General features: G+C 55.9%; 2 protein-coding genes across 2 annotated transcripts; both read right to left on the reverse strand.

Moving 5' to 3' along the window:
- Positions 1-24,123: 24,123 nt before the first annotated feature.
- Positions 24,124-25,645, reverse strand: Fgf4 (fibroblast growth factor 4). Its single transcript, XM_020179380.1, has 3 exons — positions 25,306-25,645; positions 24,640-24,743; positions 24,124-24,300 (listed from the first exon to the last, which is right to left on the reverse strand). The coding sequence occupies exons 1-3, from the start codon at positions 25,643-25,645 to the stop codon at positions 24,124-24,126; spliced, it is 621 nt and encodes a 206-aa protein (XP_020034969.1).
- A 21,099-nt stretch (positions 25,646-46,744) lies between these two features.
- Positions 46,745-54,324, reverse strand: Fgf3 (fibroblast growth factor 3). Its single transcript, XM_020179381.2, has 3 exons — positions 54,105-54,324; positions 52,081-52,184; positions 46,745-47,089 (listed from the first exon to the last, which is right to left on the reverse strand). The coding sequence occupies exons 1-3, from the start codon at positions 54,322-54,324 to the stop codon at positions 46,745-46,747; spliced, it is 669 nt and encodes a 222-aa protein (XP_020034970.1).
- Positions 54,325-69,369: the final 15,045 nt, after the last annotated feature.

Below are 69,369 nucleotides of genomic sequence, written 5' to 3' on the forward strand. Positions count from 1 at the left end.
TCCTTTTCAGCTTCTGGAGGCCCCTGGTGTCCACATCACTCCCATGTGTCTTCACGCGGCCTCCTCTCTGATGGTCTGGACTTGCACCTTCCCTATCTCTCAGAAGGACACTGGCCATCCAATCAAGGCTGCCGTAATGTCAAACCTTTCACTAATAACAGCTGCTAAGATCCTGGTTCCAAAGGTGACACTGAGGTCCTAAGTGGACATGGATTGGGGATGGTGGGGACATGATTCAACCCAGGGCCCATTTCCTTCATGAATTACTGTTTACAAAATGTCTGTCCTTCCGAGCCAGGCTGTAGAGGTACCTTTTGTCATTCTTGCCCCCAGACTCACTGAGGCGAGGGGACCTGACCTGCCTGTGATCTCACAGCAAGCAGGTGATGACTCAACCGAGAATGTGACTCCCTGGCCAGGCAGATGAGCCAGGGCACCCTGGGTTCTTGCAACCCTGGCCTCCAACTCCCAGTCCGGTGGTGCAGCTGGACGGGGTCCTGGCCCTCCCTGCAGGGCGGGAAGAGCTCCTGCTGCAGGTGGCTGCCCGAGGGCCTCTCCAGGTGGGCTCCAGGGCCGTCCACGGTAATGAGTGGGACTCTGCCTACAGCAGTCCCTGATGGCCCATGAAAGGCAAGTTGGGGCCCCGTGATTACAGGAAAGTTGAACTAGCTTCCCCTTTGAAATGCACAAAGGCTGTGCAGGTACTGGGCGTGAGCCCTGCGTTTGAAGTGGCCCTGCTTCCAGGGAACATCTGGTTAGGCTGTGCCGCCCGCACTACAAACGCACCTCAAAGGCGGCCCGGGCCCAACGCTGGGGCCAGGCTGTGTTCTTTCCCTGGTCTTGACTCGCCCCAAACTCTGGGATGTTCCCTGTGCCTGTCTTTTGGGTGAGGCCAGGGTGGGGGTGTCTTTCTTTTTATTCCTCTCGGAGCCGAACTTCAGAGAATATTAACAGCAAACAACTAGGGTTGTCTTATGAACTCAGTCTTCATGCCGAGCCAAGCGATTAGCGTAGTCTCACAACAGTTTAAAAAAATATGAACAGTTGAGACCTCAGAGCCACGCTGATCACAGCCCTTTTGGGGACCAACAGCCCCCCCACACACACTTTTCTAATCAGGTGTGCATTCAACAAATACTTACCTAATACCTACTATGTGCTGGGTGATGGGTACCGTCACAAGACACTTGGGTCTTTGCTCTGGAGCCTCAGCACCTGGGAGGGCATCAGCTATCAGTCAGGGAACTGATGCAGGGGATAACATGGGGGAGTTACGTAGGGAATGACTGTGGTCGTATTGAGAGATTGTCACTTAGGAGTAGAGGTGAGGCAAGTCAACATTTCCCTCAGATGTTCATGCAAGGGGGAGCCAGCCCTGCAGAGGTCTGGAGGAAAAACACCCCAGCAAGTGCAAAGCCCTGCTGTAGAAAGCACTGGCACTCTGGGAACAGCCTAGTGGTGAGCAGGGGGTGTGGATGGAGCAGAGTCAGAGGACATGGCGGGGCCTGATCCCACAGAATCTGTGGGTTGAGCACCACTAGAGGTCTGGGCAGGGGGTAATGTAGGGGTCTAGTTGCTCAACTAGCTGTTCTGGAGAGCACCATCCCAACAGGGCGCTCCTGGCAGGCCTGGGTCTGACTCTTGTCAGAAGTCCCAACGCTCAAGTCTTCCAGGTCAGAATCAAGCCTGCTGTAGGAGAGAAAGCTGCCTGGGGCCTGGTAAGGTCCTCCAAGGACATCCACCAATGGGGTGAAGATATGGCTTCAGGGGGAACCCCACACAGCCCTATATGGCCTTTCCATCTGAGAAGGCCAGCACCTGCAGCCAGGAGATGGAGGATGGTGGAGAGAACCTTCCCTGCCTCAACTGGTTGCTCTCTGAGGTTCCTGACTTCACATGGGCCAGAGCAGGCACTCGGCAGGTGTGAGGCCCAGCACAAAAGGTGCGAAGTGAGGAGGGAAAGAGAGAGTGAGGGAGGAAGGGAGGGAGGGTCAAGGGAGCACTGCACCATGATTCGGGGAGGAAAGTCTGGGAGGTCCCCCAACCTGGAAGACCTGCCCTGCTCTTTCTAACACATTGGCTGATGAGCACCTGGCACGGGCTGGCAGGCTTCTAGAGAAATCTTCGTGCTTCTTGCTGCTCTGAAACTCTCTGCTTACAGAAGCTTGCTGTGGAGATGTGGCAGGGATGTGTGAACCAGTGTGAAGGGCCACAGGCTCCACAACTCCACCACGGTGGCCGACGGGCATGGGCACTGCAGTGTCCGTCCGTCCTTCCAGAACTGTGCAGCACCAGAGGCCTTCCCGTTCAAACTGCTACCCAGCTCTCTCTTAATGTCTGTCTGCATCAGCGAGCAGCTTTCTACCTTGGCTTTTGTGCTGCAGGAGGACAGGCCAGTGACGTTTAGCGCCCTTTGGAAGGCCACTGGGGCTCTGCCTGTCTCAGTCTTCCTTCCTCCTCCTCCTCCTCTTCTCCTTCTTCCTTTTTCCTTCTTCTTGTGGCAGGTACTCACTCTATCACTTGAACCATGCTCTCAGCTCTTTCTCTTCCCTCTTTTTTCCCCTTTCTTTTTTTCCTTCCTCTCTCCTTCCTTCCTTCCTTCTCTCTCTTTCTTTCCTTCCCTCCTTCCATTCCTTTCACCTGTTCCCTCACCTCCTCTTCTCTCCCCGCCTTTCTTCCTTCCTTTTTTCCAGGGTGTGCCCATGCTAGGCAAGTGCTCTACCTACACTAAGCTACATTTCCAGTCTACGGTTTTTCTGAATGTGGAAAATGCATGTCATTCAATGTTCGCGTCTTCATCTGTTTTGACGTGTACAATTTCACAGAGCGCAAGGAACACGGCTGTAATTTCCACACTCAGGCGGCTGAGACAGGAGGACCTCAAGTTCTAGCAGCCTGGCCTTCATGATGAGTTCAAGGCAGGCTGGGCTACATAGCGTGACTCCGTCTCAAAACCCAAAAAACTGAAATGTACAGTTGTGTGTCCCTTGACCCTCACACAACCATGACCTCCATCTAGTTCCAGAACATGTCTATCACACGGAAAGAAGCCAGCCAGCCTCTCCTGTGCTCCTCCCCAGCCCCTGGCATGGCCCACTCTACCTTCTGTCCCCGTGATCTGCCTCTTCCCAACATGTCACAGAAACGGGGTACACCGTGCAGTCTTTTGTGTCCCTCTGGCATGGCGCTTTTGAGATCCGTCCACATGGACCCTTTAGTGAGTCATTCTTTTTAAGGCTCAGTGGACTCCACCGTGTGTACCCACCACATCTGCTTGTCCACTCACGTTCAATGGATACTGGGCTTCTTCCACCACGGGGCTGCTGTGTCTGCCGTGGACGTTTGTGGACATATGTGGCCTCTGTCCTCTCCATGAGTCAACATGCTGCAATTGACAGTGCTGCCCCTTCTCTTGCCAGCCGCAATGGTGCAGGACCATGACCGACAGATGGTGCTTCTGGTGAAAGACCCCAGGGTGGCTGCTGGGGGCATCACTCCTTTCTCATTTCCTCCCCCAGGCCCAATTGCTCTCCCGAAATCCTGTTCCAACTTACACTCCAGGTGGGGCACCTTCAGTCCTCCACTCTTGCCAGGCATCAGCACCTTGAGGTGACATTGGTGCTTGGGGGCTGTGGGCATGTCCTTCCCCTCTCTGGTACCCTGCTGCTGGCACATGTAGAGGCCACCCTAAGGGTTGGTGCAACCTGGTGTATTGGGCTGCGCAGGCAGGCGGCCCTGGCCTGGAGCAGAGGGAAGCAGGGGAGAGGCCCCAGGAGTCCTGGTCACTTTCAGAACTACTGTCCTTTGTAAGCACCTGCTGTGGAGGGCTGAGAGGGGGACAAAATGAGGACAGGGTCCCCAGCCCTATGGATGTCTTCCCAAATGCAGGGGTAAGAGCTGAGGAAGGGGAGCTCCGAATGTCTTGGACAGAGCTGGAGGACCGTTTCTGGGCAGAGCAATGCTTCCAGGACCCCATGGCAGGGGCACCAGCAGCCAGGGATCAGGCGCAGCCCCCAGTGTCTGAGGCCAGAGGGCTCCATGCTGCAACTTCTAAGGACCTTGGGCAAGAGGACACATAGCAGCACCCACGGGCAGGGGTCCTAAAAACCATGAGCCACACAGAGAAGGCAGGAGGCGTCCAGAGCTGGCCTGGAAGTTAGGAGGGAGCAGAGGACTCATCACCAAGGCTGGGAAGAGGACAAAGGCCTGGAGATGGCCCTGTTGTTGTGCGGTGAGAGCCAGGCTGGCTGGGGCCAGTCTGAGGCAGCGCCCATCAGCAGCCACCACAGACTTGTGACTCATTGCAGGGCAGCCTGTGTAGAAGGCAAAGGTGCCCATGGCCTTGCCCAGTGAGAGACAGAAAGGAGACAGAAATGCTTCTCGGGGCCTGACCCTGTCCCAGCCTGGTCTCTGTGACCCAAGCAACCCTCAGAGCAGGACTGGCAGGAACTGGGGCTAGATGACCTTGGCCACCATCCTACCTGGGACCGAGAGGGTTACTGGAGACAGGGCTTTGTTCTTCAATAAACGCTTTCATCTGCAGCCTGCGGAGGGCTTCGCAAACCTAGCTTAATTAAGGATTCTGCACCTTCAGCCTCCTAAGTACTGTTTTGCAGCTGGACGGTGTACAGAACAGAGGGATTAAGTGATTTGTCCAGGATTGCACAGCAGAGGTGGGAAGACCCCCTCCCCTGGGGGTGGGGTGGGGTGCCGGCCTTCTGCCGCTGCCTTCTCTCTCTGCTTGTTGGGTCTGGCCCTGAGGGGCCCCAAACTGATGGCCTGTGGCCCCTGTGGCCCTTGTCAGCAGCCAGCACAATGAGCCGCGAGGAGCCATCTCCTCACTGAGGCTGCTGGCCCATCCACAGACCTTTCCGGGAGGATGCATGTGAAGTGAGGGTGGGCAGCTGGACTTGCGAGCCCCCCACCCCCGTCCCGGGGCTGCCGCTGGCTCCAAGCCTTGGGGCGCTGGGCTGGCAAGGGTGAGGGAGCCAGGCGAAGATGCCTGTGTGTGGGGAGAGCTGAAATGGGTACCAGCCTGCTGAGAGATTCCTGGCGTTCTTTCTTGAGTCTGTGAGCTCACGAGCAAGGGTGGTGGGTGCGCCTTATAAACCAGAAAATAAAGCAAAGGAGAAAAACAAACGGGTTCCAATAGGATACCCCCACAGCCACCAAGCAAAGGGAGGCGGCCAGCTGTGCCCAGTGGCTGGGACAGCACCCATACTTACAGAAACCCAGCTGTCCACTCCAGCCACTGCTTCCCTCCACCTCTCTTGTCCCCTTTTATCCTTTCTCCCACTGTGCTCCCTGCTCCGTTACTCTCGAGAGCCCCTTCTGTCCACCTGCAGCCCAGTAGCCAAGGTGACTTTTCACAGGCCTGACCACACCTGGCTCCTTATCCGCCCCAAAGAGCCCAAGGTTCCAACTTTGCTCAAAGCAGAAGCCTCGTCTGACCATGGCCCTCAGGACCCTCACCCTCTACCCTCTGCCCCTCTTGCAGCCATTCCAGCTTTCAGAAGGCCAGCCTCCTGGCCTCTGCCCAGCTGCACCCTTGCCCACTCCCCCTTGCACGCCCAGAGGCCTTGTCGCCTCCCACCTGGCGTGATGCTCCAGAACCACTGTCCTCAGCAAGGCCTCCCATGCACACAGTCCCTCCGGTGCACAAGGCCCTGCCCAGCATTCCCTAGGGCCCCTCACTGCCTCCTTCCTTTGTCCTCTCTTTTACCCCTTCTAAGACACCGTGTCCTTCTCTTATTCTATCGCCTGTCCCCCACCAGCAGCCAAGGCCCCGCGGAAGCAAGACATCGTTTGCTCAGGGCGACAGGGCTCCACTGGTCTTAACAGCAGGAAATGCATGCTCGATCCTGCACGACCTCCCAACTGAGAGCACAGTGGGTACCAGGAGGCTAGGAGTCCCACAGTGTGCCGTTCCCAGAGCGGCTTTGGCCCTGTCAGTGGAGAATCATTGACCAGAGAGGACCCCAGGGAGGAAAGGGGAGGGCCAAGGTGGTTCCACACCCTGACACCACATGGCAGGGTCCTAGAGCCCCTGATCCTCAGAGCAGGGGTAGGAGACCTGCTGGCTGTCCTCCCTCTCCTGTCCAGTCAGAGGGAAGGAGACTGTGCAGGAGGCAAGGCAGAGAGGGACCCGACAGAACACTGCTGGTTGTGCCCACATCGTGGGACATCTGTGGTTCTGGAGGGACCTGCAGTGCCGCCCCACTGAGAACTCGAATTTCTCCCATCTGTGGCATGGAACCCAAAGCCCCAGCTTGGAAGGCCACAGGCCCCCAGCAAGGCACCCTGGGGACAGGGGCATGGAGAGTCCCCAGCAAGGCAGCCCCGCAGAGAGGTGGGTCACTTGGTTCAGTAAGTGAACCAGGACTTCCAGATGAACACGGAACAGTCTGATAGTGTAAGTCTGTCCGGTGGCATCTCCGGGACACACTGACATTAAGTTATTGTTGCTTATATGGAACTCAGGTTTCACTGGACATCCCAGGTCTGATCGGACCGCCCTGAGGGGACAGTGGTCCAGCCTCCCAGGGACACCCATGTGGGTCCCCAGAGAGGACATGTCACAACCGGACACATCTGGGAGTGAGCAATGAGTTGCTCTTTGTCTCCAAACCAGCCCATTTGTCCTGAAGTGTGACCCCATTCCTGGGAGCATAGAGGGGCAGGGCTTCCTGAGCCTTGTTGGTAAGGCCACTCCTGGCATCCTGATAGTCAGAACCAGAAATGGATGGGAAGAATGACTAGGTTTCACTTTACAGATCGGAAGGAGGGCTGGCTGTTGGCCCCACTGGGTGTGAACAGCTAAGCTGGGCTGAATCACCTACAGAAACACTGTAGGTGGAATGAGCAACCCTGTAAGTGCAAAGGCCCTGGGGCTGGGCAGGAAGAGGACCGTTAGTGACCATGGTTTTATGAGTGGACAGTGAAAGCTGCCCCCTTGGGATTAGATTTTAGGGACCTTGCTTTCTCTGAGGATGTCTCTGCTCTAATCACAGACAGTGTCCATGCAGGGCCAGGCCATCTCTACCCTGTGCTCAGGCCCTGGTGCTGGATGGGGCCAGCAGACGGGGTTGAATCATGTCCTGATCCCAGTTCTCTGCTGTGGCTCACTGCCTGGAGCAGGTGTGGCCCAAAGACCACAGGGTGAGAGTGTATGGCAGAGAAGTCACCAGACTCGAATGGCTGGCTGGTATTCCTGGCCTTGGCTCTGGGCCCTCGAGCTCCCACCGGCCCTGGCCTCCTCTGATTTCCTCTGAGCCACCTTGTAGAAGCCACAGCCACTGGGGACCCCAGAGGTCCTGTGTTTGCACATGAATAGCTGAGATTTCCTGAGGCTGAGTGGCCATGAAAATGCACATTTCTCACCAAAAGGGTCCAAGCTGGGCACCACACACATCAGCAAACGGCCAGGCTGCCCCTGCCCCAGGTGGGAAGGCCTTGGGCCCTCCCAGGGGCTGCTTGGTTCCTACCCAGCTGGAATAAGTCAGCCTCAGATCTGCAGGGAAGAGGCCCCCTGAGGTTCCTGAGAACCAAGGCTTTCATGGCAAACAGGAAGGAAAGCAGAGTTTGGAACCCTTGTTCAGACTTGAGTTGCTGGGGTGCTGACTCTGGGCTGTGGGGACCTATGCCTCTCTGTGTTCACTTATTCATTCAGCAAACATCTAGCAGTCCCTGCTGCATGCTGGGTGCCTTGAAGAGCACCCAGCATGCAGCAGTGAAAGGTGATCTGACCAAACAGAGCTGAATCCAGCGGGGACACAGGCGAGAAGGAACGCAAGTCTGTGGGTCAGGGAAGGCGGTTTTCAAGGTGGAGAAGCCAACCTGGGAAGATGTGGGGCAGAAACAGTGCAGGTGGAATGAGCAACTCTATAAGTGCAAAGGCCCTGGGGCTGGACCAGAAGAGGACGGTTAGTGGCCATGGCCTTGTGGCTGGACAGGGAAAGCTAGCGGAGCTTGTTCTTGCCCTCTCGGGATCAGATTTTAAGGACCTTGCTTACTCTGAGGATGTCTAATCACAGACAGTGTCCATGCAGGGCCAGGTCTGCTGTCCCTTGTGCTCAAGCCCTGGCGCTGGACAGGACCAACAGCCAGACCGACCTTCGCCTCCTCCATCCAGAGCCCAGGAGGTGGCCCATCCAGGCTGCCTGGGGTGGGGTGGGTGGCTTCCTCCCCAGCTGTAGAGGAAACGGTCCATCCCCACCCCACATAAAAGACAAAAAAAGTCATACCCCATGCTCTGACCCCCGGAACCGGGAATGTGGCTTTTCTTGGAAATGAGATCTTGGCAGACGAAGTGGTGCTAGGTGTCTCTAGACAAGCTCATCCTGGACCTTGGGTGGGACTAGGTCAAATGGCAGGTGTCCTTGAAGAGAAGGGGACAGAACAGAGAGTGACGGTACACAGCCCCTGGAGCCAGGAGCTGCAGAGGCAGGCAGGACTCTGCGCTGTGTCCAGAGAGAGCGCAGCCTGACCACATCCTCATCTCAGACTCCTGGCTTCCAGGGCTGGGAAGAAATAGATCCTTGTTGTTTTAAGCCACCAAGCCTATTTGGCTGTTTGTGCTGTACCCCTTAAGGGGGGTGTTCACACACTGTCCCCCTAGCCCTTGGTGACTTGGCCAGTGGGGATGAGGCCCATACAGCTGGGAAACCCTCCTCTCCAGGCCAGGCAGTCTGTGAGCCTGTCTCTGCTGAGAGGGCCTCAGGATACTCTAAGGGCCACATGTGGCCCCCCACCAGCAGGAAGATCCCTGTGGGGACTCAGCCTACCTTGCCTCACTTGTGAAGTAAGGTGACCATGCCCCTCCCAGGGTCTCCAGAGCCCCTGGGGAAGACATCAAGCCAAGGATTTCAGCAAAACCGGGGCCCCAGCACAGCTCAGGCTCTGCCTGGAGCCCCAGGGTCCCCAGAGTCTGGGGGCAACAGCCCAAGCTGGGCTCCAGTTGCCCTGCTGCCCCCTCCCCTGATAATTGCAGGCTATTTGAGTCTATTAACATATTCTGGCGACAAACGTCTCCCTAATTGCATTAGCTCTGAAGTACAAATCAGGGTCTGGCCTTGGAGTGGTTTCAAAGGACGGGCCCAGCAGATCCGGAGCTTTCTCCTTACCCGGCCTCCTGGGCTGGTGGCAAGGAGCTGGGAAAAGCCCGGGCTCCCTGGGGGAGTGTGAGTGTGGGGGTGCAGGCCCCACAGGGAGGGAGACTGCACGCCCTGCACGCCGCCAGGGCTCCTCTGGGTGCCTGGGCCAAGGAGTGACCTCCGCAGGCCTGCCCCCTCCTGGGTCCTGCCCTTCGTACAGGTGGCCAGCTGACTTCTCACCACTTACCAACCTACTACCCGGCGTGGCAGGTCAAGGCTGCCCAGGGTTGAGGCTTGGTGAGGAATGCCGAGGCTGTGGAGACAGCTGCCTCGAGCCTCAGCAGTAGCTGACTTTGGATTTGGTGGCCCTCGGCCACTCATGAGGGGACGTTGCAGCCCTGCCAAGCACAGGGGGCACAGGAGAGGCCCAGCGGGCGATTCCGTACACAGTGGTGCCATCACACTGCACAGGGGAAAGTTTTGTCATGCAGAAGTGTGTCCCATGAGGTCCAATCTGCAGTACCCCAGAATGTGTGTGCACGCTACAAAGGGTTTCTAAGAAGAAAATTAAGGTAAAATGAAGTCCTAATCCACCTGACTGGGGTCCTTATAGGAAGAGGAGACGTTCACAGACTGAAAAAGGATGACCACGTGAGGACATGGGAGAGACACTGTCTACAAGCCTCAGAAAGAGGACCCAGGAGGAGCCAGCCCAGGACACCTCCATTTCAGACCTCAGCCTCCAGGAGGTGGGTGTCTGCTTTGCACCCACCTGTCTGTGGCTTGTGGGATGCTTCATCAAACTTCCCTGCCCTTTTTCTTGTCCTCTCTCTTCTTTCTTTCTTTTGGCGGTCCTGGGAATTGAACTCAAGGCCTCTAGGACTTGGGTTACGCCCCCAGCCCTTTCTGCATTGGTTATTTTTGAGATAGGGTCTCGCTTTCTGCCCAGGTCAGCCTGGACTGCTAGCCTCCTGCTTATGCTTCTCCACATTGCTGGGTATGACAGGGGTGTGCCACATCGCTTAGCCATTGGTGGAGGTGGAGCCTTGTAAACTTTTTGCCTGGGCTGGCCTCAAACCTCGATCCTCCCAATCTCTGCCTCCCAAGTAGCTGGGATTATAGGTGTAAGCCACCATCCTGAGTCTTGTTCCTTTTTTGTCCTCTTCTTTCCTCTGTGTGGAAGGTTCCCCCCTGCAAAGCACCTTCAGGGTCTTCCCATTGGCAGTAGTACAGTCGTGGAATTCTTTTAACTTTCTTCTGTGGTTTAACGTTGAATACCTTTGTGAACACTAAGCATGCAACTGTATGAAGAGGGATTTTATTTACACCGTGGCCATCCCCACAGGGACTCAGTGCCCATTGGGTGGAAGCCTGAGCCCCTTTCTCCACCTTCATTCACCCATGTTCCGCACAGGTGCGTGGAGTCAGCCAGTTCTTCCTAGTCCGTGCACGTTGACAAGGGTGGGGGGAAGGACATCCATACCTTATTGTGTTCTGATTTTTTTTTTTTTTTTTTGCAGTACTGGGGTTTGAACTCAGGGCCTACTCCTTGAGCCACTCCTCCAGCCCTTTTTTGTGATGGATATTTTCGAGATAGGGTTTCACAAACTGTCTGCCCTGGCTGGCTTTGAACCGAGATCCTTCTGCTCTCTGCCTCCTGAGTAGTTAGGACTACAGGTGTGAGCCACTGTACCCAGCTCCTTTTCTTATTTCTTTTTTTGGCAGTACTGGGGTTTGAACTCAGGGCGTCATGCTTGCTAAGCAAATGTTCTGTATCTTGAGCCACTCCACCAGTCATCCTTCTCTTATTTCTTAACCTCCATATCTAATAGAACTTATTATTAATATTTATAACACCACAGACATCTTTATCTGCAACAGTTCCCTGTCCTGACAGCTATCGCTGTACACATACCTCCACTGTGCTAGCATTCTCTCCAGCTTTCTGCAGAGCCCAGAGTATTGGTCTGCATTTCCTCTTTGGTTTGGGAGTTACTGAAGACAGCTTTTGCTGTGTGACAAGACAATCTAGAACCTAGTGGCTTAAAAGCACAACCACGCAGCTGGAGCGTAGCTCAGCTCAGTGGCAGAGCGCTTGTCCACAGAGCAGGAGGCCTTGGGTTCCATCCCCAGCAAAAAAAAAAAAAAAGGAGGAGGAGGAGAAGAAGAAGAAGGTGAGAAGGAGGAGAAGGAGGAGGAGGAGGAAGGGGAAGGGGAAGAAAGAAAGAAAATTAGGAGGCACGGCTCAAGTAGTAGAGAGACTGCCTGCCCTGAGTTCAAACCCCAGTACCAATGAGAAAAAATTAGTTGTCGTAGTTTGTGTAAATAAATATACTCTATGACATTCACACAATGACACCAACTAACGAGACATTTCTCAGACTATATCCCTGGCTAAGCAGCGCACACCTCGCCGCCTGTGGGGTGGCTTGTTTTCCACCTAGGCTGTTCCGCAGGTGGCTGGCGACACAAAGGGAAATGTCTGCCTTTGGCAGCGGCAGGGTGGGAGCAAGGACAGTCAGGCCATGCATGCCCTCACCCAGTGGGCTCTCCCTGGCTTCCCAGGAGCCGTGACTAAGATCCAATTACCAAGCACTTTCCAGGACTCTACTTCCTAGCCCTCAGGAGGTGGAGGCAGCCTGGGCTTCGTAGGAAGACCCTATCTCAAAAAGAAGGAGAACTCGTTAGTCCTAGTTCCTGCTTGGGGATGAGCAAGCGCTTCTCCCTCCCCCGCCCCACTTCTTCCTACTTTGTCCTGTCATGCTGAAATAAGCCTTGCTATAACTCAAAAGTAAAATTTTTTTAAAAAGAAGGAGGCAGAGGAGAAAGAGAAGAACACAGATTATACTTGCACCCTAGTTGCTTATTACCCCTCAACCAAAGCAAGCCAAGTGACCAAGCCCAAACTCAAGCAATGAGAAATACAGTCCAAGCCAGGCCAGTGGCTGACACCTGTAATCCTAGCTACCTGGAAGGCTGAGATCAGGAGGATTGAGGTTGGAGGCCAGCCCAGGTAAACAGTTTGTAAGACTCCATCTCCAAAATAACCAGAGCAAAATGCTCCAGAGATGTGGTTCAGTGCTTGCTCTGCAAGCACAAAGCCCTGAGTTCAAACCCCAGTCTCACAAAAAGAAAAGAAATTGATGCCACCTCTTACTGGGGGAACTGCAAAGTTATATTCCAAAAGATGAGGGCTGGCAGGGGAAGTGGCTTAAGCGGTGAGAGTGCCTGCCTAGCAAGCGTGAAGCCCTGAGTTCAAACCCCAGTACTGCAAAAAAAAAAGCCAAAAGGATGAGCTACAGGCTTGGGAAAAATTGTGGCCATTCTAGCAACTACCAAAGGTTCTTTTTTGAATGTATTTGTTTGTTTTCCCAAATTTCCAAGAGGTAAAGAAAAAGTTGAAGTCATTTTAGAATTATTCTTTCTTCATCTTATTACTTGATCATTTCCCGGGGCAGGGTGGGGTTGTTAAGTTTTTGTGGTCAGCTATACAATCTGTCTCTGAGAACGTCCCGTGGACATCATGGTCACTGTGCGACTCTCTGGAGCCGGGTGGTGTCTCTCATTGGATAGCTCCTTCATTTGCTGATTCTCCTGGTTCTGTTTCAGTGTCTCCTGGCGGGGCCACCGAGGTTCACAGACACAGCACTGTCACACGGGGTCACACACATGTGCGGCATCTCTCTGCTCGGAAGCAGGACCGCCTCCACGGATGGAGAGACAGTGCCACACCTTTCAAGTGCTTCTGAGCCAGGACACAGGCTTGGGCTCCCGGGAGGACCAGCATCCATCCGGTTGGCCCTGTGACATGTCACTCCTTACTGCAATGAGATGCACCAGAGTTTCCTGTAAATGAACCCCAAGATGATCTAAAGGAAAAGTTTGAGCAAATCAACGACAGAACTGGGGTCATGTGTCACCAGCCCATGTGGATTTCGCGTCCTTCTGCACACTGCTGCTTCTGCTGACATTTGTCCTCAACCACTCACAACACAATGCAGGACCATTGTCGCCAGAGGTCCACACCCCAAGTGCCCACTTGTGCCACTCCACGAGTGCACACAGAAGTCCACCGTGAGCCCTGCGCCACCAGGATTCAGCAATGACCAGGAAGGGCCAGACCCGGCTCACGGCTCGCTCCAAAGGGGGCCAGACCATAATACGTGCAGAAAACAAACAAGTTCCATCACCCAGAGAATTGCAGGGGCCCGGGGCGGGTGGAGACAGCTTCCCAGGCTGCGTGGTCACCTCCCCGCACTGACTCCTGAGCTGGAGCTGGGCACTCACTGCACGAGGGAAAGCAGCAGCCTAACGGAGGCTTAGTGGGGTGCTGCAAAGGCCCGGGGCACTGCGGGCAGAAGGCCCCTGGGCTGGGTGAGGCCAGGAGGATAGAGCCAGCGGAGGCTGGAAGGTAATTCTACAGGATAATTTCACTGACCTTGGACTCAGCAATCATCTTTAAAAAAAATAAAGCCCTCCTGTTAGACATTTAAATTTTTAAAACTGGCAAAGTCAAGCGTACAGGAAGGTGAATATGGTGCCATATTACATACTCATATATGAAAATGGAAAAATGAGATCTGTTCCAGGAATGGGAGGGAGGGAGGATAAAGGAGAGTGATGGAGGGGTTGAATTCAAACATGATATCGTAAGAACTTTTTTTTTTTTCAGTACTGGGATTTGAACTTAGGGCCCACACCTTGAGCCACTCCAGCAGCCCTTTTTTGTGAACGGTTTTTTCGAGATAGTGGCTCACAAACTATTTCCCCGGGCTGGCTTGGAACCTAGATCCTCCTGATCTCTGCCCCCTGAGTAGCTGGGATTACAGGTGTGAGCCACCAGTACAACAATAAAAAAAAAATCACAGAGTTGGTTTGTACATTACAAGCCATCTCTTAGCAAGGTGGTTTCCCTGTCATTTACTGTTGGAGTCCCCAGCACTTCCTGGGCTGGGTCTCGTCCCCCAGGTGGCTGAGGTGTCTTGCCAAGTTGTCCTTTTCTGTCTCTGTCTTCCTTGGTCCCCAGTCTGGTCAGATTGGACAGTTGGAGAGAGATGGGGAGAGTGGAGGGCCCAGCAGCATTTCCTAAGGTCCAGGGGTCCATAGGCAGCACTAGGGAAGAGGCCGACCATCCTGTCTGATGACTCCAGGGAGAGACTTTCAGCAGTGGGGCCCCAGATGCAGGGGGACTCTCTCTGTCAGCTCCAGAGCCTGGGGACAATGCATTCTACTGTGAGATCCCTTCCTGGTCCTCCAGGTTAGTCATCAAGGATACCCAAGGAGGGTTTGCATGGATCTTTGAGACTGGGGCAACCAGAAACCCCAGAACCAGCTCTGTCCTCTGCCTGGTCTCTGTGCACCCTGCCCCAAGGACAGCCAGTCTTGGAGGGCCTGTGGTCCCCTGGAGGAGTAGCTCCAATGAAAGCTGATTGTGTGCCTAGCTGTGTCTTCCCCATCAGCACCTGTCCTGTTATCGCTTGCTCAATAGAAGAGTGCTACAAAACTTGGTGGGGTAAAGCTGCCACATTGCATTGGACTGACTGGCTCTGCAGGAAGGGACTCAGATGGGGCACAACATCACAGCTTGTGCCTCTGCCAGGACATCTGGAGCCCCAGCTGGGAAGACACAAATGGCCGGGAGCTGGAACCATGAAAAGCTTGTAAAGAGTTTGGTGTTAGGGTTGAAGTCCAGACCAGTTAGGACCTATTATTGCCTGAACACCTTCATGTGGCCACTCCAAGCAGCTTGGACTTCCTCCAGGATGGCAGCTTGGGTTTTAGACATCCAACATGGTGGCCCTGCAAGACTCCAAGTGTACCTTCTCACCATCCCAGGCTCAGAAGTCACACAGTGATGCTTCTTACAATTCTTTTCTTTTCTGGCAGTACTGGGGTTTGAACTTAGGGTCTCATGCTTGGTAAGCAGATGCTTTACCACTTGAGCCACTCCACCAGCCCTTTTTTATGTTGGGGCTCACACAAAGCAGCTAGCCTGCTTTGAGCTGTGATCCTCCTGATCTCTGCCTCCTGAGTAGCTAGGATTACAGGCGTGAGCTAATTCGACTGATAGTTGTGGCCAAAAGCCTGCTCTGCCTGAAGAGGAGGGGACACAGATGCCTGTCTCTCAGTAAGAGGAGGGCCACAGAAGCCAGCTCTGCAGATCCTCACCTGCCATCTTATCCAAGAGCTGAGCACATAGCTAGTGTGTAACACAGGTCCTTTGGAGAGGGTGCTTTGAGGCTTGGCTGGGTTGTCCAGGGCTTCTGGCGGTTTTAGGTGCTGCATGAGTGGCCCTGGTAGGAGGGGGCCCACTGCAGGAATGAGGTCACCTATCATGTGTGAACGCCCTCCTGAGTCACCTGCCTTCTGAGCTCCTCTCCCTGCCTATGGCCAGTCTAGAAGTTTACGATGGTGTCTTCCTGCCTGCCTGCCACAAAATCCACAGTAAGCGTCAGTGAGTGCTCACCAGCCCAGCTGTGTTGGGCCCTTCTCTCTGTATCACCAACTATGCCTCCACATGCAGGAGGACAGGCAGTCCTAGGTGGCCCATGGGTCCCTTGTGGTAAGTCACATTGACTGGCACTGTGAGAAGACTGTAGCCATTGTCATTACCAGGAGAAAGTCTCTGTTTGGTGACAGTAAATCTTTAACACTTGCAAATGTCTCTTCAGAAGAGGGGGTGGGACAGCCTCAGGCTTGGCGCTTTCAACAGGTAGCTGTGTCTTCAAGACATGCTTAGCACCAAAAGTGTTTCTGTTCACGGCTTCCCCTCTGAGGACGAGCCAGCACTGCAGTTTGAAAAAAATTATTTGAGTAGCAAAGAGATTGAGAGGAACAAATTGATGAGTAAATGGAAGGACAGCTGGTGCCCGGGGACAGGGACACACGCAGTAGCACCTAGAGCCCATACTGACACCGGGCAGCCTGGGAGGCACATGGACAGCTGAGCTCTGCCTGGGCTCTGTCCGCACAGCCATGGTCCCAACACAGAGTGGAAGACAGAGGGCTCAGCGGGCTCCATCTCCTTGTTTGAATTCACAGCAGGTCCAGGGCAGTCCCAGGAGCCCTGCCCACTGCCCAGACCCACAGGGCTCGCTGCTGTCCCTGCTGCAGGCTGGAGGTTGTTCCCAAGCTGGAGAGTTGGGGGAAGGGTCTGACAATGCAGAGAGACATTTTGGGATCAGACACAGAGGAGCTCCAAACGTGGCACCTGCTCAGGGCCAGCCCAGGGGCAAAAGTGAGGGCCTGAGGCTCTGGGTCCAGACAGACCATCCTTGAGCAGTGGCCAGGGACTACTAAGCCACTAGGTTCCAAAGTGACCTATAGGGAAATCAGGTCGTCTGGTTAACCTCATGCACACACATGCCGAGTTGTGCACGTGTGTGTGTTTGTGTGTGTGACAAAGCATCCCTGAGGGAGGAAATGGGGACTGAGGTTGCCATAGGACAGCCCTGAACACCTGGCCAGTCAGAACTACGAAGGTCATCCAAAGCCTGGGACTCCCACACCCCCTAACCAGGCAGGGCCGGGCCGGGCAGGGTTGGGTCTGAGGCTCTGCAGAGAAAGCCCGGCCCTGGGTAGGCGTGCTTCTCTAGGGACACCGTGGAGGCTGGCTGGAAGAACGAAGGATGACGCATGACTGTGGGTGCTACCTGGGAAAGAATCCCCAAGGTGACCTGGTCTCTGTCCAGGAGCCACCAGAGGAAACCTATGGGGGCTGGGGGAGACCAGAAAGAACCAACCGTGCTCCATCTCAGCCACAACCCACTGGACTCCACATCTGTTCTCAGCTGATGGGGACTGAATGCTTGTGTCCCCCACATCTGTTTGTTACATTCTCACCCCCAAGTGTGGTGTTAGGGATGGGATTAGGGGTAGATGAGGTCATGAGGACAGGACCCTGTGATGGTGCCAGGGCCTGAGCAGGCCCCCCTTGCCCTCTCTCCCTATGTCAGGACACAGCCACCAAGTTCCCCACCGGATGGGATATCAGTCTCTTGATCTTGGACTGCCAGCCTCCAGAACCATGAGCCAAATAAACCTCTATTGTTTATAAGTTACCTGCCTCAGTTATTCTGTTATAGCAACAAAAATAGTCTAAGACAGACATCATCCAGCAGGACAGCCTTGTTCACTTTTAAATGCAAAAGTCAGTGGAAAAAAGAAAAGAAGGACAGTCTTGGTGAACTCTCTGGTCCTCTGATTTTTCTTTTTTCTTGGTGGTGCTCGGTGTGAGGGAGAGGAACCCGGCCTCTTGCATGCTAGGCAAGCACTCAGTCACCGAGTCACACTCTCTGTAATACAAAAACAAGAGCCATGGGCAAGTCACTGAGTGGGGCCCGTGGTCACAGCACCTGGCAAGGAACTGGCTGAGCCCTGCCTGTTAACTCATCACCTAAAACTGCTCCATTCTCCTCCTGAGTGGGGCCCACAGTGGACTGGAGGCCACTGGGGACACCTGGAGCCCTCCCAGTTACCCAGCATGTCTGTGTCCCACCCAGCCCTTCCCTTAAAGAGGCCAGCCCTGGGCTGGGGGTGTGGCGTGGCCCTGCTCTCCTCACATCTCCCCTAGGGACTCCAGAGTGATCAGGCCTGCCAACCAGTCGTGAGTTCAGACTTCTGGCAGCAGAAGTGTGAGACATAAACTTCTGTAGTTTAGAGTTGCCTGGTTTATGGTCATTCATTACCGCCACCCTGGGAAACTAATCTGGCTGGGTAAAGAGCTTAGGGGAGGAGGGGGCGGTAAGTCCAGACAGGGACAGCAGTATGTGCAAAGGCCCTGTGGCTGGTAGATGACAACTTTGGGTTCTAAGGGAGCATAAGTGTGACAGGGTGCCCTGAGCAAGGGCACCTGATGGGAAGGGAAGTAGTGGGTAGGCCTTGGCAAGAGCAAGTGCTTTTTTTTGTGTGTGTTGGGAATCGAACCCAGGGCCTGGCATGTGTTAAGCAAGTGCTCTTCCACAAGGCTACACCTCCAACTGGTGACAGCCTTTGGGACAGATTAAAGTTGGCTGCAAATCTAAGCTGTAGGCTTCAAGCATAGTCCAATTCCTTCCCTTGACTGGAGCTGGCCTGGATGGTCTCTGACCCCTGGTGATGTGCCATCCTGGAATCGTCCAGACCTGTCCCAGGGACCCTGAATTGTCAGGGATGGCAACACTTCAGTGCGATGCTGGGAAGACCATTCTTGGACACTCAGATGGCGCAGCCCTACAGCCATGCCTGTCAGATACCAGCCTGGGACCTCCAGAGGAGCCCACCGACCAGCTGAGCCCCTCAACACTGTGAAAAGCAAACTGCGCTGAACAAATTCCCATGACATGACAAGATAAGAGAAAGTGGTAGAAGCAGCTCTGGTCACTAACTGGGGGTCGCCTGTTAGGCACAGCAAGTGACCAGAATGACCTTGGCCTGGCCAAGGCTGTCTTCCCCACCCAAAGAGCAATGGGAGGTACAGAACCATTTTCACAACAGAAGGCGTGCTGAGACCCCCTAGGGAGTGGCCTGTGGGGTTAGGGTAGAAGTAGGAGCTGACTGGGAGGCCACAGTGGCCAGTCGGGCTCCAGGAGGGGTAGCCTTAGGAAGGTCATTGCTGGGCAAGTAGAAAGATCCCTAGGTTTCAAGTGTAAGGAGGGGAGACCACCGGCCCTATTGGGGGCTGCAGGGCGGGGGGAGGCAGAGGAGGGAGGCCCTGCAGGTGGCTCTGCCTCTGGATAGGAGGGGCAGGTGGGAGGCCACACTTGGGTTTGCACACACTAAGGCTGAAATTCTTTGCTGCCTCCCAGTGGAGTGGGTCTGAGGGAAGGGGTCCTGCTAGGGTGTGTTTGGGGGAGCAGTTGGGTGGGAGATGGAGTCACATTGTGTAGTAATAGTGTCACTTGTGGCAATTCTGTTCCTTACAATGTGCCTGATTCTTCCAGTAACAGGACACCTCCCCCACCGGGTGGCCCTGCCCTTCCCCCACCCTAGGGGCAGGCTCAGCTCTGAGAGAGCTCTTTCCCGCCCTCCTTTTAAAAGAATTGGACAGTATTTGAATGACAAATCAAGAACACTTACAAGCCAGGTGTGGTTGTCTACACCTGGGATCCCAGCTGAGGCAGGAGGGTCTCAAATCAGAACCAGCCAGGGCTGCATGGTGAGACCCTGGCTCAACACAAAGCCACAAAGAGCCCTTACAAATACTAGCGTTGAAGAAATACAGTCACCCCAAAGTATTCTGGGGGACTGGTCCCTGGACTCACGTAGGTAGGGGAATCCCATGTGTGGTACCCACAGGTACAGAGGGTCCATGGGGCTCTAAGCTCAAGAGCCTGTGGCCTGTCACATTTTAAATGGGACAGGAGTAAGCCAGCACAGGCTGCCTGGATGGGAGCTGGGAAGCTGGGGCTCATCCCAAAGTCCAGTGGTCGGACTCAAGGCCTGGGTCCTGTGCAGGTTCTGGGGGGCTCGGCTCTCCAGGAGCCTGGCCACACCCCCAGCAGGACCTGCTATCTGCAGACCACTGTCCCAGAAGCAAGTAGAGAAGCCCCGTGTGTGCGGACTGTCACTAAGTCTCTCAAAGGACCAACAATGAGAACAGCCCTTCTCTGCTCCATACCAGGGCCTCCCTCGGCCTCATCCCAGAGTGGACCAGGGGCCCCTGAGCTGACTTCTCAGCCTTGGCCCTCCCTGTCCCCAGCCCAGCGCCTTCACTGGAAGGCTCTGACTCCCCTGGCCTCCTCCCTCCATGGGGACCTTAAGGCTTCTCTCACGTTATCCTTGCAGGGACGCCTACCCCACCCCCCAACCCCCCAGCCTCCTGCCTCCCTCCCTTCTTCTCCTGTCATGTTGGCACTGCTCACCTTGCCAGGAATTTTTATGTCTTTTATTTACGTCACCTCCCTCTTTATAAGAGGGCTCCAGGGCAGGGACCTTTTTTCCTCACTTAGAACTGTGTCTAGTACACAGCAGGCACTCAAAATGTTCCAATGAGTGAATGAAACTGGGGTTTGAACTCAGGGCTTCAAGCTTGCAAAGCAGGCGCTCTACCACGTGAGCTACACCTCCAGTCCATTTTGCTCTGGTTATTTTAGAGATGAGGTCTCAAAAACTATTTGCCCGGGCTGACCTCGAGCCACAATCCTGACCCAAGTAGCTCCCAAGTAGCTAGTCCCTGGCTGAATGAACGACTTTTATAACACCCTTTGGACCCAGTCGACAACCTCCCCATCATCTCCCAGTGTTGGAGGCTGGAAATCCAAGGGCTGGATCCCCAAAAGCTGAGTGGGACATTCCTTGTTTAACCAGGACAAAGCCCAACTGAGGACCACAAAGGCCAGTAGGACAGGGAGGAGACAGCCACCTGCGTCAGTCTCCGGGGAGCCATTACAAAGCGCTACAGCCCAGTGGCTCAAAACAGCATTTGTGGAATCCCCAGTGGAAAGTAGGGCACGACCAAGGGGCTCCCTCTGAAGGTCGTGCACGAGGACACACAGCCTCCCTGGCTTGAGGAGCCTCATCTGCTCTCTGCCCTTGTGTGCAAGCGGCCATCTTTGTGCAAAGGCAACATTTCTCACACACAGGACTAGCCTACCCTAATGGTCACATTTGAACACCATTGCCATGGTCAGGACCGACAGTCACATTCTCAGGGAGTATGGTTAAGGCTTGAACATCTTTTGGGGAGAGGGAGCAACTAAACCCATAATGCGTGCAGATCTCGGACACCAAACAGAAACAAGGTATGCTGTGTGACGTCCCAGGGAGCAAAATGAGTAGTTTAGAATCCTCCAGCCTGATCGACTTTTGGGGCCAGTCATATTGTGGGAAGAGAAGAAACCCAGACTCCAGGCATGCCAGGCTGGTGGTTTTGCAAGGCCGGCTACCACGTTGATTAAGGCATCCTCCCTCAACACCCAGGAGGCTAAGCTAGGAGGATGGCGAGCTCCAGGCCAGCCTGGAGCTACATAGTAAGACCCTGTCTCAAACACAAAAATCTAAATAGACTCTAGTTTAAAGTAGTTATGAATACATGATACACACCTGTAACCCCTAACACTCAGGAGGCTGAGGCAGGAGGATGGCAAGTTCCAGCAAAACCCCATCTCAAAAACAAACCAACTCAGGTATTTTTGTTCTGTACGATTTTACTGCATTTCCTTATTGTGGGGTGGTGATGCTGGGGTTCGAACTCAGGGCCTTGAGCTTGTCAGGCAGGTGCTCTATCACTTGAGCCATACCCCCAACCTATTTTTGCTTTAGTTATTTTTCAAATATCTTCACATTTGTGCCCAGGCTGATCTGGACTGAGATCCTCCTATTTAGGCTTCCTGGGTAGCTAGGATGACAGGCATGCACCACCAAGCCCAGCTTTTTAATTGGTCAGGTTGGGGGTCTCTCTAACTTATTGCTGGGGGGCTGGTCTCCAATCAGAATCACTGTAGTGAGCCCATCCTGGGGCCAGGAGCTGGACTGGTGACTATGTGGGATCAGCATCACAGAACCCACAGAGAGAATGAGAGCACACTACAGGTCCCATTCAAGGCAAAACTTGGTGACAGCCACAACCCTAAGACTCCTGCTTTCTTTCTTTCTTTCTTTTTTCTGCAGCATTGGGGTTTGAACTCAGGGCCTCACACTTACTAAGCAGGCACTCTACCACTTGAGTCACTCTACTAGCTGCAAGGCTCCTACTTTCAAGGCTACATTTGTGTGGACACAGCTGACTAAATTTGTGTTGTCCGCCCTGCTAGCCCCCCACCCCCCCACCCCTCCCACCCCCGCCCCGCCGCCTACCCCAGCAAATGTGGGGCTCAGGCCTCAATAGAAAAGGACCCGTGGAGGAAGCAGACCTGGGCACTTCCAAGGTATGTTTGTATCATCTTTAATTCCCTCTCCAAGTCCAGTGGGTTCCCTTTATACGTGACGAAATGCTTCTCACTTTATTGGGCTCTCGATGTGCACAGCACATACTTCACACCAAGGGCTGGCACCTGTATAGAACTACAGACGGATTCTGGGACAGTGGCAAATGCAACATGAAAACTTCGCAATGTTTCAAAGGCACATTTGCATCCCTAGATACATGGAGCAAGGTCAAGGATGACAGAATTCAGCACTCCAGACATTTGACAATTTGATGAGAATTTGCTGCTTCAGGATGGTCACAGTTTGCTACTGTGACAACAGTTAGATACAAAAAGTCCACAATTTATCCTCCCAACCCCACCCTCAAACAACTGAAGATCTTTGACGGTTATCTTGTCATCTTTCCTCACCACTCCCGAGTCCAGGGCCTGGTTTAAAAGTTAGCGAATTTATGTTACGTGGTAAGGTCAGGACTGTAAACTGCCATTTAAGATGTGTGGTCCAGCCTTAGTGGCCTGGCAAGTGGATTCTTTCTTTTTGGGATTTGTAAGAATAGTATTTTAAGTAGATGATTTGCATTCGAACAAAGAGCTTGCAAAAGGAATGTGAAAGACAAAAAAGCACCAATCAGATTTTCCAGTCTTGCTGTCTGTAGACTCCCATAAAGTTAATTTGGGAGCCGGTTCAGAACATCTTAGGAGAGTCTTAAAGTCTTGGCGAAACATTCAGAGCATTTCTGGTAGCAAGCTAAGGTCATTTTGTATAAACTCCAAAGAGTCATTCATTAAAATGCAATGTTTGCCATCACCTCGGGACTTTTTTTAAACATCCCCGACCCTGCCTCTTCCATCTGAGTTTCAGCGACAGGGGTTACATTTGTAAAATATATAAAGAAAAATATAAGGTTACTTGGTGGCCATCTAGTGCACCCCGGCAGCTGTCTGCAAATATTTCCACCATGATTGCCCTTACTAAAAGTAAAGCACGAGGTAAAGATAGCTCAAACGTGACCAGGGTCCAGCAGGCCGCGTGACGCTATCTGCAATCCCTTTTGACTACTTGTGGGGAAAAAAAGCCACGAGTGACGGCAAAATGCACCCACCTGAGCCTTCTGCAGATCTGCAGTGGCTCCCGGGCCCTGAGGTAGATGGCAGATGCACGTGTACAGGGAAGAATGCACCAGAAGGTAGCGGGCTCCACAGGAAACAGTTCATCAAAAAATACCCATCTAGCCCCTAGCTCCGCCATACATGGGCTAGCCTGTTTTTTTTTTTTTTGCTTTTTCAATTTTGTGTTTTTTTAAAAAATGCATTCTATTAATATACTATCAGAAGTAGCTTCTATGACAAGTTAAAATTTTGGTGGTGGTGCAAAGACCCATGTCTCCACTTCCAGCCTCCCAGCAGGATACAGATTCCATCCTGTGCAATTTACAAAACAATTTTGCTTTTCCCCCATCGCTCCAGCAGCTCCAGCGACGTGGGCAAACAGGAGTTTAGAAAACCCGCTGAGGGTCTCTCCCATCTGGTAGGTGGAAGATTGACGGCAAGAGAGTTCAAAGGTCAGCCTTGGCAGATCTAAAAACAGTGGCAGCGAGGACTTTGACAGTGCATTTTCCCTACCCCAAGTAAACCGATATGTCCGAGTTCATAGCAATGCAGCACAAAGGGAGTAGGCTGCTGGAGGGTGTTGGAGGGAGCCGGTCGCGAGCTCCTTGAACTGGCTCCAGGCCCCAGGCAGGCCTTTCCAGACAGAGGATGTTGGAGGCCACTGGAATCTGAGGTCACCATTTTTTGAAACACAAAATAGCAGCACACTCGTGACAACTTTTTTTTTTTGGAGGCAGGGTATGTAGCCCAGGCTGTCCTCGAACTCATGATTCCTACTTAAGCCTCTTGAGTGCTGGGAATTGTGCCACCACCCCTGGCTTCCTAAAACCTTTTGGACAATGAAATTTATCCAATGGTAAGATTGTGTTCCCTGTTGCACTGGACAAGTCAGCACTGCTTTTTTTTTTCCTTTTCAGAAAATTACAAAACACAACCCCAGAACCATAAATAATTTGGTGGCAATATTTACATATTTAAATAATTTAAATATCTTACACCTACTCTTGCATTAAACTCTCCATCCAAAGAAAGTGCTCCTCCGGGGGCTTCCAGAGGCTGAGGCGGGCTCCGGAGGGTCACATCCTGGGGAGGAAGTGGGTGACTTTCATAGTGGGTGACACTCGGTTCCCCTTCTTGGTCTTCCCATTCTTACTGAGGGCGATGAACATGCCTGGGTACTCGTAGGACTCGTAAGCGTTGTAGTTGTTGGGAAGAAGTATCTCCTTGAACTTGCATTCCCCAGTGAAGAAAGGCTGGGAGGGAGGAGCATCGTGTGAGCCTGGAGCTGGCTAAGAAGACATGGCCAGCCCACAACAGCTGGTGAACTGGCCACAGTATTTCACTCCACTGTGTCCTGCTGGAGGGACCCATCCCACTGGGTACAGACAATAACTCCCAATGTCCCCTTTCACTGGGCAGGGCGGTGCCCACTTAGTGATGGCAGGAGCAGATGACTCCCTTGGTCTGGGTCCAGACCTGTGATCTGGTGACCCTGCCACCTGCCCCTTGGTACCCGGGCACAGGTGGGCTTGGAAGGGCATGTTACAGTTCTGTCCCTAACGAGGTGTCCAGCCCAATCTCGAGGTACTCACCGAGCCATAGAGCTTGCCCTTGCTGCTCATGGCCACGAAGAACCGGCTGGCCACTCCAAAGATGCTCACGACACCCCGTTCCACCGGGGAGAGCTCCAGCAGACCTAGCGAGGAAGAGCAGGTCACTGAGGGGCAAGTGACTCCTGGCCCACAAAGTACCAGGGCCTGTGCGTCTCTAGGGACCTACTTTCTGGGGTGGGTGTGGAGGAAAAGGGCCGGGGCTCCCCATCTCAGGCCGCCCCCAAGACTCCTCTCTTGTCCAACCAGTGGCAGCGCGCCTAGTCCCACGCCAAAGGACCCAGGCGGCCCTAGCGGCCCCCAAGCCAGGCTTCAGCCTGGGCGCGTGTCCCGGGCCCCCGCGGGTGCCGGTGGCTGCGCGGTGCGCTCTGTGCCCACGGGGGAAGGCGCTGGAATTCGGCACCCGGAGCCTGGGCTTCCGAAGGCGGGGAGGCGGGGCTCGGGCGGGGTGCGCAGAGCCGGTGCCTGCCGGCTTTGCACTCTTGCTGGAACCAAGAGTCCCTGCGTCACAAGGGACCGGAACCCGAGTCTGCCCGGTTCCCAGAGCCCGCGAGCAGGTGTCGCCCGCCCGGGGCCTCTGTGTGTGAGTTGGAAGAGGCAGCTGCTGCTCTCCGTCCCCAACCCTGTCCGCGCGCCCGCCCCACTCACTGTCGCTCGTGTCCGAGTGCACGCCGCCGATGCGGCCGTCGGGGAACACCTGAAGGTGGAAGCCAATGCCCACGTTGCAGTAGAGTCGCCGCAGACGCTTGATGCCCAGCAGGTAGTCACCCGCGCCGCTCTGGACTGCCGCCTCTTTGGGCTGCGCGGCCACCGGCAGACGCGCCAGCGAGCGCGCCACCAGGCTCTCCCAGCGGCGCTCCAGCTCGGCCTCCAGCGTGTCGTTGGGTGCGGTGGGCGCGGCGGCGACCCCTCGGCCTGCCCAGGGCGCCAGCAGGGCCAGCAGGACCGCCGGGAGCAGCGCCACCGCGGCAGTCCCGGGCCCCGCCATCCCGGCCCGCGGGCCGTGCGTGCGTCTGTCAGGCGGTCCGTGCGCCCGGGAAGCCGGGAGCCGAGCTGCGCTTGGGGCGGCCCGCGCGAGCGCACGGCCTGGGCCCGGGCAGAAGTACCAGAAGTGGCCAGGGAGCAACCGGAGGCGAGCGAACGGTCCTGGGGCGCTGACCCTATGCGGGCTGCATGGAGCGGCGGGCAGCGGCGAAGGACGCACGGCTGGAACTGAGACTGCGGAGCGGTGCGCACTTCCCTGCGCGCTGGGCCGGCCCCAGGCCGAGCCGCTATATATATAGCCGGGCGCCCCCTCCTACTTGCCGCCCCCGCGGGGGGCCGTTGGTGTTCGCCTGGGCGCCCGGACGCTATGGAGCTTGTGGCTGGTCGCAGGCCGCCTGCCAATCAGGGACAGGGGAGGGGAGGAGGCCAGGGACGAGCTCAGCTACTGTCACCTGGAGGGACCCTGGCCCCCACCCTTGGCTCCGCCCAGCCCACAAACCTGTCCGTCCCGCCCTTTGGGACTCGGCACTTGAGCTTTCAAAAGTTGAGCTCTTTTCTTGTGCTTGGTCCCCTTCCCGCCTGTCTTTCTCTAGTGGGCTCAGGCCTTAGTGTCCTTCCCTACACATAGCCTTTTAGGGCACCGCTTGCACCTGGTTCCTTTCTGGGGTGTTAAAGGCTGTTCTGTGATGAAGATGGGGAAGAGCACTGCACACTGCAGCCTGGCCCGGTAAGGGACAAGCCGGGGCTGCCAGCTGGAGAAGCGAGGGAGTCTGGTCCCACAGGCCTGGCTGCTCAGGGGTCAGTTCCGTATACCCCTCAGGTGGAGGCCGCCTGAGTAGGCTGACCCTGGTGGGTGCTCCCAAGGAGTCAAGGCAGGGTAAAGGCAGAAGGCCATAGTTCTACACTCCCTCCACACACACACCTCCACGCAGGAGCAGCTAGCCAGGCAGAGGGCAGAGGGCAGAGGCCCATCACTCCCCCACCTCTGGTCCCACAGCAGGGATGTCCAGGTGCCAAGGCAGGAGCCCCCAACCTACCAGGAACAGGCCAGGCTCTGGAAGGCTCCCTTCCCCCCCGCCCCGGCCCTACCCCCCACTGTGCACATTAGGCCGGGTGGGGGAGGGCTACCTTGGGCCTGATCACTGGCTCACCTAGCTGTGAAGACCCCTGTTGTCTGTCCTACCTGAGGAGCCTGGCTTGCCCCCTCTAGCAGGCCACACAGCCAAGTTTTAGGGGTTTGGAGCCTGCCTCAGCCCTTGCTGCCACCAGTACAATCCCTGGGCCTCTTGCCCCTCCTCCCCTCCTGCCCTTGGGCCTGTAATTATTCTTATGGATTGAGGGGATCCAGAAAGCCTGAGGTCCGGAGGCACAGAAGGGGGCACTCAGGGGCATGGAGTGGCCGTGGCAGGGTCACACCTCATCTCTGTCCCTCTCTGAGGGGATTTGAGCCAGCTCACAGCTGCAAGATCCCCTGGCAGCCTGGGGTGAGGGGTCCCAGATGGGACTGCAGATTTGGTGCCAAGAAGACCCTCCTGGTCAGGACGCAGAGCCTGCCCCTCACCTGCTTGGGCATGTCCCTTTTCATCTCTGGATCCCTGACTCCCCAGTTGCTGAATGGCAGGGGGGATGGGCTGCCCTCCCTCAGCCTGGGTCCACCTGTGTACCTCACTGGGGAGGTAGGACCTAGGCCCTGATCTCACCTATGCTGGCTGTCCTAGGCAGAGACCCTCTACTGTTTTCCCCCAGCTCCTGGGGGGGTGGAGGGGGTGAGGCTCCTCTCTTCCCAAGACTCACAGCAGGCTCAATCTTGTCCCTCAGAGTGAGTTCTGTAGTTCAGCTAAGGACCCTGCAGGTGGCCAGTTGTTCTCCCAGATCACTGGCCACCATACCCTATAGATGCTTTGGTGACCGAAGGAGGCAGGTAGCAGGAGTTCTGAGTTGGGTACTGCAATGACCTGCGGTCTGACTCCTGCACCACACTCTCTCCCTGAGCCCACGTGTGACCCTTGCAAGCCTGGCCTCTCAGTGTCCAGTGGAGCTAGGGAGAGCACAGCGAGGATTAATTAGCCCCTCTCTGTGTCCCACCTCCTGTTTCCATTGAGCCACCTGTCCCCACCCCAGACACATTGCTCCAGACACATTGGCCTCTCTGTCTGCCCAAACTTCCCACTGGAGACCAGCCCTTATATCTTCTGCCCTTAGTTCTGCTCGCTGCCTCTTCACAGCCCTTCCAGTCGTCTTTATTATCAGCTGACCCTCCCCCACTTAGACTGTCAGGTCCACGGAGCAGGCACAGGTTTGGATCTTTCCCAGCTCTATCTCCAGTGCCTGGTACACAGTTGGTACTCCATAGCTGCTGCTATGTAAGTGACTGCCAGTTATGAGGGGCTCGGAGCTCTTCCACCACCTGATCCTTCCCAAAGGCACAATGCCCAACACCACATGCCTGGCAGAGACAGAAATGGAGCAGGTGACCCAGCTGCCCCATCACACTCCAGGGAGCCCAGTTCACCAAGAACCTGGGGAGCAAGGAAGGGCACACAGAGGTTCGGGCCCTGCTGCCACTGGCTTGGGTTTCAGGTCCAGCCTCTAGCCTGGCAGCCTATGACCTTTCACCTCGATTTATTCCCTGTTTCTTCATCTGTAACATGGGCCTGAGACTCGAAGTCAGTCTTAGCAGATGGCCTGGCCTGGTGGAAGAGGCTGAGCAAAGGCAGGGTGGCCGTAAACGCTCAGGTTTTGTGAGATAAACAAAGCCGTGTTGTAATCCTGTGGGAGACCCCACCCACAGCTCACCCTCCAGAGAGCGCAGGTGAGAAGGTAGGGCAGGGCTCCAGCTGACGCTGGCTACCAAGGCCTCCAGACAGTGACCTTGCATGACCTACATTTGAAATTCATTCCCTGAAAAGTCACTTCTCCCAAGGAGTGAGGGGCTTCTCTGACCAGCCAGCTCAGCTGTTAAGAGCTTAATTGGCCAAATAGGAATCATAATAAAAATTGGGTTGTGATCCTCAGGGGGAAAGGACCCAGCCCAGCCCGGGGCCAGCGCCCAGTGTGAACTGAACATTGCTTTGCTAGTTCTCAGTTTGGTTCCCTTTCTCTTGACCACAGAACAACCAAAAGCCCAGGGGCAGGAGGCTGGGGGGAGAGTGGTCTGAACTGACCCCATGCCCCCCAAGGAAAGTCACACTTCTTTCTTGAGTACCTCGAAATAAGGGAAGGGGGAACTTGACTAGCTTTGTTTTGGTAGCATTTTTTTAAATGGTGGTAAAGTATACCATGTTTTGCGAACACAAAATGGACGATTTTAACTTTTTTTTTCTTTGTGGTACTGGAGATGGAACCCAGGGCCTTGGATACCCTGAGCCCCTTAACAATTTCTTTCTTTCTTTTTTTTTTCCTTTGTGGCACTGGGTTTTGAACTCAGGGCCTCACATTTGCTAGGCAGGTGCTCTACCACTTGAGCCATTTCACCAGCCCTTTTTTGTGGGGTTGTGTGTGTGTGTGTGTGTGTGTGTGTGTGTGTGTGTGTGTTTGGCAGTACTGGGGTTTGAATTCAGAGGTTTATGCTTGTTAGGCAGGCATTCTACCACTTGAGCCACTCTGCCAGCCCTGTGTGTTGGATGCTTTTGAGATGGAGTCTTGCTTTTGTTGCCTGGGCTGGCCTGGAACCACAAACTTGATCCCTGTCTCCTGAGTAGCTAGGATTGCAGGCATGAGCCACTGCCTCCCAGCCTGACACCCCATCTTCCCTTTCTGTCTCTGTGGATCCAAGTGTTGTGGGACCCCCACAGCGTTATTCCTTTCATCACTGGCTTATTTCACTGAGCAGAAGTCTTCAAAGGTCACTCATGCCTCCTTTTTGAGGCCAAAGAGTATCCCACTGTGTGTATGGACACATTTTGTCCATGGACTCTTGGTTGCTTCCACTATGAACCTGGGGTGCCCACACTTGTTCCACTACCTGCTTTCCACTTTTTTGGGGATACATACAAAGTGGAATCACTGTCACAGAGGTGTCTTGGGTAGACAGAGGTGGCCTCTGTGTCCAGTATCGTCTTGTCTTCTTCTTCTCCTGGACCGTTTCTCCTTTGCCCCAGATTTGCCCAGCTAGCTTTGGTGACAGGCTCACGGGTAGCACCGATGACACAGATCAATGCAAACAACCCCATCCCGCTATGCAGGTGTGTGAATCTTTTGAGCACAGAGAATCCGTGCCTTAGTTCCCTCGTCTGGAAGATGTCAGACTTCTCACTTGGGAGGCCTTTAGGGGAATTCAGTGAGGTGCCTGGTGTTCAGCCCTCAGAGCCTGCAGGTGCCACCCATCCACTATGGCCTTGGAGACGTGGCTGCTCTGCTTGAGAGCAGGGTTGGGGAGCCGGGTGCCTGGCACATGTCCTCACCTGCCCTCACTCACCACGTGCCATGAGCAATTTGCCTAGCTGAGAGAATTAGCGGATTTAGATGTGGAAAGGGTCTGGTGCCTTATCCCAGTCACAGCACCTGTCCAGATAAGTCGTGGCTGTGCTGTTGCATTCAGCAGGCACAAACTAAAAGCAAGTTGGCTTTGCAAGGCTGATCGCCACTTCTCCTCGCCCAGCCCTGTTAAGGTGGGGCCCTGCTTATCACCACCATTGGAGGAAGGAATAACCACAGCTCCAAGCACTTGACAGCTCAAGGTCAAGGAGCTGGCAAATCTGGCTCCAGCCCACTCCATCCCTGCCTCAGTTTCCCCTTCTGCAAAATGAAGTTGTGGTACTGACGGTGCCTGCCTCACTGACATGAAGGGTTCATGCTGTGCAGGAGGTAATCTTTAACCCCAGAGTGGGGACCGAGTTCCATGTGCTGGTTTGACTTCCCTGTCCGTCAGTTTGCTTGGCAAATCATAAAACACACAGCTCAGCCCCTACTCCCCACACGTTCTTCCGTGTTTCAAATCAAAGATGTCAGAGTCAGGAGGACCCATCAGAGCCGTGGCAGGGGATGTAGGAGGCTGGAGCTGGAAAAGGGCTCCATCCAGGTCACCCAGGGGCATAGCCCTCCTGCCCCCAGTGTCCCTCCACCCATAAGCTGGACAAGTCTTTATGGAGTGCCTCTGGGAGGGGCACAGGTGAGCAGTGACGGAAGGATGAGAAGGAGCTGGCCATGGTTGGGGACAGGTGTGTGTGTGTGTGCACCAGGTAGCTCAGAGGAAGCAGGGACAGGATCTGGGTGGGGAGGGGAGGGTGAAACTGGGGAGGGAGGCAGACTTTCCAGAGGGGGAGTTCAAAGCCAGGCCATCTCTAGCCTTTGATCACCCCATAAGATATGCCAGAGGATCCTTCCAGGCTTTGTGTTCTTATCATGGCCTCCCCAGGGAGGACAAGGGTTCCTAGTGGACCTGGTGGACTGACCACCAGGAAGGCTGGAGCCAAGCATCAGAGGATGGGATGTACTCCTGCCTTGCTTCTCCCCATTCCGCATCTGCTCAGGGTCTCCCTGCCTGTCTGAACCGGAGACCCCCGAACTGCCAGGGGCTGCTCCACGGATGGGCATGGGGTTTGCCAGTCTCACTGAGGGAAGTGCCCGGGAGGGGGTGGGAGTGAGCCCTCCTCCTGCTAGCCCTTAGGAAGCTCAGTGTAGGGGTAGAAGAAAGGTCATTGTAAAGGTCAGCCTTGATCATTGTGCCCTCCCCGCTTTCCCTGGATGGACTCAGCCTGGGGAGGGTTGTAGATGCTATGCTTCAGCTTGTGTGACACCCATGCCCTGGTGGCCTCCTCTCCTGCCTTCTTTCCCTCCGAGGCCAGCAATGTCAGGACGAATCTGCAAAAACCCCTGGCCCAACTTACCCATCCTGCAGAGGAAATTCTTAGCCCCACATCAAGGGACAATGATGCCCCAAATTTGGCAGGAGACTTGGAGAGGACAAGCTGATTCTAGTGCATGCCCCCTCTCCTGATGTGCTGTGTGGCTTTGGACAAGTCACTTACCCTCTCTCAACCCCACTGGTTTTTCTGTAAAGTTGAGCCTAGCATGGTGCCCTTCTGTCAGGGTTTCTGTGAGATTGTAGTGAAATGGGACTCCCTTTATCAAACAAGTGACCCCCAAAAAAGGCAGAGGTGGGAGGGCGCTTAGGGGAGGGGGTCTCCTTAGCCAGCCCTCGGCTTCTCAGGCTGGAGCCGGCCTTGACCTCGTGTCTCCAGGGCTGCAGGAGCTTCCACCTGCCGCCAGCTCAGCTCTGTGCCCCGCGGAGGCCATGGGCGAGAGGCTGGCAGTGGGCTGGGCCTCTTGTCTTCCTGGCGGAGGTGGAGGTGCCACCTGGAACCCTGGGAAGAATCACAGGCAGCAGTGGGCAGAGCACGTAGGGGTTTTAGGGTGAACAGAGCCGGAACTACAGGCCCTCCTCCCAGTGAGGAGCCCCTCGCTCACGCAGAAGACAAGTCCCCTTTACTCCTGGTGCTGGATTCGATAACCTGGAGGCCAGCTAACCCACACCTCACTCAAAAGACCTTGGTGGGAAAATGTTATTTTTTTTCCTTGAGCGGTAGGTGTTTCTTTGTCCAAGGTAACAGATCCGGCTGGAAGAAGGGGCCAGGTTGATGTGCTCTTCTCAGGCAGCAGGTGATCACCAGGGATCCCAATTCCTTTTCTCTCCTAACTTTCCATCTTCGTGTAGATTACTGAGTTGGCTTCTTTATACCTTCTTAAGTTGAAATCCAAAATTTGTTACAAATAGTTGCAAAAACTACAATCTCTAGCATATTTTAAGTATTGAGCTAGGCACCTGTGGCTCACACCTGTAATCCTAGCTACTCAGGAGGCAGAGATTATAAGGATCAAGGTTGGAAAACAGCCTGGGCAAATAGTTTGAAAGACCCTATCTCAAACAAAAAAGGGCTGGCAGAGTAGCTCAATGTGTAGGCCCTGAGTTCAAACCCCAGCACCCCCCCAAAAATTTGAGTTTGTGTGTGTGTGCGTGCAAGCATTTTACCCCTGAGCTATGCCCCAAGCCCAAATCTTGCTCATGATGAAGATAAAATTCTATCACTCTTTGCTCTTTTAAATGTGTCTGTTAGACTCTAAAGACACAGTAATCTGGCATCCATCTTGATGGATGCAGAAAGCCTGGCTCACGGGAATGCAGACAGAATGGAAGTTGTGACATGAATCGAGGATTTGAATGCCTGCCAGAGTCTATGTTCAAAATCACAAAGATCCACTGGATCAACCATTACCAAACACAGGTTTCCACGCTGTGCACCGACACCTTCACCAGCTTCCCTTTTAATTGACTGACTCGCACTGGGCTAGGAGTGAGCCCAGGCCGCCTCGATCTCTCAATTTGTTCACCACATAGACTCGAGCTGCCGGGTTGTCAAGGACAGATCACAGGTGTTGGAGTTGCACTTTTTGGCTTTTGGAAGTCTGCCCAAGTTCTTGTCATCACAGGAAAGTGAGGGAACCATTAGCTAAGCTGGTGGTTCCTCCCTGACCCCAGGGGACAGCAGGAGGGAGATGGAGCCCTGCTCAGGTCAGCGTGGCCCTGCGACATCACAGAGTTTAACGCACATTTCTTTCCAGCCTTGGAGCTGCAGCATACCCCCTTCAACCCCAGGACGCTTTGCTCCCTGGTAACGTAGTGGTGAAGGTGGACTTTGCAGGGAGACGGTCCCCTGGGACTTGGGATGGGGAGATGACCTCTCTCTCTAATTCAGACAGGCAGGAAAGCCACACAGCTAGAGCGAACCCCTAAGTAAGCTGCTGCCTAAGTAAGACACCAGCTGGATCATCTCTGAGCCGGGCACCGATGCCCTCAGGGGCCCATGGTGTCTTTGCCAATCCTGTGTAGTTTGGGGGACACGGTGCATGGCAAGAATCCCCCCTGTGGCCCTCCACTTGCCTAGACAGGACACCCGGCAAACCTCAGCCACGGGTCAGTTGCCAGAGGCTGTCTGGGGAAGCTGGGAGGAGAGTCCCCTGCAGGGCTCCTCTTTGTCCCTTGTTTGGTGCCCTGGGGCTCTTGCACCTAAGCAACCTTTCTTTTGTAAAGTGGGGACAAAGCCTGTGAAAGGCAAGGTGGAGAAGGGGACCCCCTCAGGTAGCTGCGTTCTCTCCAGAGTTGCCCAAGGTCGCCCTGCTCTCTCTCCTCTGACTGGCAGGGGGAGGTGGGGGGTTGACCTTGAAGAATCTATAAATGGTTCCTTCCCCTAGCAGCCTTCAGACCGCAGTCCAACCTTGACCTTTCAGGGAAGCCTAACCTCTGAAGTTCCATCCCGTGATGAGGGGTGAGCGGGGTGCTCCTCATCCATCCTCGCCCTGGGTCATCTGGCTTGTGCCAGTGTCACTCTGCACCTTCCTGTTCCCATCATCCCCCACATGCCCACCCTGGGAGCAGCTGAGGTTGGTTTGTGCTCACAGCTTGGGGGAGGTGGGGAGGGCTCACCTGTGCATGGATGTCTGTCCATCCTGGCCTCCGTGCACCTGGTGAGTAGCACTGCACGCTCAGGCTGCGCTCAGGCTCCAAGGCTGGCCAGGTAAAGGGCCGCACTGACCCACGTGCAGACACCATAGGACAGGGCAAGACTCGGGGAAGATGGCACAGCCTTCGGGTAGACATGCCACCCCTGCTCTGGGTTGGCACACCACTCTCTGCTGGCTGCTTGTGGGAACCCTATTTCTCATTTGCTCCACAGGGGTGCATCCCAGTTCAGCCAGGGAGGAAGGGGAGGTGACTTGCCCAAGTGGCTGTGGCAGGGACCCGGCAGTATCTTGGAAAGCTCCACAGTCAGTGCGGGCAAAGCAAGACCGAGTCAAGCCAGCTGTGTCCTGGGAAAGACATTCCCGCAGCGGCTTTCACCGGGTCGCCATGCGCACGACTCCTGCCTTCCACGCGGGCCTCCCGGCTGTATGTGGGGAAAGTCACAGCTCGTGCTCAGGATGACAAATGAACAACCTGGGTCACACACTGATCCCGGCCCCTGGAGAAGGCCGAGGGAACCCTTGACAAGCAGCTTCAGCCCTTCTCCTGCCTCCTCCAGGGCGCAGGGAGCAGCAGGTGGCTCTACCTGCAGTAAGGAAGCCATCATGTCCTTACTGCCCATGAGGGAGCCACCTGGGCTCAGGACTCCCCTCTTCCCCCCCCACTCACCTGGCTGTGAGGCCTATGGCAGGTTCTTGGCCTCAGTCTTCCTTCTCCTTTGTAGAAGGGGCAATGGTGACACTCACCGTCTAGGTGACAAGGGGTGGCACAGTGGAGTTAGTGCTTCCCAGCTGGCTTCTATCACATCACCCTGCAGGACCTCTTGCCTGTGAGGCTAGGGACAGTGGCCCAACACTGGCCCTATAAGGCAGCCTGCAGGCCATTCCTGGGCCCCTGGCCTCGGTGACAAGAGGCCCTTTTCTCCCTGACATCTCACGCGCCTGCCGCTAAGCCTGGGATACGGCGTCTAAGCCAGGGCAGACCCAGCCTGCTATTCTGGGGTTTTCTTTCAACTATTTTGGCAAAGACCAAATGGCAGCCTCCTTTAAAATAGCTTCTGCTAGCCCCGGGGTCATCCTGGAGAACCAGGTCAGTGCGGCCGGCCTTCCTTCCAGCAGCTCATTCTAGTTAAATACGGACCCAGCATCTGGAAAGCCTGACTCAAATACCGACAACCAGCGCCACGCAGAAGCCAAAATAAAGCCTGGCCAGCCCTCCGAGCTGTCTCGGCCGCCAAGAAGCCCCTACTGTCTTTGTGAAATCATGGGGCCAGTTGGACGAGGTGGCTGGAGCACCCCAGGGAGAAGTGGGGACATCCAGCCCAGCCGACCACAGTGTAGGACCGTCATCACCCAGGATCTGTCCATCTGTATGGGGAGGAAAACCTTCTGCCCACAGAGGGCATGAATCTTAGAAAACAAAACTCAAGCTAGGCAGGACTGTCCTCAATAAAGTGTGATGATGCCTACTCCGAAGTCCAGTGAGTCATTCAACAAACACTGGTTGCTCTGCTGGGCCAGGCTCTGTTTCTGACACTGGGGACATGGCAGAAAGGCTTCATCCCACCTTGGTGTCACTGACATCCCCAGGGAAAAAGCCAGTGCTCAGAATAATTACTGTAAGTGGGCATTGGAAAAGGGAAAGATGAGGTTCTGACCTACACTGGGGTCAGACCTGTCCTAGGCCCAGGAAGTGTTGCCTTATCAACCTGGAGCTGGGGTGGGTCAGAAGGTTGACCTGAGCAAAGAGCAAAGGCTCAGAGCTGAGACTTGGGAGGCCAGGCTGGGGACCAGCAGTCAGCCTGGACCCAGCGGCAATAGCAGGACTAATGGGGATTTGAGGGGGCAGCCAGTGGGTTTTCACACCTGGTAGGCTTCGGATTCAACTCCAGCTTGGTGTCCTGTGAGTGCCTCCCCGGTGAGGCAAAGGTTTGAGGCTGGGTCCCCTGCTTCGAGCACCAAGAAACCCTTATTTTGTCATGGCATCACACCTGCCTCTGGGACTCTGGTGGCTGTCAGTTCCATCTCCTCCCCAAGGAGGAGACGCTCTGGTTCTGCAAGGACCACTGGAGCCCAAGAGATCAGGCTGGGCCTTGGAACTTGACCTTGTCCTGCCCAATCCCAGGGCCAGCCCGGGTACCTGCCCACACCCACAGCCCGCAGGAGGAGGCAGCCTGGGCTTGAGCAGGAAGGGCGCCAGGCACACCAGGGGGCTGGAGCCTCCGAGGCGGTCAGAACCTCATGGGCTGGGAAAGGCGTCTTTACCCCAGGTGCAGAGAGAAGTCCTGAGCGTTTAGGGGTGACTGCTCAGGATCGCGGGGCACAGAGCAGCTGTGACCAAAGGCTTGAAAGAGCCACACAGGAAGGGTCTGCAGCCTGGGGTTCCACAGTCCCTGTCCCCACCATGAAGCCCTGTCACTTGTTCCTGCCACCAGCCTCAGATGTCACATCAAGAATGCAGACATGGGGCTGAGAGTCGTATCCATCCACACACAGGTGGGCGGTGCAGGGCAGGGGCACTCAGACCCAGAGGAGGGCTCGGTGGACAGCAGGCATGTGACCTCATCCTCTGTTTGCAAGCCCTGTCTTTTAAACCCATCTGTTCTCCAAACCTCCTCAAAGGGCCCTGTCCTCTGGCATCCTCCCATAGGGCAGGGCATCATCACAGGCCCAGTGACAGTGACAGATGCCTTGTGCGAGGGTAATCGACACATCTTATCTCTTGTAGACCTCACACCAGCTCTTGAAAGTGAACAGGGAAACTGAGGCAAACTTCGACGACTCCATATCAGCCAACTAGGTGCAAATCTTCCTTGAAGTAAGGGCTGGTGTCAAGAAATGCAAAAAGATTTGCCAGGTGTAGAGGCTCACACGTGTGACCCCAGTACTCGGGATGTGAAGGGATGGGTCTTGAGTTCCTGGGCTACATAGTGAGACTCTGTCTTAAAAACAAAATAAAAAACAAGCCAGGCACTGGTGGCTCACGCCTGTAATCCTAGCTACTCAGGAGGCAGAATTCAGGAGGATCACAGTTCAAAGGCAGCCCAGGCAAATAGTTCTCAAGACCCTATCTCAAAAAAACCCATCACAAAAAAGGGCTGGCGGAGTGGCTTAAGGTGAAGGCCCTGAGTTCAAATCCCAGTAGCACAATAAATAAATAAATAGATACATCCATGCAGTGCAAATGCAGAAGGAAGCAGAGCCCTGCCTCGTGGGTTTTTGGATCATGGCTTCAGAGACCCTCTATCCGGTGATTCGCATGATACAAGATCTTCCTTTGTTTCTTCCTTTTTCTCTTTTTTCTGCAGTACTTCGATCCTCCTGATCTCTGCCTCCTGAGTAGCTAGGATGACAGGCGTGAGCCACGATGCCCGGCTTGCCACTGTTTTAGAAGCTTCTCAGGTGGGGGACCTCTGAGGACCCACTCCGCTCATCTCTTGCTGTGTGACTGTGGACGAGTCACACACCTTCTCTGAGCCCTGTGGTAATTAGGTGGAGAACCCCTGCTCTAGGCCGGCTCCAAGTCTGGTCTCCATTCACTCACCTGGTACTGTTTGGAGGGGACAGCAGGGTCCTCCCCAGGACCGCAGCACGGGGGCCCCAAAGCCTCCTTCCCAGCACAGAGGTGTGTGCCATTGGCCAGGGCCAGGGGACATTGTGGCATTCCTTATCCCACCCAACCCCTAATTGAGTGACTGCTTCCCAGAGGCCAGGGCTGGGCGAGGGGGGAGAGGCCAAGGCTGCGATACCCCTGTTGTCAGGGTGCTGGCCAGCAGAGGATGTTTGGTTTCCCACGAGCCACTGTGGTCCCGGGGGAGGAGCTGCTGTGCTCAGGGGATGTGGACATGCCAGAAGCAGTGACCGTGGCACTCCAAGGGCCCAGCCTCTGTCCATCTTGATCACCCCGGCCAGGAATGTGGTGGCAGAGGCCCCAGGAGATGGAAGTCCGATAGGCCCTGGGGGAGGGGGGACTTCCTCTTGGCCACCACAGGGAGTGGCAAGGGTCATGGTGAGTAGCTTCCCCACAATGCAGGAGGATAGGGGTGAGTCTCATGCTCACAGAAGCCATCCGATCTCACCGCTGCCTCCTTACCCGTCCATGGCTCCCCAGTGCTGGATGAGGAAGGGCTGCTGGCCTCCCCCTGCCTGCAGACCTGACCTCCAGCTGTTCCCTGCGCTGCCACAGCGCCTGCCCAAGAGGACCACTGGGCTCTGTCTGGACTCGCCCCCCGCCCCGCCAAGCCCCTCCAAAAAAAGGCACACCCCACCTTCTTGGGGAGGCTGCTGCTTCTGCCCTGAAGGTAGGTCACCCTCGGACCGTCGCTTGACCTGGCTCCCATGGTGCCCTCACTCGGGCAGGATGGAGGCCCCGTGGCCTGCTCCTCCCAGACCCCAGCTCCTCCATACAGGGCTGTGAGGACACAGTCAAGGCCCCGACAGAGGCTCACTAGCTGGACGGACGGTTGAGTGAGTAGCTCACCTGCAAAGTCAACCTTCTCCACCTAAGAAACACAGCCACCCTTCTCCGCCCTTCTACACAGGGTCTTTGTGCACACGGGGCACTTTTTTCTCTTCTTTTTTTTCTGGTGGGACTGGAGTTTGAACTCAGGGCTTTGTGCTCACAAAGCAGGCACTCTATCACTTGAGCCACACCTCCAGCACCATTTTGCTCTGGTTATTTTGGAGATGGAGTCTAGCGAGCTATTTGCCTGGGGTTGGCCTCCAACCTCTGACCTCTTGATCTCAGCCTCCCAAGTAGCTGGGATTACGGGCGTGACCACCAACACCCGCCCTGCTAGTCTTTATTAACAGAAAGGCAATGACACTTGACTTTCGTGATCAGTTTTTAGCTTCTCAGCAGTTTTATTTGTAGAAAAGGCATGGAGCTGTCCGTGACCTCTTGCGTTTGTGTGTCACACCTGTTGATCCATCAACACCAATAATGATGGGTATTAACCACAGCCCAGCCTTTCCCTGGGCTCTCAGTTTGTGCATGGTGTCCTTTCCTTGATCCGGGGTCCCCATGTCACCCTCATTCGACTGCTCCTGGCTGTGACATCCTGAGCTGGCTTTGTTTCGATGGCAGTGAGATCACCCTGCTTTGTAATTGGTGACCCCCGGAGCTGGTCTCATACCTCGAGGGACCTTGCTGCCATGTCTTCTCTCTGTGACCCTCTGCTTGGGCTGCTGCTCCGTGGCTCCAGGTGCGGGGTTCGGTCTGCTTTGTTTATGCCCCTCAGCTCTGCAGGGACAATGAGGCCAGTGCGGCTACTAGCAGTGGCAAGAACCTGTGAAGAGCAGTGAGGGTCTCTCTCCCTCACCCCCAAAGGCAGGGTCCCCAGAGGACTCTGCACCTGCTCTTACCGCACTAAGAACAAAATGCCTGCTGAGACTTCTCCAGGCCTGGCACACCACGCTGACCCCACCCCAGCCTCTGTCAGTCTGGAGGTGGCCACACTGCTGGCTTGTTGCCAGGGCCTGTGCCAGTGCTGTCCCTGCCCTAGGGCCTTTGCACTTGCCAACGTCCTCCTTGCACGGTGACTCCTTCTTGTCCTTTGGGTATAAGCCTGGATGCCACCTCCCAGACAGGTCTTCTTGGTCAGCGTGTCACCTCCTGTCCCTCCCACAGCTTCCTCCGGTCCACACTCATTGAGGCAATGTACGCGCTCGGTACCATCTGAATGTGGTTCTGCGTCTGCCCCACTCGTCCAGCACGGACAGCGTGGGCCACACGGCCCCCGAGCAGGCCTGTCCTGACGAATCTCCCTGCTGGGACAGTGCCAGGCTGGTCCTCCAGGGAGGACAGTGACCAGGGCAGCTTTTGGGTCTGCGTGCTGTCAGGGAAGCAGCGCCATCTGCTTCTGAAGGAGAACTGCAGCTGTGGGTTCCAGCCTTGGGACTAGCGCCCTGCCTGGTCTGGTGACCTCCTACCCAGGCCTTTCCTTCCTCTCCTGGATTACACAAGGTGTGATCCAGGGGCTCTGGACATGGAGGGCCACTGGTCTCTGAAACGGACACCATCTTCCTGTGACCAGCTGTGCCCAGACCTCAGCCACCATCCCTGTGGGTCTCCAGGCAGGACAGGCACAGCTGGCAGACATCCTGCAGGGTCTGGGGCACGGCCTGTGCTGGGCTGTGGTTTGCTGTGAGGCTGCAGTACACTGGGGACACAGCCAATGCCTGTGCCTTCCTGCCACCCGCCCTGTGGGAGCTGGGCAGGGCCACGCTGCTTGTCCTGTCTCAGAACTGTGGTGGGGTGCACCAGCCACCTCCAGTGCCAGGCCAGGGCCAGGGTGGCTAAGTGTGCGGTCTGCATCTTGTGTCTGGCACACGGCCACCCTTGGGGTCCTTCCTGTCCCTTGGGTGTGGTTCTGGGGAAGGTGCTGGCCTGGTCGGTGCCCCTGTAGATGGCCTCATCCAGGCTTGAGCTGGAGTGACCCTACGGTCACTGTCCCGCCTCGGGAGACCTCTGGCAGCAGCCACCCAGCTTTACGTTGGAACCGGCCTGGGACAGAGTCCTCGGCCCTGGTGAGTGAGGCTGTGATTAGGCCTAGGTGGGACAGGCAGGGCTCTGATCTCCAGCAGGTGGCCTCTGGCTGAGGAGCAGCAGGACACCAACATCCCTAGCTCCCTGCCTGGGCCCTGGGCATCTGAGAAGCCACCAGGGAAGGAAGGAAGTGATGATAGGTGGCCGAGGAGCCGTGGCACCCATGCTAAGGAAGGCAGGGCAGAGACCCCAGCACCTTTCTCTCTTCTCAGAAATAGGAACCCCAAGTTTGAGCAAAGCTTGGAGTGACCATGTGACTAGAATCCAGCCAATGGAAGATAAGCAACAGTGGTGGGAGTGGCTTCTGGAAGCTGATCTTTGAAGGTGGGACATGCCTCTCTTTGCTACTGCCGGATGGAGTGTGGACGTAACGGTTGGAGCCTAAGCAGCCATTATGTGCCATGGCTGAGCAGACATGACAAATATGAGGAAAAAAGATGGGAGGAACCTGGGTCCTTTGATGAGTGTGGGGCAGCCTCATTTCCTTGGACCTCAGAACTGTATCCCTTGGGATTCAGAACTGTACTCCGAGCCTCAGTCTCCTCACCTGCAAATGGGACCATAGTGGCCAGTCTTTCAGAGCTGCTGGGAAAATTCAGTGGCGGATGGGTGAAAAGCCTCTGGCTCCTAGCAAGGCACTTACCGTGCAAATCCATTAAACGTCAGCAGCCCATGGGATTCTTTAAAACCAGGGCTTCCTAAGCTCCACACCCAAGTCAGATGGGCTCGGTAATGCCGATGGATGCGTCTCTCCCTGGCCAGGTCGCTGGCCTGGCTGCATTCTAAAAGCCACGGGGTTTTGTTTGTTTTTTGAAACCGGGTCTTGCTGTGCAGCCCAGGCTGGTCTCACGCTGCCATCCTCCTGCCTCAGCCTCTGAGTGCTGTGATGACCCGTCTACAAGCCCTGCTGAATCCCTGGTTTAAATCAAGGACCCTAAACCTGAAACTGTGTCCCCCCGGCTGCAGACTAGCAGTGACTTATAGCCGCGTGGGTGGGTTTCCAGTCTTGGAAGCCGTGTGGCCCTGGACAAGTCACTTTTCTTCTCTGACACTGGGCTCCCCACCTGTCGCGTGGAACTGGGGTAGGGATCGCTCCCGGGGACACCGCGGGGAAGCACCCATGTCATCCTCCCCACCCCTCAGGCCAGTTTGCAGGTAAACCCAGTCTCTGCTTGCTTGGAGGGGGAGGGGTTCTGCTACCGTCCTCCTCCCCTCCACCGCCAGTGACAAAAGTGGGCGCCTACTGCATGCCCTCCCCAGGCTCGTCCCACTGCCTCTCCCCGCTGGGCCCTATTTCTGGGAAGGGCCTGACACCATGTGTCACCTTGGGCTGTTGGGTGGGCTGGGCATCACCCATCTTGACTCCTCCTGCCCGATCAGGTGGCTTCACAGCCCCTGTGGCCGTCACTGCCAGAGTCCCCGCTGCCCATCAGTCAGGGACACCAGCGCTGGTCACAGCCAGAGCCACACCTGGAGCACAGCACCGAGCCTGCTGCCCCCTGCTGGTAGGCCATGGTACTGCATGCACAGCTGACCTGGAAAAGCCAGCCCCGGTCCTGGTCACCTAGCAGTCCCCAAAGGATGGGAGGCCCTGGCCAGTCCAGCTCTGATAGAAAGACATGCAGATGTGGCTGCCAGATGTAACTCAAGCCATACAACTGACCTGTTTCCGTGTGTGGCTTGACATGGATTTGTGTCCCTCGTGTTGGGTGACCAAGGCTACTGTCTCTTCCAGAACATGTCACCACTGCAAAGGAACCCACACCCACTCACCTCTGTCCCTGTCCCTGCCTCTGCCAAGCCCTGGCAGCACCAGCCACCTCTGTCTCTGCACTGCCAGGCTGGACACTGTGCAGAAGGAGCCGTCAGGCGGGGGTCTGTCACACCGCTCCACTGCCAGGTGACGTTTTACTGTACTTCTTGGACGCTTGGGGTACTGTTGTGAATAATGGTGCTGGAAATGTCTGTGGACAGGTGTCTGTGAGGACATGTCTCCTCAGTGGACACCTGGGAGGGCCATTGCTGAGTCACACACAAGGCAGGACTGGTTGTGTCCTGCCTCTTCCCGCTCCCTTCCTTGGGTGCTATGTGGGGCCTTAGGACAAAGCAGTGGAGTCCAGAGACCTTATAGCCAGCTCCAGCACTCCCCTCCCTGGCTGTGTGACCTCAACAAAATAGCTTAACCTCTCTGAGCCTCAGCAAAAGGTCAGGAACATCATGGACCCTACAGCCCCTGGTTTCTTTGTCTGAGGGGAACAGGCCAGAGTTTCAGGGGGCAACTGTGTCTGGAACAGCCCTCACCCAAAGACAGCTGGTCTTGGGGATAAAAGAGCAGCCCAGGTGCCTCACCCTTGGGTGGGTGACCCGTGGGGGCAGTAATGATGGTATAATTAGCAGGGAATTACAGATTGTGCTGGGTTCTGCAGAGGAAAATAACAAGGCACAATGAGAAAAAAAATGAGAGGGGGCCAACTTTGGTTCGAGTGGTCACAGAAAGTCTCTTTGAGGAGGTGACAGTCTCAGAAGTGAAAATTGGGAAGGGCCAACCATTGAGAGGTAGAGGGAAGATTATTCTAGCAGGCAGATCGTGCAAAGGTCCTGTGGCAAGGACAGAACCACGTGGCTGGAGTGTTGAGTGAGCGAGGGCTGTGGAGGCAAGGGAGGGGCTAGACCCACGAGCTCTCGAAAGACACTAGGCGTGCGACCTGATGGAGCTGGTCCTGCCCTCCTGAGATAAGAACTTTCAAATAGACTTGTTCTTGCACCCTGAGGGCTCATAGAAGAAAGAGATAGGAGAGGAACAACCTCTGAAGAAAAAGGAACCCAGTCCTAAGAAACAAACAGTCAGGCGACAACACCTTCCCCTTCCCCTACTCAGCCAGCAGCACCCCCTGACTGTGTCTGGGGCCCGTTGGGGCCCAGGGCGAGGCTCACACGGGCACAGGTTCTGGAGGCAGCAGGCTGCCAGGACTCCTGTCCAGTGGGTGGCAGGTTCCTGGACAGTCAGGTGGAGCAAGCAGCATCCGTCCCGGTCATGAGAGGACCCTGAGGACGACACACAGAACAGGTGGCCCTGTGTCAGTGCACCAGAAGGTGGCTACCAGTCTCTGTCACCTCAGCTCTCCTGAGCCAGACTTGCGAGGCCACACTACGGTAACCACGAGGATGTGCCCCACGGCCCCCGCTCCTGACCGCATCAGTGCAGCATTAAAGTGTCCGCAGCCTTGGGAAGCAGGTGTCCAGTTTGACGGTGGTGGAAACCGAGGCTGGTTGAGGGCAGAGCCCTGACCTGGCCTCAAGTCCCACGAGTCTGGCACCGAGCTGGCCAGGCCAGCCTGACTCCCAGGCCGAGATTCTGCACACCTCCCATGAAGCCAGTTCTTCTTCCGCCAGCTGCCCCACCTGGCCTCTGGCCCTTCAGTCAGGACTCCACACACCTCGGAGCTGCCTGAGGGCATTGTCGGGGGGGGGGGGGTGGCCACTGAGAGCAGGGGCCTGACTGGCCCTAACCTCGTGGTCCTAACAGGGCCCCCAGCATTCCTTAAATTTCTTGGGGGTTCTGCTCCCAACCTAGACTTTTAGAGCTCAGCCTCTGTCCTTCATGAAACTGCAGGCTTCTGGTGGACAAGGGCAGGTGGTCTCACCTGTGTCCATCCTGACCAAAGAGGGCCTGGACGGATGGATGGATAAGTGGATGGATGAGTGGATAGGTGACGGATGACTCGCTGGAAGGATGAATGGGTGAAATGATGGATGGATGGATGGATGGATGGGAGGAAAATGGATGGATGGATTGGGGAGGGGTGGATGGGAGGAAGAAGGGATGGATGGTGGGTGATAGGCAGGCGGTTGATGGATGGATGGGTGGGAGGCGGTGGGTGGTGGATGGATGGAAGGAAGGAAGGAAAGACGAGGGTATCCATGAGTCTGTGGTTCCAAGGAGCACACCACGGAGGAAACCTGTGCAGAGCTCGGTGCTGTACTGCGCACGCTTGATCCACCTTTCCCGTAGCACTGCCCAACTTCTCTAAAGACATGCCGCCTTTCGACAAGTCTCAAATTTCACTTTATCACTTAAACTAAACACACTCACTGTCACCTTGCTTTTTGGGTACCATTTACTTTTTGGAGGCAGATTTTCACAAAGTTGAGGGCAGGGAAACACTCAGCAGATCATACAGGGACTTAAACACAACTGGTGAAAATGCAGGACTGACTGATGTGGAATGTGTGTGGGAATTTAAACTTCTGTTTTAATATATATATATATATATTTTTTTTTTTTTTTGTGGGACTGGAGCTTGAACCTAGGGCTTTGCATTTGCAAAGCAGGTGCTCTCCTACTTGAGTCACACCTCCAGTCCATTTTGCTTGGGTTATTGTGGGAATCAGGTCTTGGGAACTATCTGCCCGGGCTGGCCTCGAACCTCAGTCTCCCACATAGCTAGGATTACAGGTGTGATCCAAATTCCCTGAGACTCGTCATGGGCAGAGACCCTGCTCCATCCCTTTGGCTTCTCTCCCTTCTCCTCTTTCCACTCCTGGCTGGAGAAGGCAAGGATGCCAGCCGGTGATTCCTGGGACCTCCTGATGGCCTCTCCCAGCGTTGTCTCATGGAGCTCAGGTACCGGCTCCAGGGCCACTGCCCCAGCCTCCTGGCAGAGCAGGTGGGCAGGCACAGGTGTGGGGCTTCTCGTCCAGCCCCTTTGCTTTTTGGGAGAACCAACCACATCTGTCCCCTTCTGTGTATAGGGGAACACAGGCTGCTACCCATGACCACAAGTCATGTCCTCAGCGGACAGTCCGGACTCTCTGGCTGAGGGAGCAGGAGCAGCGTGTGACCTTTGGGCTCCACAGATCTCCACGGGGAGTTCATCACACCACATCCTGCAGTGCTGCCCACCTTCTCCCGGGTTTGGCTGTGCTGGGCTCTCACCCTGACTGGGGCAGCTGAAAGGGGATGGCCATCCTCTGGGGACCCAGGCCCCTCCTTATCTGAGTACCTGCCCGCCTTGCAAAGTGTCCTTTTTCTATCACTTGGGCAGGCCAGGTGACCTCCCCGGCAGGATGGAGCTCAGCCATCACCATCTCCCCCAGCAAAGCACATTGGCTCTCTAAGCCTCTCTCTGTGAGGCAGGCAGGAGTGTCCGGGGCCCTGGAGGCAGGTCACTAGGACGAAGGAAGGGAGGGCCTGTGTGCCTGACACTGTCCCCAAGAGACTTGCAACTTCCAGACTGAGGAGTGTCTTGGAATCCTAGGGCAAAGTAAATGTGTTTTCCTCCCTGTGTCTGTCTACATGTACACACACACACACACATACACACACGTACTCACACAATTCATGCATGCACACACATGCACACTCAGACATGGGAGCACACACCACACACACACATCTTTTTTAGGAACACACAAGCCTTCCCGCACAAATGTTTGCACACATGCACACACATGCATGCACTGGCCTCTTCTTTCCACCCAAACCATACATCCATGTTTGTTTCAAAACCCAATAATTTGGGGTTTTTTGCTGTTTGTTTGTTCAGACAGGGCCTCACAACATAGTCCGGGCTGGTCTTGAACTCTCCATCCTCCTGCCTCAGCCTTCCAAGGGCATGTGCCATCACCAGGCCCAGCCACAAAAACCTAGTAACATTCAGAGGCCAGGGACCATAAAGTGCATCTTTAGCCAGTTCCGGTGTCATCCAGTCTGCTGTCACCTGTGTGAGGAGGTCCCCGTTGGAGCTGTGAGATGTCCTCAGCAAAGTAGAATAAAATACTTTAATGTTTCAGTTACACAAAGCCCCGGGTGTCCAACGGGGCAGGCAGCTGGGCTGGCACCTCAGGGGGTCAGTCTTCCCTAAGGTTCAGAGGCCCATCCCAGACTACCAGCACCTTAGTTTCAGTCGCCCTCCCTCCCTGGAGGCCCCACTCAGGCCCCTCGGCTCCTCTCCAAGCTGGTGTCAGGGCAGGGGAAGGGAGATGGGGTTCCATTGGGCCCCCAAAAGCTGCCAGTCCAGAGGCAAGGAACAGGGAAGAGTCTGTCGTGAACGCCTGCCACACGGTGACCTCGGTAGCAAGAGTCCTGAAGGTGGCCGCTCAAGTCCCGGCTAGTCCCCCACTCTGCTTCTGCCGCCGCCACCGGGGCTGGCCACCTCTGCCCAGGGCCCGGGGCTGGCTGTCCTGGAGCAGCCGCACCATCTCGTGGTCCTTGGGATCCAGCACCCGGGGCAGGAAGAGGGAGGACTTCTGTGTGCGGCGGGTCTTGAAGCCCCGGCGTGGCCGGCCCTTGCCGTTCACGGACACGTACCACAGTCTCTCGGCGCTGGATTGTCGCAGGGTCCCCGGCCCGCCGGGCGCCGTGCGGTACAGGCGGGAGGCGTATGTGTTGTAACCCAGCTCATGGATCCGCTCCACAAATTCACACTCGGCGTTGTATTGCTCCTGGGGGCGAGAGGCTATTGTCAGTGGCCACGGGAGGCCATGCTGGTGGCAGGGCCAGGATGGAAGGGACCGCACCTTCCCAAAGCCTCCCTCTCCCCTCTGAGGCTGCTGGGCCCAGCTGTCCACATCTGCCTGATTCCCGTGTTCCCCTCCCTTGCCAAGGCTGTGTTCTCCACTCAGCACCCCTTACCCATGCTTGGTGAACTTGGCTTTCATGACTCAAGTCAGCAGGTTCCCTGATTCTTATAGGAGATACAGCCTCCCCTTGCCTCTCCCCTCTGGGTCCCCAGCCTCTGTGTCCCAGCACAGGGACAAGTGGGGTTGTCTGTGGAGTAGAGGCAGGGCTTTCCTGGCACTCAGTGGCTACATGGATGGAAGCCAGGAACTGTGTGCATTTGCACAGAAAAGGGCAGTGGCAGCCCAGATCTCTTTTGAAGAAATTGCAAAAGAGAAAAAAGAAGAGCTGGGCACAGTGGTGCACACCTGTAATCCCAGCACTTGGGAGGTTGTAAGGGGGTGAGGATCAGGAGTTCAAGACTAGCCTAGACAAAAAAGTGAGACCCAGTCTCAAAAAGAGAAAGACGAGGCAAAAGGGGAGAAGAAGGGGGAAGAGAGAAGAAGAGGGGGACACGAAGGGAGAGAGGAGAAAGAGGAGGAAGACAGGCAGAGGGAGGGGGAGGAGAAAGAAGAGTGGAAAGAGGAGAAGAAGGGGACATAGCTGGGGTTTTATGACCCTGGCTTCTCCATTAATGCTGAGTTTGGGTCCCTTGCATTCTGAGGGTCACTGACCTGGCCCAGGCTCTCCACAGGGTAAGGGAGGTTACACGCACACACGGGACCCTGAACCTGGCAGGAGGGAGGGACATGCTTGCTGCCTCTTCTGAGTGCAGAGGCCAGAAGCTAACATGAGCCAGGGATACGGTGGGAAACCTACTTTGTCACCAGAGGGGCCCGTGCCAGGTCTGGGGCCCACAGGGGAATGACAGGGGTCCCTGCTCCCCCCAAAGGCACAAACTTCAAAAGCTTCACCAGCATCCCCTAGGTCCAGCCACCAGAGTTACCTTGTGGGGTCTCCCTCTGTGGAGTTTCAAACACATGAAGCTGTGGTCCTAGCCAAGGGGGTGGGAGTGCCCGAGGCCACCACCCCCAGGGGACCACCAACAGCTTCCTGGGCTGGCAGGAGGGTTCTCCTTTCCCCAGGGACTGGCCACAGGGCAGGAGTGGGAGACCCTCGTGGGAGGGAGGGAGGCTCAGCTCCTGAGCAGAAGTGGCCCAAAAGACACATGCTTATTTTTAGAAAGGGGGATGTCACAGTGGGACCCAGGTCCACGAGGTGGGCAGCAGCTGACCTGGCATGACCTCAGGAGCCAGCCACTCTAAGCCCAAATCCATTTCCAGTGACACGGAGGTCCCGAGAGACAGGGGCAAAGGGACTGCCTGGGCTGTCACCCCAGCCCTCTCTGCTTTCCTGCCCCTGTCTGGATGCCCCAGGCTCTTGGGTCACAGTGTGGAGGTCACTGCTCAAGACCAACCTTGACAATTTATAGATAGGGAAACTGAGGTCCAGGGATGGTGTTGGGTCCCAAATCCTGGAGGGATATGACCCCATTCTGACCTCTGCCTGACTTCTGCATGGGGCTGTCTGGGGATGGGGTGGAGTCAGGTAGACATATGGACCCCACCCTGTGCTGTGTAGACTGGACAGTGACAAACTTCAGCAGACCCCTTTTTCCTCAGTCCTAGAGGACATGTGCCCTCCCAGGGCTGGGGAAGGCAGACACGGGTTTCTTTGCAGGTCACTTGTTGGGGGGAGGAGTGATTGAAGAACACAGGCTTTGAGTCTCAGAGGGCAGGGGTAAGGTCTCCTGAGGAGGCAGTTCTGGGGTGGGAAGTACAAAGCAGTCGCTTGCGTCTTGAGGGGACACCTGGGTAGCCACAGTGAGCAGGAGGATGGAGTCAGCTCAGGGACAGATCTGACTCCAGGGCACCTGTGGTTGGGGCTCCCCTCGTGACAGTCCTGACCCTGCTGTACCCCTCCCCCACCATCTGTTTCATAGCCACAGTCTCTTCTACTGCAAGAACGGGACTCAGGGACACCTGCGTAAGATGACACTTGGAGAGTTGTAGGGAGGGATGGGTATTTTGAGAAGAGGCATGTTCCAGGCAAGAGCAGTGCAGCTGGAGAGATGGCTACAGGTAGGAGTGGGGACATGGGTTACAGAACTATGTGGGTGGGGGGAGTCACCTGGGCTGCTCCTCTGTGGATAGAGCTCTGTGTCTGTCGGTGTCATGGGACTCCTGTGGACCTGACACGAGCAGATTTACTTTGTAGGAAGATCTCTCAGCGGGAACCTAGCATGGTGAGTGCCCAGGACACTGATGAATGAAGGAATGAATGCCAGCTGAAGGAAGGAGGGAAGAAGGAAGGGAGGGAGGAGAGAAGGAAAGGGGAAGGGAGGGAGGGAGGGAAGGAAGGAGGTAAGGAGAAAGGAAGCCCAGATGGAAGGAAGGAAGGGAGGGAAAAGAGAAGGAAGGAAAGAAGGAGGGAGGGAAGGAAGGAAGGGAGGGAAGAGAGAAGGAAGGAAGGAAGGGAGGGAAGAAGGAAGGAAGGAAGGAAGGAAAGGAGGGAGAGAAGAGGGAAGGAAGGAAAGGAGGGAGGAGATAGGGAAAGGAGGAGAGAGGGAGAGAAGGAAGGCAAGAAGGAAGGAAGGGTATGCATGGACGGAAGGATGTGTGAGTTGATGGATGGATGGTAGTGGATGGAGAACGGATGGATGGGTGGATACATGGATGAGCTGATGGGAGCATGCATGATGTGGGTGCATGGATGGATGGATGGGTGGACAGGTGAATGAGTAGATGGATGGATGCACGTATGTGAGTGGATGGCTGGGAGTTGATGGATATACAATGGATGGATGAATGGATCGATGATGGATGGCTGGGCAGATGAATGAATGCAGGCGAACGGGTAGATGGCTGGCTGGGAGGATGGACTGGAGGACAGAGAGGCTGCAGGCCAGCATCAAAGCTTCTGCAATGACCCAGGTGGGAAGGGACAAGGCCTGTGCTGTGGTGCTGGCCTCTGGGCTAAGGTAGAGGGAGATACAATGTGTGAATTAGGAGCAACTCAGGAAGTACAGCCCGGGGACTTGGAGATGGACTAAGTGTGGGGCTAAGAGTGAGGGAGGGTCCACCATTGCTCCCACCTGGCCTGGGCTGGAGTAACTGCTGGGGCCATGTTGAGGTGGGAGAGTTGGGGGCCCACTGATTTAGGTGGGGTGTGCTGGGCTCCGCCGGTGGTCTTGGAGACTTCAGGTCTTCTGGGGAGCTCGGAAGGGAGTCCAGTCCTGGCCCTGGAGTTCTCAGGGCACAAAAGTCAATGACCCACAGAAGTGGGCAGGCTGGCCCGTGAGAGGGGAGAAGCAAACTGACAACAAGGCACCAGGAGGCTGGGGACAGGGCAGCAGGAGCAGCTCTCAGCAAGCCGGCACCTTGAAGGAGAGGCAGCTGGCACTGTGGCTACTTCACCTCCCAGGTTGTCCACAGGGCAGTAAGACCTCTGCTGAGTGTTCTGGAAATTTTTACACCATGCAGCTGGGTTGCCTGGCCATCCCTAGTCCATTGTCCCCCAGTGGGGCTGGGTGCCTCACCCCTTTATCCCCCAAAGTCAAGGGCTATCTACTCTTAGGACAGAAGCCCTAGGTGATCTCTGGCCTCCTGGGGTCCCCCAGATCAGAAAAGATGGTGGAGGCCTTGCTTGCCCTCCTGAGTTGACCCTCCCTTCTCTCCCACCAAGGTCCCCAGTGGGGACAGGAGGTCTCCTTTGTCATCAGCAACAGCTGAACCATCACTAAAGCCCTCCTCACTGAGGTGGTCAATTTCAGGATACAAAGTTAGCTCCCCTCACTCACACCAGGGGCCAGGAAACAGGGGTGAGAAAAGCCCCAGCCTACCTCAAGAGAAAGTCTGACCCAGCCCGGGCAAAGGGCACAGTCTCCTGACCACGATGGGAGTGCAGAGGCACTGGAAAGACCTACAGAAGAGCCAGCCCCTTGGGCTTCCACATAAGCTTCTAGCAAGTGGCTTCTGGAGATGGGAAAATACGTAGGTTCACCCCAACTCTTGCACTTCCTTCAGCAAAACAGCTGAAAATCCAGGGCAAAATAACCAGCTTAAAGAGGGGCTCTCTAGACTTAGAGGGGGCAGAGAAATTTGGGATGTTCCCCTGCAGCAGGTAAAGTGCAACAGAAGAGGTGATAAACGGCAGGGAGCCAGTCCATGCCGGGTTACATGAGGGTGGAAACCCCTTCTTGCCCAAGGACTTATCAGCTGAGGACAGGTGGCAGCCAACAGGAGGCAGCATTTCCTAGTCACACATGCTACCCTGTGTATTCCCCAAGCACTGCCGATGCCCACGGATCACCGAATCCTTTTGGGTCACCCGGAACCCCAGGTGATAGATAGATGACTGGGTTCTAAGCTTGGGCTAAGGGCCACTGTGTCTGGGACAGCTCCTGCCTTTCCACCCTGGGGAGATCCAGGCAACTACCCAGTTTCCCCCTTTCTCACGCCCAAGAGGTGAGCTCTGTCCCACCCAACAGAAGAGTTTTTGAAATGACCCCTCCTTGCTTTACTCACAAGTTCACTTGGATATGTTTATTTCCCGGAAATTTAGGGAGCTCTCAGCTACCTTCAGAGAAGGGCGATGGTGGTTGATGACAAGGTCTGAGGGAACCCCACGGCACTGCAGAACACGGGATGTGCCCAGCTCCACCCGAGGGCCATGTTTCAAGTCACTCACGCTATGGTTGTCCCCTGCTTCTAAAAGCTCTGGCCATGGACTTATGAGCCTAGGGCTCTGGTGCAGCTTGGATCCTGCAACCCTCTGACCAAAGCATTCTACCACCCATGGCCCCCGTACCGTCCGTCCCCTGTTCAAGGGAGATGGCTAGTCCATTAGTGCCCAAGCCCCAAGAGACTGGACTCACCGAAGCATAGAGCCGTCCCCTCTTGTTCATGGCCAGGTACCGCCCAGAGAAGAGCCCCTTGATGGCCACGACGCCCACCTCCACGGCCGTAATCTCCAGAATGCCTAGGAGGAATTGGGAAGGCTCGTCACTCCCCCCACCTCCACAGATCCTCAGAGCTGAGCGCGGCGTACCACAGCCTGGCTTAACCTCTCTGAGGCTCAGGACCGTGAGGGCACTGAGTCCAGTAAGTAGGGGGGCAGAGGGAAGCTGGAAGTACAGGGAGGGAGAAAACACTGGACGTGGTGGAGAAGCAAGCAAACATCAGCTGCTCCCCAGAGCAAATCTGGCAGGGTGACAATACACCTAACACTTCTGTGTGACACCTCTGCTGGGCACTGAGGCTCATTTGAGCCCCGCACTGCTCTGTATTCTGGTTTCCTGGTAGACCAGGAAGCTGATTTGCCCCAAATCCATCTGGCAGGATCTGAGTATGTCGAGCTCACAGCAGGAATCTGGCCAGGACGTACTCACTCCTCAGTGTTTGCACAAAAGTTAAATGTTCTCAAAAGCCGTTCCTCCTGGACCCTCAAGCTATTTGTCCTGGAGGAGGGTTTGCAACAAATTTTCTGGGTGGGACCATTGTCCCCCAACAGCAGCTTCCCAGGTGACTGGGTCTATTGTCCACATCCTCTCTAGGGGGCACCTGTTGGGAGCCTACATCTGTCACCCCCAGCATGGTCCAGATCACCAGGATCAGCCAAGACATTGCCCCAGAGCCGGGGGTTGCAGCCTCCCGGTCTTTAGAGTTGGGGTACACAGGCTGGCAGGAGCCAAAGCACCAGTCTGGATGACTGACAGAGGCCTCGGTGAAAGTGCACCCCCCCACACACACCTTGGGGACCTCCCCCAGTAGCACCAGGAAGTCTGGATGTTCTAGGACCCCCAGGGAAGCCTGGAAGTGGACAGAAGGGAGGTGGAGTGTCTCTAGAGAGAAGTCTTGTAAAGACAACTGGTCTCCACTGTGCGCTGCAGAGGCGTCCCCCAAACTCGCCCTCACAGGACTGCGGCTTTTCTGAGGAAGCTGTGGTTTCCCACGGCTGCCTTGAACCTGCCTCACGCTTCCTGTGCTGCAAAACCCAGCGCTTCCAGGCGTAATGGAGGACCTCCCGTGGTCCCGGCCACACTCCCACATCCCTGGAGCTGTCCTTTTGCCTGGAGCTCAGCTCCTTTCCCCCCATGCCCTCTGTAAAGGAGGACTTGGCGTAGGAGACACAAGAGCCAAACCCTGGACCCCACTGGGCTCCTGCGGTGTGTGCAGTCCAGTGCCAGATCCTGGACTGGGGCAGCAAGTATGTCTACATCCCCCAGAATGAGAGGACGCCTCTAGGTGCTCCTGACCTGCACACCCCTGCTACTACCGGCCACAGGGTGGGGGCTACCCTTTTGGGGCACCCACCCATCCCATCCTGTCCCGCTCTTTGGGGTGGGGGGCAAGGCAGAGGTGGAGGGGTTCAGATTCCAGTCAAGGGAAAAAGTCTGTGGCAGCCACGTCTGGGGAACCTAGCTCTGCCAAGGGGACTGTCCTCCGAGTATGGGCAGCCACCTGGGAGGCCGAGAGCCGGGAGGGCAGAGGGGACAGCGGTGCCCCGGGGTCGGCAGGAGGTGGAGAAGTCGTCAAAATAAGAAAGAGGATGATAAATGCCTTGCCCAGCCCCTTTTCTCCGACAAATTCAAAGGACTTAAACTTGTCAGAACTGCCAAACGCAGTCAGTCGGGGTCGCCTACTGCGCGCCCCTTCGGAGGAGCGGGCCAGGCGGGGGCAGACCGTGCCAGCGCTCGCGGGCTGCGGCTGTGGCGCCCTCTTCGGATCGAGGCCCCCCACGCCCAGCTCTCCTCCGACCCCAGCGCGCCCTCGTATCCCGGACGTGGCGACAAGACGAGCGGATCCCGGCGGTCGCCCTCTGGCACCCTCTGCGCGCCGTCCCTTCTGCCGGGCCCGGACCCGCTTTCCCCCGCGGAGCCGCGCGGCGCGGGACACTCACTGTAGGCGCTGTTCTCCAAGCTGCCGTTGACGCGGCCGCTCGGGTGAAGCTGGAGGTGGTACTTGGTGGCACAGTAGAGCTTGCGGCGCCGGGGCGCCCCGCCGAGGTGCTCGTAGACGCCGCCTCGGCCGCCCGCATCGCGCCGCAGCCGCGCCCTGGGGTCCGCAGCGGGCCAGCCGGGCTCCAGCAGGCTGAGCAGCAGGAGCCAAATCAGGCCCATCCTGGCATCGCGCCCGCCACGCGGCGGCGGCTGCGGGCCAGCGCGGTGCCCATGGAAGGCGCGGCGCACCGCCGCGGAGAGGGCTGGGCACCGGCTCCCGCTCCAGAGAGAGGAAGGAAAAGGAGGGAGGAGAGGAGAGAGAGAATGAGAAAGAGAGGAGAGAGAGGGAGGGAGAGGGAGGGAGTGAGGGAGGGGGAGAGGGGAGAGAGAGAGAGAGAGAGAGAGAGAGAGAGCGAGAGAGAGAGAGAGAGAGAGAAGAGAAAGAGAGATGAGACAGAGAAGAAGAGAGTGAGAGGAGAGAAGACGCAGAGATGGGAGAGGGAGAAAGTGAGAGGAGACAGAGAGAGATGAGACAGAGAGAGGCGTGAGAGAAGTCAGAGAGAGAGAGAGAGAAGAGAGAGAGAGATGAGACAGAGAGGAGAGTGAGGAGATGCAGAGATGGGAGGGAGAGAGAGAGAAAATGAGAGGAGACAGAGAGATGAGACAGAGAGAGATGAGACAGAGAGAGGCGTGAGAGGAGAGAGAGAGAGAGAGAGAGAGAGAGAGAGAGAGAGAGATGCGACAGACAGAGGAGGGAGAGAGGCTTTAATTTTCACCCGGGAGCGGTGAAATTTCCGTTGCTACGCAAAGCGCTGAAAGAAAGGACATTCTGCAACAAAAGGCCGACGTGGTCCCCGGCGGGGCGCGGGCGCGGGCGCGGGCGCGGGGCTCAGGCCGGGAGCCGCCCGCGCACCTCGGCCCCAGCGCAGCGCCGTCGAGCCGCGGCTCCGGTCGGCCGCGCGCCCCGCGCCCCCGCGCCCTGCGGCTCTGAAAGGTCCCTCGCCGCCCCTCCCCCGCTCCCGCCCCCAGACCAATTATGCCTCGGAAAATTATAGACCGAGGCCTCGAGGCGGCCGCCCCGGGCCCTGTCACCCCCTCCCGCCCCCCATCAATCCCCCTGCACAATGGGACCGCCGGTGACTGATGTCCGCGAAAACAACTTGCGGGAAATTCGCGCTGACAAACGCCCATTAGAGGCGGCGCATAATGAAGGGGGCCGCAGAGGGGAAGGTGCGGGTGCGGACGCTGGCGCGCGTGGGGGACCCCGGGGAAGCCGTGCCCGGCGCTTCCCGCAGGAGCCGCGAGGCTGTCCTCAGTCGCCCGAAGGGTGTGGCGGCCCCGCCCCAGGTGCTCTGGCTCGTTGTCCCCGACCGCGCAGACCTGAGACACTGGCGAGGCTGGTACACGTCGGGTACGCCTCCGAGGGTCCGCTCCCCACGGCGGGGCTGAGAGGGGACGTCAGAGGTGGGAGGAGGGACACAAGAGTCAGGGAAAGGGGCAGCGACAGAGAGAAAAGGCAGGGAGAGAGATGAGCGCAGAGGCGCACAAAGGCGGGGCAGTGTCCCCGCATGGAGCGCTGGCAGCAGCAGAGGACAGAGGGTGGCACACTGGACTTGTGGGCTTGGAGTACATTTTACAGTGTCCTGTTCTCTGGGGACCTCAGGGAAGTGGGGTTTCAGGTGGTGTTGGAAAAGAGCACATTCCACTCCTCTTCTTGCTCCCTGGTCTCTGTGTCTCCAGCAGCCGCAGGATATAGACAAACAGGCTCCACGGAGGGGGCTTGCCGGCTACATGGGGGCGCCCTGCCAGGTCTCCCCACAGTCTTGGTTCCAAGTTGACCAGAGGCTCTGGAATGAGACAGGTAGGCTGGCAGTCCCAGCACTTGTTTGTGGCTGAGGATTTGAGGTCCTGGCAAGTGTGTGGGGCCACAGAGGTCCAGAGACCAGCATGCTTGGGGACATGTCCAGCCCCAGTACCTAACAGGTAGGATAGCAGTCCTCCTCAAGTGGAACCCACTCTAGCTTATTCAGTGTCCCCTGGAGTTGAGCGCCCCCTGCTGCCCCCCAGCTCCTCAGTCCTGGTCAAGGCCATGCAACTGCTGCCCCAGGGGGGCTTGTGAGAGCCCTAGACCCATCCAAAGACCAACTGTGAGTTGCTAGAGCCTCGTGTTCTTAGTGATGGAACCCATTCCACAGGGGACAGAACACAACCCTAGGGACACTCCGGGAAGGAAACTTGTACAATGGCTGCTCTGTGCACATATGAGCTGGAATGTGCTGATCATCCCCTAAACACCTCTAGCTCTGCTTCAGGGTACTGAGAAGGGGAAAGAGAGAGGAGAGACAGAATAAAATTTCAGGGGAAAGTGACAGACAGCAAGGGTCTGCTGGTGCCACGGAAAACAGGGCTTCCTACACAGGCCCAGTGTCCTCCTTTACTGGTGACCCAGGAGACTGGGAGGAGCCAGGAAAAGCCAATCAAGGCAAACTGGGCTGCTCCACTCCTGCCCACCACCCCTCAATTTCCCAGGGAGGCCCCTAGGGCTCATCTGCAGCTCTGTCCACTGTGGGTCAGTGTCTGTCTACTACCTGGTCTGCCTGGCTCCTAGAACTTGGGTGGGATGAGGCTGCTACTGGAGAGCGGGGCTGGAGGTGGTTCCCCCGCATAGGAGTGAGCACCCATAGGAGGGAATATCCAGAAGGCACGAGGTCCCACTGGCTGTGTCCACCTTGTACCCTCACTACTGAAGAGCTGGATGCACTGTAGCTGCTGGGGACATCCTCCTTAAGTGAATGAAGGAGCAAATGCTCTGGTCCTTTCCTTCCCATGTGGCCTTGGCCTTGCAAGTCTGTCCCCTTGAGACACCAGTTTCCCGTGTATATGGTGTTTCAAATTTAACACTGGACACTCAGTGGAATGATCCCTGCCAAGTTTCTCAACACTGCCACCACCAACCAGAAGATTGGCAGAGAGTACACCACGCCCTGCCACAGGGGACCACAGCTATCATGGGAGCCCTGGGGCCTTGGAGAGTGGAGGCCAGTGGTCACAATTGTACTGGCACAGCAAGCTCAGGGGCCCATTTCCCCAGCTTGAGGCTCGGCCTGATCTTCTAAGGCAGCAATACTTCAGGGCGCAGGGTCCTTGGACCCCCCCCAGGAACTTCCCACTGGTCCTTCCACCCACCCTCCATCCTCAAGTTGGAAGTCTGCAGAACCCCCACCCCCATGCCGGAGGCCAGTGGTAGCTGGACCCCCACCCGCCCCTGCCTGCACTCCAGCCACTTCCCACAGTCCCCATGGGACTTTGCTCACATGCCTGATGGAGCCTTCCTCCTCCCCTTAACCCACCCACCTTTCCAGCCCAGGCAGCCCCCCGAGTCCCCGCCTTGGGCCTGGTTGACTGTGGATACACCCTTCTGCCAGGTGTCAGAGGCCCTGCTGAGGGAGGCCCGGGGTCCTGCACATGTGCCCAGCGGGGCCTGGAGTCTCACACACCGTCCTGCTGGCCTAGCTGTGCGGAGCTGAGCTGGGTCCATGCGCCAGCCTCCACCCTCCCCTCCCACACGGAACCAGGTGGGGGGGGCGCGTGTTGTGGTAATAGCGATCCTGTTAATTGTTTCCAAATGGTCAACTGCAACCATTTGACTAATTGGTCTCTTCCAGTCCTGGGCCTCGACACCCCCAGGCCTGGCCCAAGCCCTCTTATCACCGTTCCAAGACCTCTGCCCTGCCCCCCTGCCCCCCGCCCCCAGACACAACCAGTCCTCTCTGGTACCTGAACTTAGGCCTCCAGCCCCTTCACCTGGAGAGGAAGCTGGGGACAAAAGGACAGGGACAGTGTCCTGCAGTGTCCCAGCCAGCCAGGGACTGTCAGATGTGGTGCTGGCTCTAGGCTCCAAGCTCACTGTAGTTAGCCCCACTCCCTGAGAGCAGCAAGAGAGAGACCCAGCCTGCTGGGTACTGGCCTGGGGCCAGTGAGTCCCCGAAAACCTAGGAGCAGTCCTGCTCAGTCCTGCCTTATAGATGGCAGATAGAAGCTCAGAGAGGTTAACTGACTGGCCCAAGGTTGCACAGCTGGGAGATAAGGCAAAATGACTGGAACCTCCATCCATCAGCCTCAGTTTGGGCCACCTGGCCCCTGGTCCTCCAGCAGACTAGCAGAGCCTGAGCTCCATACCCTTCAGCAAAGTGATGAGCCACAGCCCTACAGGGGTGATACCCCACAAAGGGACTGTTCTCTGCCTGGTAGATGTTGCCTCAGGGGGACCAGCCAGGCGCCCTCCCCAGGTGCGGGGGAGCAAATGGAGTCCAAGGAGGCACCTTGCCCAGGCCACACAGCGTTTGGGGTGTGGCCAGCCTGAAGACTGTGACAAACCCTGAGAGATGCTCCTGGGCTGTGTAATGCCACTTTCTCTTCCCCAGGGAACATCACTCCTGAGGCTATGGTGCTCTCCCCGCACTAGGTGAGAAGATGGCTTTGTAAAGAGAGCCCTCTCTGGGGGGAGCTCCTGGCTGCTCCCTGCTGGGGGCTCTGTAGTGCCACATGTCCCAGGAACACTGTGGGGGCTTGAACCTGCCTGTGCCCAAGGACAGTAAGGGCTGCTGGACACAGAGAGGAGCCCAGCATGCCTGTTGGTCTTGGGGTGGGCTCAGCTCCGCAATAACACTGTGGCCTGGGGACCCACAAGTGTGGGGTGGCTCCCCAAGGTGGCAGGTGGGCCAACGATACCCCAGAGCAGAGGTGACCCACTGCCTGGCCTCAAGCTTTTTTCTTTTGTAGTCCTGGGCTTTGAACTCAGAGCCACTCCACCAGCCGTTTTTTGTGAAGGGTTTTTTTGAAATACGGTCTCGTGAACTATTTCCCCAGGCTGGCTTCGAACCACAGTCCTCCTGATCTCTGCTTCCTGAGTAGCTGGGATGACAGGTGTGAGCCACCAGCATCTAGCAAGCTTTTTCCTTTTAACTTATTGTTTTTGTTCTTTTTATTATTATTATTCATTTGTACATACAAGGCTTGGGTCATTTCTCCCCCCTGCCCCCTTAACTTATTGTTTTGATGGTGAAGAGCTTTATTGAGACATAATGCATGTATGATGCAGTTCACCTATTTAAAGTACGCAATTCAATACTTTGCAAGAGGAGGAGACAGGAGGAGTATGGTTCCAGGCCAGTCCAGGCAAAGTTAGCAAGAGACCCTATCTCTAAAACAAGCTGGGGGTTGTGATACACTCTGTAGTCCCAGCTACCTGGGAGGTAGGAGAAGCATGGTCTGATGCCAGATCCAGCAAAGTTAGTGTGAGACCCTATCTAAAAAACAAACCAAGCTGGGCTCCAGTGGCTCACACCGGTAATCCTAGCTGCTTGGGAGTCTGAGATCAGGAGGATCGGTTCAAGGCCAGCCTAGGCAAATAGTTCAAGAGACCCCATCTCCAAAATAACCAGAGCAAAATGGACTGGAGGTGTGGCTCAAGCAGCAGAGCACCTGCTTTGCAACCGCAAAGCCCTGAATTCAAACCCCAGCCCCACCAAAACAAAACAACCACACAAAAAACCCGACCCACTAAAAGCAAAAGTGCGGGGGCTGTGGCCCAGGTGGTAGAGCACCTGCCTAGCAAATGTGAGGCCCTGAGTTCAAACCTTGACACTGGGCCCCTCAGGGACACCAGGGGGGACACCAAGGTGCAGCCCCACCCAGCAAGGGCTGCCAGGGACCTGGGCTCAGGAAGGGGCGGGGTCAGCAGGGCGGGGTCCCACGCTGCTTCCTTACCTAGGAACATCCCATCACTAACTGAGCTGCAGTGGCCCCTCTGCCGGCACTGCCCCACAGGCTACCTGGACAACTGTGTGGTCATGCCAGCTGCATGGGAGGTGTCCTACATTCTTTGAACCTGAGTTGCCATCCCACATCTTGGGGCTAAATCCACACTCCTGGCTTGACTGGCACGCCCTGCCCCAGCCCACTCCTCCTCCCCACTCTTGACCTTAATCAGTCACCGTGAACTGGTCCCCGGTGGAGGACCTCTTTCTCACTTGGGAGTCTCCGCCTGGCTGTTCCTGCCACCTGCAGCACCTGCTCCCACTTTTGGTTCACCTGGGTTCTTCTTGTCTTTGAGATCCAGCTGAGAGAGCCCCTCCTCAGAGGGGGTCCTCAAATCCCCTCACTGCACCCCACTCCCTGGTTGGGGAGGGTCCCTCTGCCCACCTCCCACAACTTCCTGTGCTGCCCAGACAGACACATGGTCAGAGGACAGCCGCTTGTCCAGCTCTTCCGAGTGCCATGAGCTCTGCAGAAGGCCAGGACTGTCCTGGGCTCTTCAAATCTCTGAAGATTCAGATTTCAGAGCTCCACCTAGGGTCAGTGCCCAAGAGGCAGCAGGCATGAGTGAGTGAGTGAAATCCCGAGGCACCTCCTCAGCCGATAATGGTGGCCATTTCAGGGAGAAAAAGGAGGGGAAAGGCCCTTGTATGGGTTCTGCCAAGGCTGGTTGGGGGGGGAGAATGAGACATCGCCCCACTCACTCCCTGGCAGGGTGGTCTACCACCTGGAGATCTCCCCATGGGTATGGAGGAGGGCTTCTGGAACATTTGTTTTGACAGAGCTGCAGTAATATTGTAAACCAGGACCCCCTCTCCATAAGAACGGGTCCTTGGAAGTATACAGCTGGCACAGAAGCACTGTCCACACTGGGAGGAGTCCGCCCCACAGACAGACCATCAGGGTACCTCAAGTCTGAGAACGGTGCTGAGGGCTGTCCCTATAGTATTGGAGGCTGGCAAACCAGGGCCATCATTTGTGGGACATTGGACAGTCTCTGTGGCAATGTCCATTGCAATCCTTCTTGTCCTAGGGACACCATTCCTGGCATTTTACCCTATAAAGCTTGCAAAGACATATGCCAAGCTGGGCGCCAGTGGCTCCCGGCTGTAATCCTAGCTACTCGGGAGGCAGAGATCAGAAGGATCACGTTTTGAAGCCAGCTGGGACAAATAGTTCATGAGACCCTATCTCGACAAACCCAATATAAAACAGGGCTGGTGGAGTGGCTCAAGTGGTACAGTGTCTGCCTAGCAAGTGGGAGGCTTGAGTTCAAGCCCCAGTACTGCCAGAAAAAAAAAAAAAGAAGAAGTATGCCAAGAGTGTTTACCCTGCACCACCCAGCAGGATGTCACACCTAACAAACCACACTGGGGACAGGTGGCCACAGTGGAGTGCCATGCAGCCATCACAAATGCTGAGCACACAGGGCGGCCGGTGGGTAAGGGATGCTGCTCGTGATCTGCTGGGTTTTCCACACACAGCACACATGGAGTGGGCATGTTCACCCCGCCAGCTTCATCTGCAAAATGGGAACATGCTCCATATTGTCATGGGGTTGAAACAACTCAGTACTGGCACAGCACTTGGGATGGCACCTGGAGCGCAATGCTGGCTGTCGTTGCTATTCACATATACGTTAGATGTACAGAAAGCTCTGGAAGGCACAGCTGGAGCGGTCACCCCAGGAGAGGCATGCAAGTGAAGGGCTGACCAGAGGGAGACCTTTCCACTTTACTGTAGTGCTGATTGATGATTGACTTGCCGATGTGACCGTTAGTGAAGGAGTGACACGCACAGAGTTCCCTGCAAAGTCCACAGCTGACATCTACAGAGCCATGAAGTCGGGGAGCAGCATCCACCCTGGCTCTCTCCTCTGGCATCAGCTCTGCCCAGGAATGGATGCTAGGAAGGGCGTGGGCCCAGGCAGGGCACATGGGGTGTGGACGGCAGGGCTAGATTCAGACCCAGGGGAGTTTGACTCTGTGGCCCAGTTCTTTCTGTCTCGTTGCCGCAGACCTGGGAGCAGAGAATTCAGAGTGACCCTGTGCCACCCCGGAGATTATTTTAAGACAACATGGCACAACAGGGACATTGTAAGTGACGAGTGAGCGTGAGGTGCAGGACGGCTCCTTCGAGACCCTCCTCCGAGACCCTCATCTGAGTTGCACAACAAGACTGACCCTGAAAGGTCAATTTGAAATCAGTGAGAGAACGGATGGACAGACAGGCTTAAGCAAAGCCCCACTTGACTTAAAGAAGGGAACCTGGGGCCACGGGAGACCAGGCTGCGGCTGGTTTGTTCCAAGCTTGCACGAGGTAGCTAATTGGCCCGACATTGTTCTGCCTTGAATTTTAAATCCTTTCAGCTACAGACAGGCAACAATGGACCGAATTCGCCCAGCATCATTAGGCTGGAAAACACTGCTTGGCCATTCCTGATTGGGCTGATCGGAGGTGCCTGTGTCTCTCCTGGGGACAAGTGAAGAATGTCTCCAAGCCACAAGGACGTTTTCATTCCAGACAGCTCACAGGAGCCTTTCCACACTCAATCAGGAAGGCTCTTATCCCGCTCTTTGGCTCTCTTGCTCCCAGTGAAAAGCGGGCACCATAATCCAAGTCAAACGCCCCCGACCTCTGACCCCCGAGGGGTCCTTGTTCTCAGGGCGAGGGTTCCCTCGGGTGCTGTCTGAAGCTGGCTGGGCTGCAGGCTCCCCCGCAGTGGCCCTGCCAATCCACCTCCCCTTTTGTCCCTGACTGTTTGATCTCACCTGGGAGGGAAGGGCTGCCTGCCTGCAAACTTAACCCTCTCCCTGCCTGATCCACGAAGCCATCACCAAGACCCATCCAGGGCACTGGGGCTGGGGGCTTTCGGCCTAATTGGATGTGGACTGGGAAAGGCCTCTTTCTCTGTCCCCCTCTGTGCATGAAGGGGTCATAGAACATCTGCAGAACAGGGGTTCCCCCAGCACTGCTGCAGAGCTGAAATACAGTCTTCTGAGCCTCGACAGAGCCATGTTTTGACAACTTGCTATCATGGCAAAGAGGCTCAGGATCGCAGCTGCCCCACAGGTGCCCAGCCTAGCACACAGGTGGACAGCTCAGCTGAGTTGCCCACCTTGCCCTGCTCTTGCTGGGCAGGTGGGTGTACTTTTCACATCCACCTGGCCCCTTCCTCCCACGCCAACGTGCAAACCTGTTTGTTTTTATAGCAGCTTTGTTGAGATACAACTCACATACTACACAATTTGCCCGTTTACACAATTCATGACTAGCCGTGGTAATGAATGCCTGTAAACCCAGCTACTCAGGAAGTGGAGGCAGGAGGATCACGGATGGAGGCCAGCCCAGGCAAAGTTAGCACAAGACCTTATCTGAAAAGTGAACTGAAAGCAAAAGGACTGGGGTGTGGCTCAAGTGATAGAGCGCCTGCCTAACAAGCATGAGGCCTTGAGTTTGAACTGTAGTACTGACTGCCAAAAAAGAAAAAAATGTGACAATTCTACAGGTGCATGGTGGCTGTGCCCCAGCCCTCATGGGGTGCGGTAACAGTAGGTATTTTGATAGCTCCTTTGGAGCCAGACACTGAAAGCCAGAGGTGAGACCCTGAGAGGGGCTCAGAATGGATGCACACTTGCAGCCAGGGGGCAACGATACCTGCAGAATAGTGGGCACAGCAAGAGCCCCCAGGCTGTGCCAGAGCCAGGTGGACCCTTGGGATCTTGTGCTGGCCTCAGCAGCTTGAGTCCCAGAGTCCCAAGGCCACCCTGGTGAGACCCAGCAGGGCCACCATCTGGCCCCATACCTGTCTCCTCCCAAGCACTGGGCTCTGACCCAGCATGGCACCAGCCTGGAACAGGGTTGGCCTCCCAGGCACAGGAAACCTCTTCCTCTTGTCTTCACTGCCCAAATACGGGGAGTCTGGCAGTTGCGGAACCTTCCCCCAACTTCCACACCTGAGAAAAGGGCAGAGCAAGAGCAGTGGGAGGCTCGCACTTGGTGCTGGCTTCTCTCTCCCCTCCTGCCTCCCCCTCTCTCCTGTCACTCTTTATGGCTCCACTGCACCTGCGTGGAGGATCAGGGGAATCCTGATAAAGCTCATCATTGTCCATCCCAGATCAGCTCGGGGTGTAGTCACTGCTCCACCGACAGGAACCCACAGTCCAAATCACTGACTTCATGCCTTGGAAAGCCACTGTCACTTTCAGAGAGTAGGAACTACAGGGATGAGCCCATGTCCCCATTCAGGCCTTGCTGAGCTGGGGGTCAGGGGCAAGGGTTTGGCTGTCTCTATGGTTCTCCAGGGCCCTGAGTGCATCTGGAAAAGGAAGACACCAGCGCAGGCCTTGCCTCTGTCCTACCAAGGGGGCCTGAAGACATGATCCTGGAGGGACAGCACTGCTAGGAACCATGGACGCACAGCACAGCCACCAAAGTCCAAGACAGGAATGTCAGGGCAGGAGCCAAGGCCAAGAACCAACAGGACTCTGTGACATCAGACTGAGAGGACAGGAGGAAAGCCAGCCCTCCTGTCACGCACTCTAGTTTTGGTTGCTAGATCCATTTCGTCCCTGAGAGGCTGAACTTTTCAGGCCACACATCATTTCCAAGCCCTTTCCAGCCTTGCACCTGTCCTGGAAGAGCCCAGCAGCCTTTAGGGGTGGAGGCCAGCAGCCCAGAAGGAGGACATCATACTACCGAAGGCCCAGGGAAGGGTCAGCCTCTCAGGCCAGGAGCTAGACCAGCTCCTCTAGCCTTCATCTCTCTCTGGCATCTGCTTTCCAACCCCAAGCCTCTGTTGGGGACGGAGGCAAGTGGCCAGGTTGTGGCCTGTCTCCAATAAGTTGTCTTTGTGTGGAGATGTGACCCCCATTGCTGGCCCCAGGATGGGGAAAGGACTGGAAGTCACAGGGCAGAGGTTGCCTGGACTAGTGAGGGTTCAGCTCCTCTGTCCCTAAGTCCTCAGTGCCTGGTAGGAGCACCATCCATCTGGGGAGATGCCTCAGAAGAGGGTTGCTCTTCCCATCAGAAGCCTTGCACAAGTGCACCCCAAACTTCTGCGTCTTCCTTCCTGCCCCAAACAAGTTCCTGGAGAGCCACTTAGCACTCGTGTCTGTCTGGAATGACCTTGCAGTATCCACCCTCTGAAAGCGGTCCCAGGGGACACGGGGCTTAAGGCCACAAACACACCTGGAGGCCACTCTGCCCACCTCAGGGTCCCGATTGCCGCAGGTTCCCCAGTCGCTCCGTGGTCCTCCATGGAGGGTGCGTGGCGTGTGCAACTGCCTTCCATGTGGTCAGCTCTCAGGGTCCCAGGGCTTCGGAAGGACTCACAAGTACTCCAGCAAGTCCCACGCTGCTAGCTGTGGAAACGCTGTCTTAGCCACCTGCGAGGCCCACGCACAGCCACGCGTTTCCTCTGTAGACACTTAGTCTTTCAGCCACTACTCACCCACAGGGTTCTGAGGTCCTGCTTCACGCCTAGCCCTGAGCAAGGACAAGGCATGACCAGGACACGTTCTCTTCTTGCAAGGTGTCCTCTGGCCGGAGGCAGGTCGAGAAGCCACAGACATTGCAGCCAGGGAGAGGAGAAGACGGTGACTCTGTGAACACTCAGACCCGCAGGCAGGTCCCCACTGCACTGGGCAGGACAGGAAGTAGAATCCTCTTCCCCCAACAGAGCCAGTGCAGCACTCAGCAGGCATCACAGACCCTCCCTCCAGGTCGCTCCATCCACCATCCCTACTCTTACCCAGGCGCTGGCTCTGCCTGCCCTGCTTGCCTTTTATTTTTTTCAGTCCTGGGATTTGAACTCAGGGCCTGTGTCTTGAGCTAATCCATCGGTCTCCTCCCCCTTTTTTTGTGATAGTGTTTTTTGGTTTTTTTCTTGTGAGATAGGATCTCTCAAACTATTTTCCCAGGTTGGCTTCGAACTGCAATCCTCCTGATCTCTGCCTCCTGGATTACAGGGGTGAGCCACCAGCCACCAGACCTGCTTCCCTTCGGATTGGGTTCTGAGCAGCTGATGGGAGGGTGACTCCTTCCTCCATCCACAGAGAGAACACCAAGGCACAGGAAATCCACAGTCCTGCTCTGGACCCAAGACTCACCCCCACGGACTGCTCCCCGTCTAGCTCCACTGAGGAGGGAAAAGTCAGGCACACAGCACCACTCTCCGTGCACTGGGAGCCACAGGAGCCCAAAATCTGGCCAAAGTCACAACTCTCCTTGTACTGACATGGTGCTCACTGTACACGATGTTCCCTTCCAGGCATTTCATAAATACCATCCCATTCGATCCTCATGACAAGCCTAGTGGGTAAGGAATGTTAACAGCCCCATTTCAGAGAGGAGACCACAGAGGCACAGAGAGGTCAAGCAACTTGCCTGCAGCTGCTCAGTGACTAAGGGGCAGAGCCAGGATTCAGAGGCAGAGAGCCAAGCTGCAGATTTCCTGCCAGGCCCCGCCGGCCCTCTTATAATCCCAATAAGGATAATTACGAGGATTGTGTGTTTGGTGGGGAACAAATAAACCATGATAAAACACTAAGTGGAAAGAAGCAGCAGTGAACAGTGCACATACGTTTTATTGGCGAATAGGAACCCAGGTGTACGCATATATCCCTATGAAAATATGGCATCCAGATGTTACCTGTGGCCAAAGCAGACACAAAACCCAAGACCAAACGTGGCTGGCGGCTGGCGTGGAGGAATGGGGTGGGCGGGACCCCCAGCTCTATTTTCTCTAATGTCCCCTCAGCCCATTGTCTTTACAACAAAAATAACTCATTTCCCCATGAATGAGTTTCTTTAGAGAGTCACTTCCAAATTCCATCTGGATCTGCGGGACTCAGTCCGGTGGCTGCCGGGGAGTGAGGAGCCCATTATCCCCATAGCGGGGACAGGAGGCCGTCTCTGCTGGGCTTTGATGTTCACCACGCATCACCTGCAAGAAAAATAGCATTTCTCTGGGCATGCCGGAATGTCCGGTGTGTAACCAGACCCGGGGAAAGAGGCTGTGACCTCATGTGCCGGGGGAGGCAGACGCTCAGCTGCCCGGCCCCCTGTAACTCTAGCTGGGCATTTCCGGGAGCCCCAGAGGCCCGTGGGGCAGCTGAGCCTGGCCCCACCCAGGCGGATGTGGCTGAAGCCCCAGTGTTTCCCGAGGATCTGCACTTTGGGGTGCTGAAAGGTTACAGGTAGGGCGACTCAGATGGACACCATCCTGATGTCCTGCTGTCCAATCTACAGGGGATGCTGCAGCCATCAGCCCTGTGTGAGGCATCTGGGGACACTCTGGTCACAGTTGCAGGTGTGCAGAGAGGAACTGCTCGTGGAAGGTCACCTGGTGCCCATGAATGAGTGTCCACGTGGTCCTCGACACCATTAGCGCAGCACAGGTTTGGAACTAGACCCATTCTGCAACGGCTCTACTTCAGTTTCCTCATCTGTAAAGTTCAGGCATGGCTCTTGCTTCATGGGGCATTTGTGAGGTGTGAGGGTGAAACCTTTACCTGGTGTGTTGGAAGCATTCAGATAAATGTGAGCAGCTGCAATGCTGGAGCCTCGTGTGGCTCAGAATGTATGGAGAAGCTTTCAACTACTTAAAAACGTCCCACCAAATACCTGGTCAAAAACATCTGGAAAGAAGAATGGATTGACTAAGTGTGGTAGTGCCTATAATCCCAGCTACTCGGGAGGCTGGTGGAGGAGGATTGCACTCTAGGCAGGTCTAGGTAAAGCATGAGACCCCATCTGAAAAAAATCCAGCAAAAGCAAGAAGTCTGAGGGTGTGGCTCGAGTGGTAGAGCGCCTGCCTAGCAAACACAAGGCCCTGAGTTCAAACCCCAGTCCCACCAAAAAAGTGAGTTTAATCCAATGGTGTCATTAAACGCTTGCAGAAAGCTGGGTCAGAATGGCCTCGCTCTTGTTCGTATGGGGTGGGGGGGCGGGGATCGGGCTTGGGAGATGGGGCAAAGGTGGATCTTGATTTGGAAAACATAAAAGATATTTTTTACAAGTGAAGCCAGAGGAAAGAGAGGTGAGTAGCCTTAGGAAGGTCACAGAGCAAGCAGCCAGTTGGGTCACACACTCCCAGGCTGGGTTCTTTCTTTAGCAGAGGTGACCTCAGCTGTGAGGTGGTCACCTCACAGGCCCCCCACGAGAGGCTCACAGGTGAGAGCAGGCGTAGAGGTGAGTGACTCACTCTGTGCTAGGAAGTGGGGGGCTCAGGATTTGAACCCAGGGCTCCTCTCACGCTCCTATGTGCCTGGACTGCATATTAACAACCAATGCTTCCCCCAGGCCTCTGGTGCCCTGGTCCCAGCCTCACCCGCCCCCCCTCTGGGGGGTCACTGGGCAGAGCAGGGACGTAGGAGCCCAGAGCTCGCCCTCCTCAGATGTTCTGGCTTCCACCCAGCCCCGCCCCCCGTTTTTCTGCGTTTCAAGGGATACTGTGGTCTTTAAAAACCATTTGTCTTCAAAGCCAGGCAAGAGGAAAAGGCTCCAGAGGGGCTGGAGTGGGCATTGTGCGTGGCGGGGGGGGTTACTTAAGAACCTCCATGATGACTAATTGGACGGCCTCTTTCAAGGAGCCGAGTGGAGCTGCTTTGTCAGCCTGCAACTCGAGGAGCTGACTGGTCGCAGAGGGTGGGTGGGGTGGCCGGCACCATGTCCCCTCCCCAGGCACACAGGGGCAGACGGGTGGTCAGAGGCGTCCACCCAAGTCACACTGCCCTGCTCGGATTTGGGAGACTGCAGAGTCCGGTGCTGCCCTGGACTGGGGTCCAGTGGGGTCGCTGCTGTCAGGGTGGGGGAAGCTGCTAGAATTGGGGGTATAATGACAGTTTTCTGTTAATTTGGGGCTTCTGTAGCAAAGTACCAAAAATGTCAGCTTCAAACAACAGAAATTTGATCTCCCAGTCTGGAGGTTGGAAATCTGAGGTCCAGGTGGGACAGAGCCAGCTCCCCGGGAAGGCCCCAGATCAGGGTCCTTCCTGTGTCTGCCTCTGTTTTCTTGGAAAAACACCTGAATTGGGTTGGGCCCACACTACTCTATTCTGACTTCATTTTAATCAATTAATGAATTAATTATTGAAATAGAGTCTGACAATGTAGCCATAGCTGGTCTTGATCTGGCCATCCTCCTGACTCCGCCTTCCAGGTGCTGGGATTACAGGCAGTGCCACCACGCCTGGCTCTATAACCTCATTTTAATTGATCACGTCTCTGTCTTCCAGTAAGATCCATTCCCAGGTCCTGGAAGTTGGGACTTGGAGGACGTTGGAGGGGCAGAGACCCGCTCACACTCCCATGTGGAGCCCACAGTGGCCACTTCCTTCCGGGCATCTCAGTAGTGAGTTGTGCCCACGCGACAGTCTTTCAAAGGAAGTGCGTTGTCATTGTCGT

This window comes from Castor canadensis, chromosome 1 (assembly GCF_047511655.1).
Source record: "Castor canadensis chromosome 1, mCasCan1.hap1v2, whole genome shotgun sequence".
In the NCBI taxonomy this organism is placed as follows: Eukaryota; Metazoa; Chordata; class Mammalia; order Rodentia; family Castoridae; genus Castor; species Castor canadensis.

What these genes read in the sequence shown, in the direction of transcription:
- Fgf4 (XM_020179380.1), bottom strand. Translation starts at nt 25,645, where the DNA reads ATGGCGGGGCCCGGGACTGCCGCGGTGGCGCTGCTCCCGGCGGTCCTG. An exon ending in GCACTCGGACACGAGCGACA is followed by an intron (nt 24,744 to 25,305) that starts GTGAGTGGGGCG and finishes CTTCCTCGCTAG; the next exon opens with GTCTGCTGGAGCTCTCCCCG. An exon ending in AGGGCAAGCTCTATGGCTCG is followed by an intron (nt 24,301 to 24,639) that starts GTGAGTACCTCG and finishes CCTCCCTCCCAG; the next exon opens with CCTTTCTTCACTGGGGAATG.
- Fgf3 (XM_020179381.2), bottom strand. Translation starts at nt 54,324, where the DNA reads ATGGGCCTGATTTGGCTCCTGCTGCTCAGCCTGCTGGAGCCCGGCTGG. An exon ending in CTTGGAGAACAGCGCCTACA is followed by an intron (nt 52,185 to 54,104) that starts GTGAGTGTCCCG and finishes AATTCCTCCTAG; the next exon opens with GCATTCTGGAGATTACGGCC. An exon ending in GGGGACGGCTCTATGCTTCG is followed by an intron (nt 47,090 to 52,080) that starts GTGAGTCCAGTC and finishes TCTCGCCCCCAG; the next exon opens with GAGCAATACAACGCCGAGTG.